At 37.2% G+C, this 72,089-nt stretch overlaps 1 protein-coding gene across 1 annotated transcript; it reads left to right on the top strand.

Annotated features, from left to right (window-relative positions):
• Positions 1–13,652: 13,652 nt before the first annotated feature.
• Positions 13,653–71,268, top strand: FRYL (FRY-like; the record flags this gene model as incomplete). The annotated part of the gene is made up of 36 exons (XM_008941197.1): positions 13,653–13,847; positions 19,800–19,853; positions 27,312–27,451; positions 27,898–27,994; positions 31,133–31,212; positions 31,692–31,772; positions 32,231–32,399; positions 33,426–33,518; positions 36,522–36,620; positions 38,121–38,222; positions 41,225–41,269; positions 44,373–44,476; positions 45,110–45,218; positions 47,016–47,102; positions 47,727–47,898; positions 48,606–48,738; positions 48,988–49,095; positions 50,438–50,675; positions 51,303–51,488; positions 51,584–51,670; positions 52,481–52,749; positions 53,165–53,360; positions 54,282–54,406; positions 57,310–57,367; positions 58,944–59,035; positions 61,263–61,435; positions 61,901–62,061; positions 62,556–62,666; positions 63,604–63,758; positions 64,003–64,102; positions 65,074–65,242; positions 65,994–66,247; positions 67,108–67,248; positions 68,757–68,925; positions 69,681–69,765; positions 71,163–71,268. Coding segments are annotated over exons 1-36 (4,668 nt in total), but the record flags the coding sequence as incomplete, so codon positions are not given.
• Positions 71,269–72,089: the final 821 nt, after the last annotated feature.

Genomic DNA, 72,089 nt, shown 5'->3' with positions numbered 1-72,089 from the left:
TCAGAATTAGATAAAAAGTTAGAGGAAGGTAGCAGAAAAAAGTTTTCTTTTTCCTTTGAATTCAAATGCATCCAACTCAAACCTTTTAAATTACCAATTTAGTCATGTATTTTGGAGTTCCATGGACAAGCAAATAGCACAGCGTGGCACTTAGTATTGTCTTCTTATACAAGTCCAGTTTGAGCACTGGCTGTGTCTGCATGCTACATGAGATATTTCACCAGGTTTGTGTTGTACCCTTGTGCCTTCTCCGAAGACTTAAGGCCCTGAAGGCAGTTGCCTGATTTTTGAGGAGCAGCACACAACTTCAGATTGCTTGCTAGTGTAGCTTACTTGTATTTGCTGTTTAGCATAGGTACATTTCTTCAGAAGGTCTGACTAGAAATACAGGTGTCCCATGCTTACTTAAAAAAAAAAAATAAAATTGTTAATTAGGAAACAATAGTTTCCTTTCAAAAAGTGCTCAAAATACAGGCCCCACATTAACAACAGAAACAAAACAAACTTGGGTAAGTGGCCTTTGAACAATCCTGAATCTTGCAGATATTTGTAAATTTTCATATTCATCAAACTGGTTTCACGAGGAAGATTGAAAATAGACATCCCAGACCATCACCAGCTTAGCAGCTGACATTGCTGTTTTTCTGTAGAGTTTGGTGAATGAGAGGGCTTGGCTCAGAAGAGTACATTTGGTAAGCAGAAAAACACAGACAACTACACTTAATTTAATATCAGAGACTTTACAACAGTGTTGTAAGATGTGTATGCTGTCACAAGGAAATTTATGATAACTCTAGTTGACAAATAACCTGTCCTATGTTGTAACTGTTTGGTTAGTTGTGCTGGGAACGGAAACTCATCAGAGTTGAATTTTCAGAAAAGCTGATTCTCTCAATGCAGAGCAAAAAAATTAATTTAGGGAGCATGTTCAGATACATTTTTTTTATTTTTTTGACAAATAATTAAGGTAGTTACCTGGATGTGCAAAAAATTGGCTTTTGTCTTGACCCCTCTGCAAACTTACTGTACAAATATATCTTTGAAAATGTTGATTTTTATTTTTTTTTTCCTCCTTGGCTTGTGTTAAATGTGACAGATTGAGTTAGTCGTTAGAGGTTTATTTCCCTTTTCAGCTGGTGTGTTCATATGGAGGATTTTCAGGCAAAACTGACAGAATCAGAGCACAGAACAGTTGTTCTTTCTGAAATCAATACTTAATATGTGAGACTTATTCTAACCCTGATTTGAGTATGCATTAGCATATTCCAGAGCTCAGATGTATTTGTTTATTCTCTTTTTTAATCCTTGTGTCTATATCAAACATTTTAATTTTCAAACCATACTTCAGTATCAGAAATACTATAATATTTCTGAGTACTTCACTAGGCAGGTACATAAAAAGATGTAAAAATGCTCTGTGAATGGACCCAGTAATGTCTTTGAGCTTTAAATTGTAGAAATATTTTTCATCTTAAATATTTGGAGAATAGTAAAAGAAATTAGTTTAGTTTCTTTATAGATTTTTTTTTTTTAAATAGGTTGGGTTTTTTTTTATGGTATAGGATTTGAAGTTATTGGTTACTTTGTGACTGACGCTTCAGAGTCCTTTTCCAAAATAGCTTTTTACAGCAAAGCTGCCAGTTTTCATTACTTTTTGCATTTGCTCAGGAAAGGTATCAGTTTGACATTAATGAGGATAATTGAGGATAATGAGCATAATGAGGATAATGAGGAAAAGTCTTTTCCTCTTTCTACTGGGAACTGGAATTGCCCTCTTCTCAAAAGGAGATAATAAGCAGGCAGTGTCAGGGTGGGGGGGGGCATTTAAACAAACTTCCTTGTGTTGTGCTTGGCCAGAGAACTCTCCAAAAGCTGCTGACTTCCAACACTATCTATTTGGAAATAATACCAAATATAGATTTCTTGATCATTTTGACATTGTTTTTTCTTTCAGTACAGTGCATCAGTAGGGTTCTTGATATCCTTAATTCTTCAAACTGAGGATATGGAGTTTGGGTTTTCCAGATAAATACAGACTAGGAAAGATGAGAGAAGGTTTTTAAGTTTCTTTTTCTGTTTGCTGGTTAACAAAGGTGTGGCTATGATCACTCTGACCTTGTTACTTGATGTGTTTTTTATGTGGTCTATATGCATCTGTTAATGTATTGAAAGGAAACAAACTGTCATCGTAGATGATACGTTTGCAATGACCAGTGTTAGAATTGTTTGTGCAGTCCATTTATCAGTGCCTTTGTATTCTTTGACTGCTATATCCTTGCCTTAGTTTTATTTTTTTTTGGTACTACTTCTTAAAGCTTTAGATTTAGAGTTTAGTTTATACTTTTCTTTCTCTTCACATATTTAGCATGCTATAAAAACAAAGTCTTTGTTCAGAGTAAGTTCACTGTCATCACTGCTGTTGAAATGTATGCTTCCTTAACTTGTACAACAGTGTATATGGAAATTTGGGATAAACACTACCAAATATAATTCTCTTCCCTTCTCTTCCTACTCTTCTAGACTCCAGGCCTGACTGTTGTATCCTCCCACTGCTACATATGCCTTTTTTATGCTTTTTAATTTAACATCACTTAGCCAAGCATTGATGTAGTTTTATCGCCTTTGTTAGCTCATGTTTAACATAGGATTCAGAGCATCAGTGTATTTCCAGCATGGTGCAGCCTTCAGTTTGATAGCCCAGGAAGGAAAAAATGGAGTTCGCTGTTAGCAGTCAATGTTCTGTTCTCTGCCCTGTTTCTCCGACCCTCATGGGCTGAGCAGGGCACACTTCCATACAAACCAGACGGGGTAGGGAGGAGAAAGTCTGTGTGCAACTTCACCTGCAGACTTACTTGTCGTTTGAGAAGCTGGCTGTTGTACTGTGTCTCTAAAATGACCTTTCATTGGCTAGGAAGGGGAATGAAGAGAAACCAAACTGCCCCTAGCAAGCTTAAATTTGGTCACAAGGAACCTGCACCCTCCTTGGAACTTAATCTTAAAAAAAAAAAAAAAAAAAGTCTGCTAATGGCAAAATAGTGGGAAACATCGATACAGCTGATATGATTATACGTACTTGCTAGGCTCAAATGGATACCTTATTTCTGGGTCCTGATTGCTGAAATTTGGGTCAGTGCAGCAGCCAGGCTGAGGTTCCAGAAGTGAACCATAGGATTGTGTCAACTTTTTTAACTTTTATATTATCAGAGAAAGTTGTAACTGCTAGTGTTTAGAGGAAGAATAAATGGCATGAATAATTGGAATGAATGCCAAATAACTAGACAACTGAGCTGAGCTCCTTCCACTTGTCCTCCTGACTCCAGGAGTCAGAGCTGAAGGAAAGATGTGTTGTGCTTTCTCAAGTTACGGCCTCAGCTCTTACGTGAGTGCACAGTACTATCCAAAAGCATGACTGGTCTGGTGATGAGCCTGAGCTTGCGGGGAAAGCTCAGGGAATACTGCTAGTTGAGATCAGTGGTGGTTTGGTTTACATTTTCCTAAGGGCAACTGAATCACAAGAACTGACAGAATAAACCAACTGACACAGTTCTGCCTTTGCTCTCCAAATTTGAAAGAAAGTTGTCATCTTGACTGCTATTGCAGTAATAATTTTACATAAAAAAAAAAGCATCAGATATTGCTCTTTAAATTTCATAATGTAAGCTCCCTCCCCACCATTTAATCCTACTGGAATAGAATTGTTTCTGTGTTTGTATCATAAAATGCTGTATTATCATTAAAATGCTGTAGAAGCCTAGAGGTATAGGAAGTAAAGAAACAAATGCAGGGGTTTTTAAGCTTACATGGTTACTCTTTTAAGGGAATACAAAACTTGTGACTGAGTGAAACTTGGCAGTTCTGTATGCTCAGTTATTCAGTGTTTTGAAGGAAACAGATCTCAGGATACATACCTCTGTTACTTGACAACACAGTGCTAGCACTTTGCTGGTGCTGTGCAAACTATTTTGATGGTAGAGTCATGTGAAGTCCTCACAGTAAGTCTTCTGGAAAAAAAAAAAGACAAACAGTTATGAGTTTGGGATGATATCTTCCCTCTGAGAAGTCTGCAGCTTGTTTACAGAACTGTTTTCAAGCATAAATTCATATTTGAGGTCTGACCTGTTTTATTATATGTGCAGCTTTGAATGGAATTGAAAGTTACAGGTGTATAAAACCTCAGGATGATATGAAAATTACCATTGGGAGTTTAACTTATAGCCCAGAACCTTTAAAATCCTGCCATTATTCTGCTTCCATATGTGATGGATTGTGGCCTAGATTATGGACAGGTGAAAAAGATTTATCCTTTCCATTCTTTTAAGCTAATTTTGCATGAAAACAGCTTTCTGACAGTGGGAAAAAAAACCCCATGTTAAATATGTTAGCAGTTTGGAAGTATGCTATTATATAAATTCTGTGTCCAAGTGAAGGTTTCTATAAAATTCCAAATATGAGTTTTAATTAAAACGGTTTAGCTAAAGAGGTTTTCTATGCTGGCAGTTGTTCTAGAAAAGGAATTACATAAACTACATTTTTAATAGTCCGACACATTAATGGACAGGATTTCCTGATGGCATTCCATAATCAAGAATGACTGGACAGGACTTGAGACAATTGAGTTCAAACTGATTTCCTCTTCCCCCTCCAGTTTTTGTGCTTTATCACATTGTTTTCCAATGCATACAGTTTTGTATTTTGGCATATTGCACTACCAAAATTATTTTTTATTTTCTTCGTCCTTTTTTCCTGTCTGATAATAATCTACATGCAAAGTCTGCCATAGAAGGCTCTGTAAAGTGATTCACAGAATGAGTCGTGCTTCTTGCACATGCTTTTAGCAATTCAGCCAGTATTTCCCAACTATGTCCTAGCTGTTCTTGTTAAGGATTTTTTTTTAATGCAAGTATGTAAAATTGGTCTTACATAAATGTTAGTGATTTTAAATAACTATTCTTTTTAAATTTCTTGTTTGCAAAGGTAGTTACTTGCAACATAAATGGGACATTCTGCCCTCTCATCCTTTATGAAGTTAGAGTTACATAGCATGAGAGATGAGGTGAGCTTTAGCAAATACCTTTGAGACTGTAGCTTGTAGCAGCTTTTGCTGGTGTCAAGTCCAACATTCTCACTGGACACAGCTGAGTCCAGCAACAACTAATGGTCTGTTTCTGACTGGCTGCCCTGGGTGTCTTGACGCTGTCCTGAATGTCAGATCTGACCTCTTTTTCAACCATTACATTCCTTAATGAAAGTATTTGTGTTTTCTACCTTCTGTAGATATAAAATACCCACCTATCTGATGTAGGTGCATTTGTTATGCACGTGGCTGTTTTTCAGCCTGTTCAGTCACAATTCTATAGAGGAGCAAGTTCTCTATATACAGGATGAGGATGTGTTACTCTGCTAACGATTTGCAAGGATTTCTGTGATTTTATTTCTTTTTTTAACCTGCAGGAAAGCTTTGCAAGGGCACTTAAACTGGTATTTTGAAATGCAGTAGTGGTTCTGTTTTCTATGGATGACAGATTTAGAGAGAAGGTTTTAGGGGGTTGCTACTTCCCATTTACATATAAAGCTAAGAGGAATGATTAGCATATTCCTTATTTAAGAATTGGTAAAGCCAGCAGCATTTAAATTGGGGAAATCCATAGCCCAGCTTCTTTCTTCTCGTGTATCTGAATTTAGGGAAAAGTAGTATTTAAAAATAATTTTCCTGATTTTATCTTTGTCATCTGTTTTATCTTTCTGTCTATTCTAGAGTTGCAGGAGATAAATAATGCACCTGTTTTTATTTTGAGATTTCTCAAAATAAAGTATGGAAGACACTGCAAGATATGAAATCCTGTACAGTGCCTGGAATATATATGCTGGTTAGAATTTGCTCAGCCATTAAGGCAGCCAGGCAAGAAGAATTTCTTGCTCTCTTCACAGTGCTTCCTCAAGGAGCATCTGTATATTTTTATGAAAAAGGGGGAAGCTACTATGTGGCAGAGAATGCAGCAAAAAGTCTCAGGGTTTTGGTGATGGGGGATTTAGAAGGGAGAGACGGACCTTTCAGAAACTTGTCTGTGTTTGACATGCAGGGGACTGACTTCATGTATCTCAGACTATGATCATAGGTAGGGAAAAGGTAGAGGAGAAATTTTCTTTTAACCATAAACAGATTTTTATTTTTTAATAACGAGAAACATCACTTTTAAGTTTGAAGCAATATTGATGAGACATTTCTCTTTTGTTTTTTTCCTTGCAGGAGACAGGTTAGATTTCTAGACAGCATTATGCCAACTGAAAACCTAAAAATTACAGTTGTGAATGAAATTGTCAGACATATCAACAGCAGTGAGGGAGATGACTATTGAATATTTGGAAGGAGAAGACTACCAAGTTGTAAGGCAGATCCTCAAATTTCAGGATCATCATTATCAGCAAGGCTGTATCCATTAAGGGGTTGTCATCTGACCCAGATACCTAGAAAACTAGATATTGCTGAATTAAGATTTTATGCCTTAAAGTTTCTGCTGTGTCTCTTTGCTGACCTGAAGTAATGTTTCTATTATTGTTTACTAGCAGAGGAGTCTGCAGTTTGGGGAAAGCTAAGATTAAATTTCTTGTCTGTGTTTTTAGAGGCTTTGGAAGCTGAAAACAATCTTCATGTGAGTACTTGTAACTAGACAATTTGGCAGCTGCTCTTCTAGTTGACTCAACTTTTCATAAAGAAAGGTTGTTCATATTTGTTGAGGGTAGAAAAATGATATGTATGATAAAGCTTCAGAAGATTTCTGTGAGGTTTTTGTTCTGCGTTTTTTTTGAGTCCAAATGAAAGCTTAGCTCTCACAGTACCAGTTCCCACAACACACTCAAAAAACTTTTCTGTCTGTATTCCCACCCAGGGCCTTCTTCACTTTTTAGCTGTTTTGTTGAAATAAACTTATGCCTTCTTTATTGATGCAGTATTAATTTGTTTCTTGGTTCCAGAGCTTGGCTAAAATATACCTAAGGAGCTTCATATATGTTTATATTGAGCTACCAATAGGGAAATGTTTCTATTGCAGAAGTAAAATGTAAGTTTCAATTTAGACATGGAGGGGAAGTTATCAATATATATATAACTTCCTCTCACTGAAAGGTTTGAGTTGGCTTTACAAACATTCTGCTGGACCATACGGCTGAGATAAGCCAGTCCTAAGCCTGTGTCTACTTCACAGGTGGGTAATACATCCATCTTGTGACATTTCATGAATGCATGACAGAAGTACCAGCTACTACTGCTGGTTATTTAATTACTCTCATCAAATTCACATCAAATCAGTGAAAGAGAGGTGAATAAGAATTTGTAGTCTGGGCTTTTAGTCCATAGGGCTTGTTAAATGAGATATTTCTTCATTGCTGTTCATGTAGTGTAACTGGACATGTGGAACCATGACATTTGTTAAACATTTTCTAAAGATAATTCACTGTATACTGCCATTGCAGAGAAGTAAGAGTGACCATGGTGTCAGGAGTCTGCTGTGCCTCTACTTTCAATTTCAGGTTTTCATACCAGTATCAAGAACAATATTTTTATGAGGTACAGTTTTTTTAGACATGTCCTAAGAATGCCTCAAAATATGACACCTAGTAGAAACTCACTCATTATCTTAGTCCATCTAAGCACATTTTTGAGAGTAATATACATGACTCAGTAACATACAGTAATACATCATCAGTAACTGTTAACTGTACATTAGCGATGAACTTAAAAATGACAACCAAAAATATTATTTGCTTGTTGAGCAAATCCTTATCCTTATTTTACAGAGACCTTATCCTTATTTTACAGTTGGATGCCTTATTTAAAAGATGTAAAATAATTCTAGACCTCTTTTCAGGTATCTCAAAAGAGGGGAGATGTCAGAATGAAGCAAAACTTTCATCAGGTCATTCCAGCTTCCTGAGAAACAGCAACTACTTGAAGCAAATTTCAGTTAAAGACATGGAAAACTTAGTGCTATTTAAAGCACATGTGAAGTGTCAACACTTGCCTAAGTGTAAAGTAGAATAAAATAAAAAAAGTGTATGAAATCTAAAAATCATTTCATTTTAGCTATGAAGTAAAATGCAGTCATAGACTGTCACAGGCTGAGGTACATTTTTTACCTTTTTGGTACCAGCTTTGTATGTTCAAATCCTGAATAATCTTGTTAGTAAATAGGACACTATTTATAGCCTCAAATATTTGATGTGTTTGGGCTATACAGACAGAAACAGGATTATAAAAATAGCATTCTTTAATATCAACTTGGGTGTTAAGTAACCTTTCCTTGTTCTGTACGCTTGCGTTTAATATGAAACAACTTTGTTTCTCATTCAGCATACATCAGGGTGTGTTGCCTTTTGACCCAGGAGTATGTTGTCTGTCTAATTATCCTTTGTATTGTTTTACTGTTCCTTACAACTATCCAAACAATTTGGTGTGTCCCTAGCAACCAAACAATATTGGTTAACAGAGATTTCCTATGGCACTTGCTTCCAGATTTCCCACGTAGCATTAGCTTGCATCAGAGCAAACAAACAGGATATTGTTTCAAGTGAATTAACATTGTGTTTTCAATCAATTTATGAAAGTAGTTTTTTTGTTCTTAAACTGTCGTGAGTGGTGTGATTTTTGGTTCCAGATTTAATCTGAAGTACTGTAGTCCATGTTTTGAAGGTTCAAAGCAATATTTGAAACTTAAATTTTCTATGGCAGCTAAAGGCAGAGAATGTTTTAGGCTTTGATGGCAAAGAATAGCAGAAGGGAATTAGTTACTCCTGTCCTGTAATGAGATTTTTTTTTTTTCCATTATCAGTGCTATCTAAAATCCATGTAGACCATTCCTACAGTGTTATCGATTGCAAGTTCATGAGTAAATGAATCCCACTGAACATAATTAGTAATAGACAATAATGTTGTTTGACCTAGTTAAGAAATATGCTAATAGATTTTGGTTTTTCCTTAAGGATCTATGGTGTATCTTCTTATTAAACACAGTCAAGCTCTTTCCTCTTTTACCAGTCCTATTTCTTTTTCTGTGTCTTTGTAACTAACTTACATAGCAGGTAAAACCATAAACATTGTCAGATGCTGAAATGCTGGGGTTTGAACCCCAAGCCCCCGAATTAAGGCTGACATATGGGTGATTCCCACAGCCCTTCATAAAGAGGAGGTGAGTTTGCCTTATAGCTTCCCCCCAGGGTGCAGCCAGCCCTGCAGGGAGAGCCATAAGGGAAATGAGCCCCAGGGGTCCTGCATTGAGTTGACAAAGGTCAGGTGTCTGCTTGGGGATAAAAGCTGGGACCACTTGCAGGGACTCAGGAGTGTCCGTCTGTGGAGTGCACTCCACAGAGCTTCCTGGTTCAGGGAAGACCTCCTGACTCTCCCTGGAGCTGGGCCCTGGTCTGTTTAGGCCTTTGCGAATGTGGGCTGATCAGGTGAGAGTCGCCATGTGGGCACCATTCTCTTATGTATTTAACTTACTGGTCTGGCTGTTTCCCATGCCAACTATGGGCAACCTCGGGTCACTGTTTGTACCACCTGTTGTGGGCCGGGTCATGTCATTTGTGGGATCATTGGGGGTGGCGTCGATCACGTATGAGCTGGTTGACCTGTTTGTACCCCCGGCGGTCATTCATATGGTAACATTTCTGTCTACAATACAGTCTGCATATTGGTTCATCTCCCTGCTGGTGCTATCATTTTTGTTGGGCCTGGTCATTGGCAAAACAGATGCAAGGCAAGAGTTGTTCATTTGAAGCTCTAGTGCTGTCATGAATCAGAGTCCTCGGCAAGTTCACAGATGAAAGTAAATCCTAGTCATTTATTCTGCCTTTTGAACACACTGACATTTCAGCAAAATGTAAGATACTTGTAATCCTCTCATGGCAGTGTTTAGAAGTGCTTCAGTTTGACATTTTTCCTGTGGTTTTTTTTTTTTTTTTTAGAGATTTAATACCAGCTGAAGAGTTGGTACGCGTGGACACAGAGATTAGTAACGTGTACAACTGTAGGATAGCCTTAACTCTGCTTTGCTGCTGGAAGAGTAAAAAGACAAATGCTGCCCTTGCATTGACTCTCCTCTTAGTGCTGGTGTGAGCACATGTGCAGTCATGTGGCAACCAAATTGGACAACTAATTGTGTCAGAATTAACCTGGGGAAAAAAAATAATAGGTGTGTTGCTTTTCCAGTTCAGTTTCTTACACAGCTGCATGCTTGTTTGCTTGCACAGGAGGAGACTGGTAGAGGGAAGGAGATAGCTGGCCTGGAGGGATGGCATCCTTTGACACTTCTGCAGCTTATGCCACCTGAAGGGGCCTATGTGAAACTATAGCCAAGGAGTGGGGTCCTTGGCATTGCAGGATGATGTAAAGCTGACCTGGTACCACATTTCTCTGGCTTCATGGTTGTGCCCTCTGCCTTGCACTGAAATTTCAGCAACACTTCTGGGAGCTGATTGCAGTCCAGTCACATTTTTTTTTTCTTGCCAGGGTTCAGTTTTTCTCTAGTTTACTCGTTTTGAGTTGATTTCTGATGTTGTCACGTGAGCCTAGGGGGAGGCTTCTCCTGCGGTATGCCTGGGTTTCGATCAGGCTGAACAGCCTTGGGGTTTCATCCTTACTGAGAGAAGCTGTTTTGTGGTTTTGAAATTGAATATGTTAAGATGGTCTCCTACTGAGGATTAGTGTACTAAAGCCAAGTAAAGATAGTACTTTGAAGGTGATCAGCTCTCAATGTTTTTCCAATTCTTAAATGACAAGAGCTTTTTAAGGTGGTCTTCTGAAAACGAGAGGCAGAAATGTGTTATGTAAACACACTAATAAAGGCCTATCTGCATAGAGCAAATGTGGATGTAGTTCTGGGTTAAGGAGCACTTTAGTCCTTCCCGGTGTCTCGAGAGAGACAAGAGCTGGTTCGATACCAGCTTTTCATAGTTCAGAGGACTGGACCAGAGCTATGTGGCATCTTCTCTGAAGTCCCTAGTCCTTATAATGTGGGGATTGTGGCATACAACAGTATCTAAGCCTAGAATGATCCAAACTGCTGCTTTGCTAAATTTCTTCTGACCAGACACAGGTAATGAATTTCAAAAGGAGATTTAAACTTCTCTCCTTTCTTTCCAGTCTGTTGGCTTCAATATGTGATTGAAAATAAAAGAGTCCAGTTTGGCTCTTGAGTAGAAAAAAGCTTTAGCTTTCTTAGAAACTCTCATGTTTAGGATAGAAGCAGGCATTTACTTAGAAATTTGTGGTATGTTAGGAGTCCTTAGGTACTTGATAGTTTTTGTGTTTGTTTGTCAGTAGATGGAGATGAAAGGAGAGTTGTTCACACTGTGTATTGCAGTATTTGTTTTGTCAGTCTCATACTTGGGGTTTCTGTTACCTGCTGTGGCTAGGAAGGATATATTCTTTCCTTTCAATCCTTCTCTCATCAAACCTCTGTGATCTTGTTCTTGACACATAATGCATCTCTCTCATTTTCTGGGCTGGCTTTGGAAACATCAGGGCTTAAGAGTGACAAGAGCACAGATGCCAGAGAATGTGGACATTGTAAAGTAGCTAGAAGATTTTTAAATCCCCTGACACGTTTATGCTCCTGTACTGAGAGGCAAGCCAATAATCAGAGAATGGGTTAAGAAATACATTTTTTTTTAAATTCAGATGGTTTGGGTTGTCATCTTTCTTTGCAGTGCATGCTTTGTTCTGCTTCTCAATGCCTTTGTATACTTTCTTCTAGTGAACTTCCAGTGTAGGGATCTAGAACATGGCAGTGTCTTTGATCTCCCGTTGTCTGCTCTGTGTGGCACATACTGTGCTGTGTTTTTTAGGACCTGTGTTACTGAGATCAAAGTGCTAGATCAAAGCGTTAGAGGACGTTCAACAATGGTTTGTGGCATGCGGTCTGTGTGCATGTCGTTCTGGTATTGCCCCTGGTTACAGGGAACTCAGCTCTGTGACCTTGGCAAGTCCTTCCAGCCTCAAAGATGTCATGCTGCAATTTATGTACAGGAAAAGATACCCATTGCTCCAACTGAACAGCATGTTTGTACAAAAAAAAGCTCCGGGGGACAGTGGGGAGGTGGGGTGGAAAACCACAGGTTTTTGTACTCACAACCTCATGGCTCTTTTGGTTAGAGGCTAAGGCAGTTTTGTGACCTTCCTGTTTTCACTCCTGAATTGCTCACATCACTAATGAGTTTGATAAATTATTCCTTTCAATGGAAGCTCAGGAAACCTGTTATGTAAAACATAACTTTCTGAACTGATAGAAGAAATTGTGAATGGCTGCGACTCAAACTTGGGAAGGTGTGAAGAGACATACCGAGGTTTTGGTCTCCATGGCAACCAGTAATTTCATGAATGAGTTGAACACTAAAAAAAAAAAATATGGAGTAAAAGTTGTGAATACTATTTAGCTAATTAGAATTGCACATGTACAAGTTGTAAGCACACAAAAATTTTGCAAATCCATCAAAATTGGCCAAGTGATTCTTCTCACATTTAAACTGCAAAAAGCATTACAGAAGCTTACTTGAACAAACTATGATATGTAATATAATAAAGTAGACTGAGACTAGGCTTCCTATAGAACTACCTTAGGAAAATAAAATCTTAATATGAATAGGTAAGAATTCTTAATATCAATTCCTAGTATCAATTAAAAACAAAAATTCTATAGTCATGGAACTGGATAGATGTGGGGCATCACTAGAGATGTTAATACTGTTTTAAAAATGTTTTGATTTATAGTGTGCAAGACAAGAATTGTAATTATTTAATTACATGTGTACTAAACTCATGCGTGAACAAGTTCTGATACCTGATTTTTGGTACTGCAATTCATGTTGGGTGGCAGCTGTGATAGTAAAGAAATGTTTTTGCGCGCTTGGGGAAAAGAAATAAAATGAAACGTAGATAAATGTCATATACTAAGTTGACTTATAATTTCAGTAAAAAGGTGAAAGCATTAATCCTTAGAGTGGGAGACTAATATATCCAGTGTTAATTTATATTGATCAACTAATTGATATTTCTTATCAGAAACAAGTCTTCCAGATCAACTAGAGATGTTAGCATTGGCTAGAAAGGGTTTGCATTCTGGTTGGGAAAATCAGCTTAGTGACAAAAAGTGCCAAGAAGGGCCAAGGAATTATTTCTAATGAAGATATTTGGACACCAAATAGAAACTTGAACTTCATGTACAATTTATAAAAATTGAAGCAAAAGGATCCTTCTCACAATATAGTGAGATGGTCCTTTACATTGAACCTTTTGATTTTTAGTCATAATTGAACTGAAGTTACAAGATAATAAAGGCTGTGACCTTTATCATAATCATTACACAGTTGTATTCGGAGTGGAGCAGTTGACAAAGCAAAGACAGTTTTGCATTTTATCAATAAAAAAAGTGAGTTACATTGTAAACCCTTATACAACTCAGAGTAGAAGTTCTCACCCAGTTAAAAAGAAATTCATACTGGATGTTATAGCTAGTCATTTACACCTTCTGATTTAGTTAATTTATTGTATGAATACATCTGTGTGGTGGATAGGAATGTAAAGAAGTAACAGGCACTGTGTTCAGAAGCTCTGCTTTATAGCTCTTTCTTTTTCTTTCTTTTTTTTCCCCCCCATAGCCTCCACGCCACCCAGCAGAGTAAATAAACGCAGAGTTTCTCCAAGTGTTGTTTCCACCTGGGAAAAGAGAGGCATCATCATGTCTAACATTACTATCGATCCAGATGTCAAACCTGGCGAGTATGTCATCAAAAGCCTCTTTGCCGAATTTGCTGTTCAAGCTGAAAAGAAAATTGAAGTTGTAATGGCTGAACCTTTGGTGAGTCCTTTTCTTCATAGTATTACTTGAAATGGTTCTGCTTTTTTTCTAAAATAGGCTGGTTTATTGTAAGTATGGTTACTGAAAAAAAACCATCCTCGGATATTGTTGACTTTTCAAGGGGTTTACTCAGGAATAAATGGGCGTCTGCAAACAGGGTTGCTACCTGGATTATGTTTTATTGACTTCCGTTAAAACTGTTATGTCGTGGTTACTGGAAACAAGTCCTCTTAGTGCTCATGAGTTCTCTAAAGTTACAAAAGGAAATAGCCACAACAAGAAATGTTCCTTCATTTACACTGCCAAGTGTGTTTCTTGTTGATGTTTCTTTGAAATAATACTTTGACAGTACTCTTTCAAGAAAAGATGCGTTTGTTCTGTTTTCCAAAGGAGGGGAATCAACCTTGAAACTGGCAGAGCAGGTGAGACGCTGCAGCTCAGCTCGCCCAAGGCCTCTGTTTGCAACTGCTGCTTCCAGAAGTGTTCACGTGCAGAAGTGCTCGTGTGAGCACTTGAGCTCCAGCTTTGAACTTTAGGAAAAAATGTTAAGAATCGGTCCAACAGAACACAAAAGTGGTGCTAAACATGTTTTGTGGTGTCACTGATGGAGTCATCTTCAACTAAAACCATGAGCACATCAAAGAGTACAACTTATCGTGTCTGTTTCCTGTAGACATCCAAAAGAGTTAGCCATTTGGGAGCTATTTGATAAGAAAGCGCAGAAAATTTGTAGGAAAAGAGGCACACAAATGGTGAAGGGTACATGGTTAAGAAATGGGAGGAGAGCTGTAGGGGTGCTGATGCTGTTGGGTGGAAAGGCAGATAGCTGCACTCAGGGTGGTCTGCAAGCCTGGTGCTGCAAGTGCCCCTCCCTTGGCCCCTTCTGCTCAACCCTGCATCTCCTAGATGTACGGGGAGGGTGGTGCTTGGCCAGAACAACAAACTGGCTGCAATTCGTATGAGACGAAGAGAGCTTCTCCTGTAGGCTCTGTTAGTTCAGGGTTAAATCTCGTAACCAGAGTGCTGGTGGCAAGGTAAATATAATAGTCCCAGAGTTCACTTGTGCTGCAGGATTTGTCGCTAGATGAGATTAAATAAATGATCTGAGAACAATCCCAGGCTGTGCCTCCCTGTGTTTTAATGCAGTCCAATGTAAATTTACATGTATAGCCAGCATTCCTTATTTTACACTGGTGGGAAGGACAGACTAAATAGAAAACCAGCAATTTAAGAGAGGTGCCAAAAGCTGTGGAAAAGTGAAACAGGCTGAGCCGAGGTAGTACAAAGAGGAAGGAGGGAATCCGTAGGTGTCTCAATGAAAGGAAGTACTGCAGTAGTTTTATTTTTGTATGTGGTATTTGATATAAATACTGAATATTCTGTTCTAGTGAATGACATTTAAACAGAAAGATAAAAGGTTGAAAGAGCACAGGAAAGGCACTGACTGAAATGGGAGAAAATTCTTTAATGGAAGAGAGGAAAGCCTTCTATCATTTTAGGGTGATTTGATTTTGTAGGATGACTTGGCTACAAGTAATGACATGGGGAATATATGCAATATTACATAAATCTTTAATGTGTTAGATGAAGCTAGGCTGTTGGATGAAGCTGTTGGAGATAATTTGGAGCCAAACCAATTAAAGTCAGAAGCTAGGCCCTTTTTAAAACCTGAAGATGAACATGCCAGTAGGGGAGCAAAACTTAATTAGATAATAATAATTTTTAAAAATAGTGACTTCAGATCAAGACAGCACCTGGAGTAGGGGAGCGGTACCATTTTGGCTAGGTGTTTGTTTCATTTGCAAGTAACTGACGTGCGTTTTAAAAACGTAACTAAATGATTTCTCTGGCCCTGAGTTTACTTGTGGTAAACGAGTGAGTAGGTCATTGAGTAGCAAACTAGTTTTCTTTCAGGGATCTTAATTAGAAGTTATCTGCTTGCAAAATTTTCATACTGCACAGCTTCCGAAGTTACAGAATGAACATATCAGCAAATGCTTAAAATAAATTATTCAAATAACAAGTGTAACCACAGGAAGGAAAATAATCTTTCAGTTAGTAAATGAAAGGAAACCACTTAGAAAAATCAATTCTCTTGAATCTTTTGTAGTAGTATATAGTTTTAAAGCAAAAAGGGCGCAGAAACAATTTACTGTACCTTAAAATACTCTTCCTCAGCTGAGCAAGAATGACAGTGAGGCATGATGCCAGCCTTCCCCAAATGTGAAAGAAACTATACCAGTGGAAAAAGTTTAGTAATAAACTCAGTGCAGTTTGCATGTAGATATAGATAGTTAGAATTTAAGCAGTGTGTTTAACATGGTGCCACCAAGTTACCAAGCTGTTGCCCAGGTAAGCTGCTGCCTTTACTAAACTAGTTCAGGCTCATGTTTAAGTCAAAACTAGTTAGAGCGTTTAAGCCCCTTGCCAGCATCAGCAATTTTGCTCCATCATGCAAGTACTAAATGTAGCTCAGACTAGCACTGTACACTTTTGCAAGTCTTGCCTAGGGGCCTTCAAAAGCACGTCTGAAGTCTGTAAAATTCAGCACATCCCATTTCTTCAGGACAGTGTTTGTCACACACTGCTGGGGTGCCGGGGCACGGGTGCTGCCGGGGTGCAGGTGCGGGCGCTGCCCAGCGCTTGGGCTACGGCAGGAGAGGCAGCCTCCCTTGTTGGCTCTCTTGCCTGCAGCTTGGAGGACAGAAACAAGTACACTTGTTTTGCTGGGTTCACCTGAGGCACCCTGCTGAGGTGTGCCAGCCACCAGAGGATGGTGCTGGTGAATACTGGAGAGGAGCCAACAGGTGGTACCTTTTTTCATGGGTGCAGCTGTTTGCACAGCACACACACGTCTGTCTACATCCTGATCTCTGCTGCCTGCCATGTGTTGACATTTCTGCCTTACACAATAGATGCAATCTGCTCTTTGGTTAATTCACTAGTGGGGTTTGTTGGTTCTCCCCCATCCCCTCTTCTAAAAGATGAATGTAAGCCTATTATTTCTGTGTCTCAATGAACTTCAGGAAGCCAGGAAAATAAATCTTAAATTATTAATTCAAGGAAAGTTTCCAGACCTTTATGCTGTTGGGTAGTCATGGGAGACAACTGGGGCCGTGACAGAGCAGAGTTAGAAAAAGACATTGAAAGAAAATGAATTTTAAAACCGTACAAATAATTCAAAGGCATTGGTAAACCTGTGACTGGGTTAGAGTATTATTTGGTTATGTCACATTTGTTTGGTTAGTGTTAGGTTAACTACAGTGTTATTTACCTTTTACCAGTTAAGATCTTTAATACTGAGGAAAAAATAATAGGATTATGAAATTGTGTTCATAAGAACAGGATTATGAACAGAAAGTTTGCATTCTTTCTGATACTAAAAATTTTAAAAGTCATGTGAACATTTGAGGTACAGAAGTGTCTCAGTAGAATGTGGGGGTAAAAAACTACATTTTCAGAACTAGCTTAATAATAGTTTGCTATCTGTTGACAGGGATTTCAACTTCTTTGTCTAAAGATTTACAGATTGTTTCACTTCTCTGTGATTTGTTATCATTCTTTTCTTTAGCTAGTTCTTATTTTAGACACATGCAATGGGTATAATGAACTCGGTGTTTGTTCACCTGTATAATAGTTTTGTAGTACCATGGTGGAAATCTGGCGTTTTGGGGCATTGTGTCAGGAGGAGACTTAAGGAACCTGATTTTTACAATCTTCTCACAGGAAAGTCACTTCTCCATCTTCTTGGGAAATAGTTTTAGCAATGTATGATGTTTATATAGGGTGGAACGTTTCTCGTGTTTTTGTTTATAGATAAGATTACAATTATTTGTGCAGTTTATCTAAAAGCATGGTACATATGACATGAATTCACCTATGGCAGACCTTTTCTTGTAAAAAAAACGGTGAGGGGGGGAAATTGTATTCAAAAAGGAATTCTGATTTGCAGCTGCTTTCTGGAGCTTTTAGTATCTGCTGGAAAATGTCAGTTTTCATAACAGTACTTTGAACAAAGTTAACATGTAAAATTAAGTGAATTTGTAAGATTCAAGTAAGTGTTTATTTGCCAGTATCTGAAACCTGTTCTCCTTTGCTTTTGAATATACAGTGGAAGAACACTGGCTAATAATGAATAAATAGAACTATTTCAGAATATTAAATGAATTTTCCTGAAACCACCATCTTTTAAAAAATCTTTTTTATTTGGGCATACTGGAAGTGTACGTGAATGACAATGTTTTCTTAGGTAATTCAGTGGGTTTCTTTGGATTATGGAAAGTGGAAATGGTCTGATTTATGAATTGGTACCTGTATTATTTCAAGTTATACATTCAGAGCAGGTCAATCCTTTTTGCTTGGGCAATGTTGAATTCAAGCTTTCAGAGGCTATAGCAGTTGCCAGAGATTGTGTCCTTTTGAACACCAAATGCAACTGTAGTCAAAGCAGAAAGTGACAGAAATTGTCTTGTATTTTCAAGATTACAAATAGGACAAGTGAAAATAAGCTGCTAGTTTGAATCTTGCACTCAGTGCATGCAATCCCAATTTGCATGCATTTAACACATAGCCTGCCCATTGCAGCCTTGAAAGTGATAAATGCCAGGCAGTGCTGACCGGACACTTCTGTCGACTTCCTCACAGAATGGGTGTTGTCTCTTAGTAAACCACTAAGTAATTATTTTGTGTCAGCTGAGGCACAACCTGTTGAGAGCAGGACTGGCTATCAGTATTGCTGATACCTCCTTTTACATCCCAGATCAGGCAAGTTAACAGCTCTACTACTTGATTTGCTCTGTGAAAGCTCCTTGTTTGCTTGCTCCAAGCTAATGTGAGCTATTAACTCTTTACCTTGAATACTTCTTCTACTTTCCTTTTTCTTTTTTTCCTTTTTCTTTGACTTTTGACAAAGGTAATGTTTTTTATTCATTTATTTGAAAGTGCAGAGTAGTTCAAAATCTCTCTAAGTAGCAAGAAATGTTCATAGTATCTTTATATCTTACTGCTTTGTAGTATGCCCTTAAAGCTCTTACAAGTGGCACTTGGCTTACAGTAAATCATTGCCACTAAGAGCCAGTAAATGGGAATTAGTCTGTTTCTTTTCCTTTCTGGTTTTGGGTTCTGTTTTCTGCCCCAGGACACCCTAGCAAGAGACTATGAAAGCTGTATTCCTTCTAACTGTGTAATTTGGTACTCTCCACAGTGACTAGTAAGAGTTACTATTGCATCACTATTACATTTCATGTACATTTTGTTTTCTTAATGCTTTAATTATCACTAAATTATTTTTTCAGGAATATAATTTAGTTTTGATATTGACAAAGGAGTATGTCTTACAGTACTAGTAGCAATGAGATATTGTAATAATTATAGCAATATTGTATCTTTTATGTACCTTCCAAAGTTACTTGAAATGTAAAGCAATTTGTTACTGACTTTCTCCCTTTCCTGGACTATTTTCTAGCTATTTTTCATTACAGTTCAGGGAAAGCACAGATTGGAAATGCCTTAAGCAATTGTCTCTGCCTTTGTGAAGGCATTTTAAAATTAATTCTTGTAGTTTAGGAAAACTGCCTTATGTGAACGTGAATATGGTTAATTCGAATGGGAATGGTTTTCCTTCTGAGTTGCACTTGGTATCTACCACCAGCTGTCTCTGTTGAGCACACTACTGTAGGCCCTGCTGTTTGGGAGAGATGTTTGTCAGTCCTGTAACATTATTACTATTAAGCTACCAAGCTTCTGTTTGTTTTGAATGTATTCATCTGTTTTGTGAGTACACTTCACATCTTCAGGAATGGTTCTAGCTGAAAAATAACACAAATATTCATATTCAGGTTATTTCTTTGTTCTGTAATATAACTGAGAAAGAAGGAATCTATCTGTGAAAGGCATCTTTGCTAATGGTCAATTGCATTGTGAAATTCATGTTTCCTTTTATTTTTTTTACAGGAAAAGCTCTTGTCCAGATCTCTTCAAAGAGGTGAAGATCTTCAGTTTGATCAGGTAGGGGACATGTAATTGAAGGCAGTTTTTATTAGATTAAGGTGGCCTCTGTGTGTGCAGAATAGTCATTCAACTGTTGTAATAACTTGGAATATCGATGCCTGAATCAGCATCAGAAGATTTAGACCTAGAAAGTTAGTGAGACTTTATTTTCCATTTTAGAATATAACAGTAAGAAACTACTAGACCAGATTAATGATTTGAAGGTGGTAGTGAAAGCTGCTGGAGGAGAGATGCTGAAATATGGTAGGGGACAAGAAGAATTAGTTTATTTCTATTCCTGTTAGCAGGCTTTTTATCACCTCAGCCTGTATCACTTCCTGCTTCAGTGTCTGGGTTATTGGACATGGCAGTGACATCTATGGACCTACCCCTACTTTTCCATTAATGGCTATATCTGCACTTCTTTTCCCTCCTCCCAAAAGACAAACAAACAACAACATATAATATTTGATGTATAATTTTCCAAGAAAACCAAAACCACCACCAAAACCCTCACTTAACTTTTTAGTGTTTTCTAATCTAACCTGCTGTGAGCCAGTTATCTCCTAAATGAAAGTTTACTCATAAGCAAGGAAGAATGAAGGGGGATAGGGTATAAATTCTTCTGCAGCTGCAGTATTTTGTTTTGAATGTGATCAAAAGCTAAATAATATACATGATAGGGAAGATCTAAGGAAATCTGTAAATCAGTAATATTACTGATTTTTTTTTTTTACTAACTCTGCCACCCCCTCCTACCACCACATTTTTCCTCAGTGAAGGATGTTTTCTATAAATCACTAGTAGTCATATATTAAATTACATAGAGGTTCTAGAAATATACAGAGGGAAGAAAAGTAGTACAGCATATAATTTTTGCAATCTTGTAATACAGAAACAAACTAGTTTTCCTGAAAATACAGTACTTGAAAAATAATTCATTTTGATTGTGTCTGTGTGCGTCTGAGTTTTTAGTTTGTTCTTTTATTTTTAATCTACTTAGGGTTCATCGAAATCTGAGTTTTACAGAAACATAGAATGGTTTGGGTTGTAGGGGACCTTTAAAGGTCATCTAGTCCAACCCCCTTTCAGTGAGCAGGGACATCTTCAACTAGATGAGGTTGCTCAGAGCCCTGTCCAACCTGACACTGAGTGTTTCCTGGGATGGGGCTTCTACCACCTCTCTGGGCAACCTGTGCGAGTGTTTTGCCACCCTCAGTGTAAAAAAATTTCTTCCTTCTATCTAATCTGAATCTTTTTAGTTTAAACCCTCTTTTAGATTAAAACTGTCACTGCTTGTCCTGTTGCAACAGGCCCTGCTAAAAAGATTGTCACTGTCTTATAGGCCCCCTTTAAGTTCTGAAAGGCTGCAGTAAGGTCTCCCTGGAGCTTTTTCTCTCCAGGCTGAACAACCCAACATTCTCAGCCTTTTTTCAGAAAAGAGGTGTTCCAGCCCTCTGATAGTTTTTGTGGCTCTCCTCTGGACCCGTTCCCAACAGGTTCATGTCTTTCCTGTGCTGAGGACTCCAGAGCTGGTCCAGAGCTGGACCAGTGCTACAGGTGAGGTCTCACTAGGGCAGAGTAGAGTGGCAGAATCACTTGCCTTGACCTGATGGGACACATTTATTTTGATGCAGCCCAAGCTGGCCTTATGGACTATGAACACACATTTCCTGCTCATATCCAGCTTTTCATCTACCAGTACCCCCAAGTCCATCTCAGCAGGGCTGCTCTCAATCTCTTCATCCCCAAGCCTGTATTCATACCAAGGACTGCCCTGACCCAGGTGCAGGACCTTGCATTTTAGCCTTGTTGAACCACATGATTTTCATACAGGCCCACTTTTCAAGCTCGCCTGGGTCCCTCTGCATGGCATGCCATCTCTCAGGCACATGAACTGCTCTGCTTGGTTTGGTGTTATCTGAAAGCTTGCTGAGGGTGTGCTTGATCCCGTTATCTATGTAATTGATGAGGGTATTAAACAGCATTGGTCCCAGTGTGGACCTGAGTGACACCAGTTTTCACCAGTCTCCATGTGGACAACAAGCCATTCACCACTATGATCTGAATGCAACTGAACCAAGTCCTTATCCGTAGAACTGTCCAACCATCAAATCCCTCTCTCTCCACTTTAGAGAGAAGGATGTTGTGGGGGATTATGTCAAAGATCTTATGTAAGTGCAGATAGACAACATCCATAGCTCTTCCCTTGTCCCCTGATGTAGTCACTCCACCACAGAAGGCCACCAGGTTGGTCAGACAGGACATGCCGTTGTTGAAGCCATGCTGGCTGTCTCAAATCACCTCGCTGTCCTCCATGTACCTTAGCATAGCTTCTAGGATGATGTTTCTTGATATTCCTAGGCACAGAGGTGAGGCTGACATGTGGGTAGTTGCCAGAGTCCTCCTTTCTGCCCTTTTTAAAAATGGGTGCAGTGTTTCACTTTTTCCAGTCACTGGGGACTTCACCTGACTGATTTTTTTTTAGGGGTGGGCTTGGCAGCCACATCAGCCAGTTCCCTCAGGGCTCTGGGGTATTCACAGGGATTGTGAATTTTGATAGGGAATTCTGAACATTGTCAAAAAGTACTTCGCATCGCTTCTCTCTGTTCATTGCTGGGTTATGTAATCCATATTAAGATCAATCCTCCAGCAGTGCAGAAGATGGCAGAGTAAAAAGAGATTGGCAAAGTGTGGGGGAGAGGAGGATCCAGGGTGTACAGCCCCAGCATCCAGCAGAGGAGCTAGAGCTGTTGCTGGGCCAGCCGTGTTCACCCAGAGATGGTTACAGAGTTAGGAATTTTGATCTAAAAAGTCACTTTAGCTCTGCTGATAAGGTGTCTGAGCTAGTAAGTATTTTACTTCGTGAATAAAAAGATTATGACTGAAACACAGGGAGGGATTCTGGGGGTGAGAAGGTGTCTACTTAATGCTCATTCTCTCAGCTAAGGGATGAGAAGAGGGGTGGAGGAAGGTGGCCTGTTGTGTTGCCTGGCCTTATCATAAAAAGGTGAAATAGCTGTTTAATGGGGTTAGAAGCTGTTTCTGTTGGAAGCGTAGCCAGATCAAGAGGGTTGCTCTTAGATCCAAGTGTGCAAAATCAATAGTTTTTAATTTTTAGATAGTACAATTCTTTCACTTGTCATTGAGGCTCAATTTGAACCAAAATGTAAATCTAGCTGAAAGAGATGAAACTTTGGCAAACAGGAAGGAAATTTTTATGTTGATACAATTCTGCGCTGATAAAAACTGAGTATTTTATTATCAGTGCTTTCTCTTTATCATTCCCAGCACATCAAGAAGCTACTGGAAAGGAATTTTTTTTTATAGAGCATATATTGCATCTTTTAAAATATTTTTGCTTGTACAGCTTGGCACCAAAATAGCTTGTAGTTTTCTTCCTTTGTTTGTTGTAGGAGTCATACTTGGCAATTTCCTACTCTTGTCCTAAGACACCAAAACGTTAGGATTGCACAGAAGCTTATCGCGGCTGTCTCGGTGACTGAAGGCAGATGTGCCTCTGCTGTTCAGGCCTGCTCATGATGAGGCACAACTTGAGCAGCGTTTTCAGGATCAGGACTTGGGTCGTAGCTGGAATTTGGGCTCTAGCAACTTACTGTAATTTTGCCTGTCCCTCTCCATACCTCTCAGTGTACCATTTTAAGCACAACTATTGGCAGTGTGTTTTAGCCTTTAAGACAGGAGCACACTTCGCTGTTCCAGTCCAAGGACTGTAAGCATACCTGATGATGACTAGTGCAGCCCTGTCCTCTTGAGTATTGTAGGATCTCTTTGTTTGGATCGATGCTTTCATCAATCTTTTTTGATGTGCTGAGATCACAGCTTGAGTACTGTGTTCAGTTTTGGGTACCACAGTTTAAGAAGAACAGTGACATGTTGAAGCGAGTCCAGAGAAGAGCTGTGAAGCTGGTAATGGGTCGGGGGAACATGTCTTACAAGGAGCAGCTGAGGGAACTGGGATTGTTTAGCCTGGAGAAGAGGAGACTGAGGGAGAGATCTTATTGCTCTCTTACAGCTACCTGAAAGGAGGTTATAATGAGGTGGGGGTCAGTCTCTTCCTCCAGGTTAGTAGCAGTAAGACGAGAGGAAATGGGCTGAAGTTGCACCAGGAGAGGTTTAAGATCATCACTTGATGATCTTAGAGGTCTTTTCCAACCTTCATGATTCTGTGATTATTTGATTTCAACATAGGCATAGTTTTGTACTAAAATAAAGGGGGTTTCTTATAATTTTTATGTAAGAAGATCTTGAATTTAGCATCAAAGCAGAATGGTAAATACTTCAAGTAAAAAGAATAAGCATAAAGCTCACGTTCTTCTTAGCAGCTTGACTTGATGATCTTAGAGGTCTTTTCCAACCTTCATGATTCTGTGATTATTTGATTTCAACATAGGCATAGTTTTGTACTAAAATAAAGGGGGTTTCTTATAATTTTTATGTAAGAAGATCTTGAATTTAGCATCAAAGCAGAATGGTAAATACTTCAAGTAAAAAGAATAAGCATAAAGCTCACGTTCTTCTTAGCAGCTACGTAATATGGGCAAAAATTTAATCTTCCTTGTAATTCCAGTGCCTTTTCCTTAGAATGATAAGGATGCAAAACTTGGCAGGAAATGAATAATTATGATGTAAACCTGATATTTCATTTGCAGAGGAATACGCTTTGTAGTGCCAGTAGTTTCTGGATTTAGCACTTCACCGATGACAATCTATCTTTTTTAATGCGTATGGTACAGCTTGTTTCTGTAGAAGATGAAGTAAATTGTGTAACTGCTGGAATATGTATGGGTGGTAGTAGTATTAACATACTGTGTAAACTAGGAAAACCTAAGTTTAGTTATATTTGAAAATGTTTAGTTATGCTTACATGAAGCTTTTTTATTTTTCTTCTACTAATAAACCAATCAGTTCAGGAGAAGGGCAGAGGAGTAGAAGTGCCTTGTGGAGTCATTTACATTGACAACACAGGGTAACTTAAATGTTGCTGACTCTGTTCCTGTCCTGCTGTGTGTGTAGTTGCAGTATGAACGTAACTCTGTGCAGTGTATTGGATATATAATTATTTTTAGAGAAAGAGAAATTAATCTATTTCCCCAGCGTTTTAAGTTATTTGGGGCATGGGAATTGACAATAAATTCTGATGGCAAAACATGTTTTGGATTGCTGTGGTTGGTGATAAAACCCTTCTTCATCAAGTTTCACTATAGCTTTCATTCGAAGGATTACCAATTACATTGATTATTTGATGCTGAGTCTAATATCTTCAGTTTAGTAACTCATGAGGAGAGTTTGTTCTGCTTTATGAATTCCCCACCCCCTAGTCCCACCCCCCAAATTTATTAATGTTTTTAACTTGTGATTTCTGCTTATGGCTGAAGTGAGGTGAACAGAGGTGTCTGAGTAACCCAGACTGATGCAAGCAACAGGCATTTCTTGCACACGAAATCTAGGTGAAGATTTTTCAAAGCTCTGTCAACACAAATGAGTCTTTTGAGTTCTTTCTGATGCTTCCCCTTACTGGAGGATAATAGTTTTGATAGTAACCCGCAAGTGTCTCAAATTTGCTCATAGTTGTTTTTTCCTCCTCTCCCTCCTCACAAGTTTTCTCTATTGTTTTTTTTTTTTTTTTTTCCCAAGGAAGTTTGTCAGACTTATGCCACATAAGAAAATTCTTTTGAGCAGCATCTTAATTTGTATGTGTTCTTTTCCACCACACACTACTTCATTTCAGAACACAGTCGAACTTTAAAGTGGTAAGATTGGGCTGCTTTTTAACTGTCCACTTCTAGAAGTCTTAATGTATGTTGGTTGGTTGACTGGGAGTTTATTTTCTACAGTTATTGGTGCACAAGGAACAGGCTAGCAACATGCTTGGTTTCCAAACCAAATCACGAAGACTTCAATGTATATTAGTATAAGATTAAAATGTAGCCTTTGTTCTGAGATACAAGGCATTACAGCAAGTCAACAGAATATTTCCAGCTTCTGTTTCTTTTCTGTGTTAAAAGAGTTTTGTATGGTTTTGTGTTGCTTTGTGCAGTTAGCTCAATGTGCATGCCCCTCCTGTAGCAGACGTGCCATTTCTTTCCCTTTAATCCCTTTTTAGTGAGCGTCCTGTTAGCAGATGATAATAAGGAAAAAGCAATCTCATTATTCTAGTAAATATTTCCTAATGAAACCTAGTTCCGGTTCAGATTTGGAATATACGTAGACTGTATTGTATATTGGGATTTAAAATTTTATGAAGTTACAGAGTAAGAATATGTCTTTACTTATTTTGAGGAAGTTTTTCCACTTGTTTATATAACTAAAGGATTTTTTTCAGAGGGTCAGTAATACTCCCTAATTCTTGTGACTTGAATAGCTGACTGGTTAACAAGCTGAATAAAGTATTCAGATGGGTGAAAGAGGTGCCCCTGGGGCTTCCATATGGTTAAGCTGCCCCCATCCTTTACCTAAACCTGAAAAATCACAATGCTTCAAATGAGGGTAAAGAAATAATTGCATTGATGTTATCTTGATTTTCTGGAATAGTGACTAAGAGATAAGGTCTAACAAGAGGATAGCTTCTATTGAAACCTCTTGTTTGAAAGATGCAAGACGTAATTCATACATGGAGTCAGTGAGCAGTGTGGTAACTCTCCTTTTCCAGACAGTGTTTTGGGGTTGGGCTTGCTCCCTGCTGCCTCCTGGCAGGGAGTTTATAGCTGCATTATGTTGCCTTTCTCTAGTTGTTCTTCTCTCCAAGCTTGGGCACCAATGACTTCTGTTAAGTTAAAGGAAGCCTAGAGAATTTGAGTTTCAGGCCATGTTAAAGTCTTCCTTCTATAATGGTTTCTACTGCCACTGTTTCATAGATTTGTTCACAACTCACATGGGTGTTCTGAAAGAAAACAGTAGATAGGGGAGTTATGCTGAAAGTAAACAGCTTGAGATCTAGACTAGTCAAATGTATTAAAAGTAGAGTATCTGAAAGGCTCTTATTTTTGTTTGTATAATAACCAAAGCAGCATGTTTTTGAAGGTTATATACTCGCTCAGTTTAGGAGGGTTACCGCTTATCTCTCATATATAATTGAAAAATATTTATACTTCAGAGATACATATAGAACATTTGGGGACATCTTACAATCTCTGCTGTTTTATCAATGGTTCTACAGCAGTTATCTGTATACATTCAGGATTCTGTGATTTCCTGTGAGCTTCAGAACATTCTACTTAAATTTATCAAAATTAACTTAGTGTGTCATACAAAAATTATCATAAGGGTCTTTTCCACCTTAAAAATTCTATGGTATTTGCAGTAATTCTCCTAGCTGAAAATGATACATGAAGTTGCCACTTTGTAAAATTCTATAATGTTTTTTAACATTAAAAACAAATTGAAAGGATGATAACAATTCTAGAATGTTTAGCTGCTTCATTGTGCTAAACTATTTCTCTTACTTTTTTTCAGTTGATAAGCTCTATGAGCTCAGTAGCAGAGCACTGTCTCCCCTCCTTACTACGCACCTTGTTTGACTGGTACAGGCGTCAGAATGGAACAGATGATGAATCTTACGAATACAGACCTCGCTCTAGCACAAAGTCAAAGGGGTAAGAGTCTCCCAAAAGTCTGTTTGAGTTTTGTGTGCTTTCTTGTAAGAAATAGTGTGCTTTATACTTTTTTGACAAGTATTTTGTATTTGGATCTGTTGTTACTTAGATACTTGTAGAAGGAGTGTTGGGTTTCTTTAAGGTAATGAGGTAACTTGGGTAGATGATAGGTATGAAATGACTTAATGATTTCAGGCTTGATAAACAAAAGGGAGTTGGACTCTGATAATTCCCCAAGACAGTTTGTACTTTTTTGAATGGTTGTTGGCAGATCTTTTCAGGAGTGGGCAAGATGTCAGTGCTGCATCAAACCCCAGAGTCTTTCTAACTGTCCATTTTATATGTGTGTGCAACGACGATTGCATGAAAGACATGTATGCCCCTAATCTGCAATATTTGCATTCGGTCTTGTGTATGATACAAATGTTCTTGATTTCTTATTTTAGGGATGACCAACAACGTGAAAGAGATTATCTACTTGAAAGGAGGGACTTAGCTGTAGATTTCATTTTTTGTTTAGTTTTAATAGAGGTTCTTAAACAGGTAAGTCCTTTTGGTGCAAACTTCTTTTGATCTTTTGTTTTTAATATGAATTTCAATCATCTCTTTTGAAGTTTTATATTAAAAAACTGGAGCATATAAATGATAAGCCTATGCAAGGCTGTAATTATACTCTCAGTTACATAAAGCCCTTGGCCTGTTCTGTCTTTACATACTTGTGTTATTTCAGTTCCTGTGTCTTGGATTCACTAAGTCAAATCTGCATATGTACTGTAAAAAGCAAAACTATGGAAAACAACGTTCTATTTCTCCTCTACCTTGTGTTTGTGTAAATGTGTGTGAAATACAGTGTAAAATCATTGAATGACAAGATAAAAATGTCACTTATAAAAAAAAAAAAATCAGAAATTACGTATTTTGCTTTGCGTTATAGTGGAGTCCTAGATGATGTCATTCAGAATTTCTGTTAATAGAAAATTTGCGTTGCTGTATAGACAAGAGGATAGTTTGGCTTCAAGTACAGCATTTTTTTTCTCACATTTTTTGAGAGGAGAAAATTACTGTAAGAAACAGTCTGAAACATGAAGCAGACAAGCAAGTTTCATGCTTCAAATACTTAAGTAGTTTTTTCTTTTATGTATAGGTACATGAAAATTATGTGGCTTTCTGTACAAGGACTTGTTTAGCTGGCAAATAATTTGCAGGAGATTTATATTTGTATGGTTGTGTATGGTATGTTTGTGATACAGGGAAAAATGAAAACAGTAAAACAGAAGAGGTTCCTGTCCTCCTCTGAGACACCAGTGAACCATCCAAAGTCATACTCCTGTACTGCCTGCACACAGATGGAGAGAACAGTATTAAAACCATTGAATTCTCTTATGTGTTAGCATTTGTCTTGGGTTCAGCCGGGGTAGGGTTAATCTCCACATAAGAACGTCAGAAAAATCTGTAGTTCATGCTTTCTACCTACCTTAAATTTCTGTCAGTATGAAAGAAAAAGGGAAAGGGAACAGGTTGTTTAGAATTGCAGGGTTGTATGTGCAGCTCCTGTGTTTTGAACTGGTACTGTTTTTTTATTTGAGTACATGTTACATGATTCAGATGTCAGGAGAGGTGCCAAAGTTTTGGTCTTGAAGAAAGTCTATGATGACACTTGTAATTCTTGGTGAGCCTCTTAACACTTGTACTTCAGACAAGACAGGTATCCTTCTGATAAGGATATTTTCCTCTGCTGAAGATTTGCAAGGAGACACTAAACGCAGATACACCCCTTCAGGAAATCCTTCAGCCAATTTAGTTTACCTAAAGGAGGGTTTCTGTGTTCTGCCTGTAATGTGAATCTGCATTTAGTGCAGAAAGGATAGCTTAATCACAGAATGGTAGGGATTGGAAGGGACTTCTGGGGATCATCTAGTCCAACGTCTCTGCCAAAGTAGGTTCACCTAGAGCAGGTTGCACAGGAGCACATCCAGGTGGGTTTTGAAAGTCTTCAGAGAAGGAGACTCCACAGCCTCTCTGGGCAGCCTGTTCCAGTGCTTTGTCACCCTCACAGTAAAGAATTTTTTCCTCATGTTGAGGTGGAACTTCCTGGTTGCAGTTTGTGCCTGTTGCCCCTTATCCCATTGTTGGACACCACTGAAAAGAGATTGGCCCTATCCTCCTGCCAGTCACCTGTCAGATGTTTGTAAATGTTAAGATCCCCTCTCAGCCTTTTCTTCTCCAGGCTAAACAGTCCCAGGTCTCTCAGTGTTTCCTCGTAAGAGACATGTGCCAGTCACTTAACTGTCCCTATAGCCCTCCATTGGACTCTTTCCAGTAGCTCCCTGTCTCCTTTGAACTGAGGAGCCCAGAACTGGACACAGTACTCTAGATGAGTCCTCACCAGGGCAGACTGGGCAGGGAACTCCCTCAAACTTCTGGTCACACTCTTCTTCGTGCACCCCAGGATAACCTTGACCTTCTTGGCTACAAAAGCACATTGCTGGCTCATGGTGAACTTGTCCACCAAGACTCCTAGGTCCTTCTCTGTTGAGCTGCTTTCCAGTAGGTCAACTGCTAACCTGTACTGGTGCATGGGATTATTCCTCCCAAGATGCAGGGCTCTACGCTTGTCCATGTTGAATTTAATTAGGTTTCTCTTTGCTCAACTCTCCAGACATTTTGTCAATAAACATACTGACATTCACATTACATCCATTTTCTTGGGAGACCTATCGTGGTTTAGTTCTTAGAACTGGGTGCAAAGTGTATGAGGCAGCCCTTTCTGTAATACACACAGAGCAACCAGAGAGTGTGACAGACATGACCTATGTAGGAACAAAGTCTTTTGCTTAAATGACTACTCATTAGATTAATATGCATGTAAACAGCCGGTTCCAGTAACAGTAAGTTCTTAGACAAATAGCTTTGTTGATGCAGAAATAATATTAAATACTCTTAAGTGCTTTCTTTTCTGTAGAGAGGACAGTAATCTTTTCTTGTAATATTTTAGTGACGATATTAATCACTCTTAAGCAATGATGTTTACTAGGATTATCCTAGTCCCTACCTAATTCGCTTTAAAATTTTAAAGATATTATGACTTCATAATTATACATAGTGCTTTTCTTTAAACAATAGATTTGATTTTTAAGCAAACATTTTCTTTTAAACCTGTGAAGAGTGAGTTTAACACCCACTTTTAATACCTAGAACAATGCTGGGGTTTGTTTCCACCAAATTGTTAATTATTGCTAGGAAGATTTTTGGATGTATTGGCTGCTTTCCTCTGCAGAAATGAAAAAAGAATTGATAATCTCTTCTCCATTCTTGTTTTTTGGTTTTGTCTTCCTTTATATCAGGATGAATTGCCTTTTGAGGTTAAATGTAGCACAAGGTAGACAATGTAACAGGAGTCAACCTAGTCTAATAAACCTTGATGACAGAGTGTACTACTGCTGTTTATTTTGAGTTTAATCCCTAAAAGGCAGTATGCAAAATAATTTAAGCAAGTGTCAACACAGATTGTGTAAATGTTCATGTATTGCAGAATTAACTTGATATCATATGTCAACAAAGAATGTGTCCTTTGACACTCGTGACATTTCTACAGGGCATCTCACAGTACTGTTTATTTACTTCATATATACATATGTGTTATGCATAGTTACATACATATGAATGATATCTGCATTCCAGATACCTGTTCATCCAGTGCCAGATCCTTTAGTACATGAAGTTCTAAACTTGGCTTTTAAGCACTTTAAACATAAGGAAGGGTAAGTTTCACTTATGTGCTTTAAAATACTTTGTATTACCAGCGTGTGCTTAATTGTTGTGATTGTTGTTCTTTGCCTCAAGTGTGACATGTTGGTGATAATACGGTAAGTGAACACTGCTTGATATCTTAAAACTGGAAACCTGTCTTGAAAGAACACAGCTGGGTTCAGTATAATGCTGTTTGTTTTGCTCAGAATATACAGAAAGATTTGCGTAGCCAGCCAGAATAAGAAAAGTATGAATTTGGATAACTATAGTGAACTTCCTATGCAGAATACTTCTCTTATGTCTGCTCAGTGAAATCACATCAGTTTAAATGTCACCCCTACATTTCATACTTGACTTACTTTGTTTTTATGGTAATAATCCACCTTTCTGTGGAACAAATTTTTGTTTATAATTGGGAACACACTTGTTGTTTGGAAGAAAAAAGTTGTATTCAGCACTGTTTTTTTCTTTCAATTTTTTTTTTCTTTAGGTATTCAGGAACCAACACTGGGAATGTGCATATTATTGCAGACTTATATGCAGAAGTGACAGGGGTTCTTGCTCAATCAAAGTAAGTTCAGTCTCTGACACTTCTTGCATTTGGGGAAAAATGACTCTAGACTTAAGAAGTATTTAATAGAGCAGCATTTAGCAATGACCCCAGTAATTAAGTGTCAAGTGCAGTCCAGTGTACTCTGGCATGTTTGTCATGTTCCAGCACAATAAATTTGAATTAATCAAGAAATAATCTTTAATACAACACTGAATTGCGTTGCTGTCAACTTGTAGGTGCAGGGAAAGGAGGCCTGGTATCAGTCAGTTGTTGTCGTTCGGTTAACAAGTATGTTCTAATGTGCTGATCATCACAGGCACTCTTAAATGCTTAGAGTTTAAGTATCAGGGTTCAGTTTGCTTGTGTTTCATTCATCCGAGGTGCTGTTATCCTTAACAGACTAAAGAAAAAAATTATAGACATCATATAACAGCAACTAATAATGCAAATAATTATGATCTGTATCCCTTGTTCAGATTTCAAGCTGTTAGGAAGAAGTTTGTCACTGAATTAAAGGAACTGCGACAAAAAGAACAGAGTCCTCACGTAGTCCAAAGTATCATCAGTTTGATTATGGGAATGAAGTTTTTTCGAGTGAAAATGTATCCCGTGGAGGATTTTGAAGCATCATTTCAGTTCATGCAGGTAAATGAGTACTACAGAAAACTGAAGTGAACATTATTTGGATTAAGTCATGAAGCTACAGTGATGCTTGCTGTGATCAGTCAGTCATTCTACTTGTGTGTTGTCTGTAATCCTTTTCTGTTTATTTCATAAGTTCTTAGAGCTAGGAATCATTTCTCTGATGCTTGTGAGTACCTAGCATAGTGACAGCCTGTCCTCGATTGTCTCAGTAATGTAGCAAACCCATAATATATAAATTTATTCAAGACTAAATGAAAATGGGCAGCAATCAAATAATTTTCTTTCTTTATGAAAGCAGTGGGTTAAACAAAAATGTTACTTGATATATCTTTTAACAGCTGAGATGCCAAGAAACATTTTTATTTAAAAAACTCTTCAGTTAATTTTCAGAAAGACTTAAAATCTCTTCTTTTGCTTCTCTTGATTGTGAATTAAAAGTTGTCCCAATGAATAACTCACCCATTCCACAGTAACTGATGTTATGACAACGTAGTCATAAATTTTATTAGAGATATTTAACAGCCATTGACATTGATCTCAGTCCTGAAAAAACTAACATAAGCATAGGTGCTTTAAATTGTGTCCAGAGTGGTAGTTTGATATAGTAGAGTGTGCAAACCTGATTAGATTATTTATTTCTCTGTAAAATTTTCTTTGCATCAAAGTTATCTTGAAAATTAAAATTATTATATTAAAAAAACACTCTTTTCTGTTAATTTCAAGAGAGATAAGTGTTTATATTTTTAAACTTCAGAACAATCTGAGGAAAATTGTGCATATTCTTGTATTTTCTGTGTACTCTGTAAATTCTGAGTAGAAAGTAAAGCGCTATCTGGTATTACAAACATTCTCCTTTAAATTTGTCTTTAATTGCCACAGAAATGGATTTTTAAAGTTTCTAAGTTTTTGTAAAGTTAGTATTGCTGAGAAATATAAGACTAACTTAAACACACTGTATGTTTTACGTTAAAACTGGCAATTAATGCCTTCCTTTTTCTAAATATTTTCTAATGCTTCCTTACAAAGGAATGTGCTCAATACTTCCTGGAAGTAAAAGATAAAGATATAAAACATGCACTTGCTGGTTTGTTTGTGGAAATTCTCATCCCTGTGGCTGCTGTAAGTATTTTTTTTTTTTCTAATTTTTTTTTTTTCCCCTGTTATTCCTCTCACTTTAAATTATGCTCTCATTGCTAAAATTACTTCCGTTAATCCTCATAAGATTCAAAAAGACTATTCAATATATTACAAGCACCTACATAATCTTTTAAAGGGAAATTTGTCACTGTGCTTTGTGTATTAGCTAGCTTCCAGTCTATTTTCAGAACTTCTTAAAATTGTATGTTTTCTAGATACTTTTATCACTAGGGCACTGTGTAGTCTTATACTTGTTCTAAAAATTTAGAATTTCCTTGATTTAGTATTTGTTCACTCCAGGGTCCCATTTATTTTTATTAGCTGAAACATGTGAAGTTCTTCCTAGAATAAACTGAGATATGTAATGTTTCTACAGTCCAATATTTAGAGTGTGAACTCCTATACAAGAAGGAAGAATGTAGGTTTTGGCTAATTTATTAAAATTTGTTCACAGAGGTGAGTGTCTACTAGTTGTAATCCTTAAAGTGGAAGAGCAGTCAATTATCTCCCATATGTATTTTAAATCTAAAGCCAGAAATCTTACTTGGCAGCAATGAACAAGAAAAAAATCCCTCTGTATGATCACAGTGTTGGATGTACAGTGTCTGTAATGCTGCTTGTGAGAATGCTTTTTGTGTAGCTGGGTTCTCCACTTTCCTTCCAGGCTTCTTCGCTCAGTAGTGTAAAGCTTGGTCAACAGGTCAACAAGAAGTCAACCAGCAGTTTGATATATCTCAGGTTGACCAATTACCATAAACTCAGAAAGTTTCATCGTAGTAGATTGATGCTTGCTGTAATTCTTGTCTAAAATTGTAGTTGTACTAGCAAATGCTAGGCCGATGTGTTTGGCACGCTGTCCTGAAAAATGGCTCCAGGTAATGACTGATTGTAGGGGCATATCCTGGTATATATGGAGAACTGGGACATGAAGATCATGTTTTGTAGGGTGGGATGTACAAAGATTAGCATACTGGTTGGGGAATCCTGTCTAAACAAGCTTGTGGGAAAAGAAAGATAAATCTCTGTGAACTGTGTCCTCCTTCAAATCAGCTGCCGTGCCCTGAGTTGTGGGGAAGTGTGTCTCGTCCTTCACTGGATTCAATCTTGGTTTCTTTTAAACTAAAACTTCAGAAAGGAGGCAATCATTCTTGTTAAGGAATGCCCACAAAGAGGTGGTGTCAGTGGTAGCTGTTGCTTGACTAAAGTCTTGATTTCAGCTGGACATACTTGCACTCTTCTGGAGAAGAATTCATTCTCCTGTTAAAAGGCTGAACACATTTGTCATGTTGAACTCCATAGTTCCTTGGCAGTTGGAGTGGGCGGTGCACAGTGGAAGTACTTAGCAATTAGGTAAACACAGATGTTTGCAAAATTGTAATTTACATATGGTGAAAACTGCACGTACAGGAATGAGGCAGAAGCGGCATTTGGGAATTGGGGCTGTGGTGTGGTGCCCACAGAGGTGCACACACGCTGGCTGTGCTGAGCACGTGTGCCGTTTTGTGGCCTGCTTCCTACAAGCACAGCCTGAATCAGCCCTTCAAACGCTTGGTGAGGGAGGCTTGATCCTTTCTTCTGACTCATCCAGCCTCTAATCATTTCATACAAATGGAACTTTTAAATAGCAGCGGAGAGCCCCATCCCAGAGTGAGATGCAGTTGAGAGAGTTAGTCATTCGCTTGGAAGATGAGAGAAGCAAGTTCGAATCTTTTTTGAAGCAGATGAAGGAACTGAATCTAGATTTTTCTGTATCTTGAATACAGAAAATTGCTTAAGTGAGGAAGCTATTTGGTTTTGGCATTGTGACTTCTTTACTGTCATTCTCTTGCTTAGTCATTCAGGCATTTTTGAAAATATAACCTTATTTGGACCCCACAGGTAAGACAGATGATAGAATATTTTACAGGGAAGTTAAAGCTGATTGGTCTACCTGCAGTTGCATTGCAAAGCAACAGTGTAGAGCTGGCAACAACTGGCTAATTTCTCATGCGGAGTTAGTGGGGTACTGATCAATTTATAGCTGAAGAATAGCAAAAGATAAATAATTTTGGGGTAGGCAGGAAGTGATTCCAAAGGTAACTACTTTCTCAGTTCATTCTTCTTGGATTTGTACATGTTACAGAGATATTATGCACGACTTTTCATGATTCTCCATCATGAATGTTTTCGAAGTGTTCTTAGCAAGGTGGATTAAAAACTATGATAATTACCTTATATGATAGGGAAATTATGAATTAGAGGGTTATTTCAAAAAGAGTCAATCCCTTCTGCAGCACCCCATTCCCATCCCCCAATCTGATAAATAAAGCAGAAGTGGAGTATAAAACAGTAGGTTGAGAATAATGTTTAAATGGATCATCACAGGTATCAAGAGAGAAGCGTACGAGACTTGCAGAGGTTTTGCTAAGGCAAGTAAATGCCTGGTTTCTTGAAGGAAGGCTGTTCTGTATGCAAGGACAGGGTGGGTAAAAAAGGTGTAGGGCTTCATGGAACTGTTTAATTAATTCAGAAAGCTGAACAAAGTCAATTTACATGGTTGAATGGCTGGTGATCTTGTGTATAATTTTCTAAGTTTTCAGTTTTTGGAACTGGAGGGCATAAAAGAAAAGCAGAGAACTGAAGAGGGGAGCAGTGAAAAAGTTATGGGTATTACTTTTTATGAGTATGTTAAATTATGGTTATGAAGACTTTCAGTGTAGTTTTTATTTGTTAGTTGGAGGCAAATACTTTATGGAATGCAGAACACATTCTTAAGGTAGTGAGTTTTTAATGAGGGTTTGTTTGGGTTTTTTTAACTGTATGATTATGGTGTATGACATGATTTCTTACTGGTCTGTTTATATTCCATATCAATACACTTAAATGCTTACCTAATGTGAGATTTAACTTTTGAATGTTCTTAAGTTCATAGATATCTTAATGTATATTTAAATTGCCTTCTGTATAAACTTTTAAACCAATTTATGTGTGTATTTTTTTTAATAGGCTGTTAAAAATGAAGTGAATGTGCCATGTTTGAAAAATTTTGTGGAGATGCTTTATCAGACTACCTTTGAACTGAGTTCAAGAAAGAAGCATTCGCTGGTATTTTAAAGAAATATTTCAATTTATCCATTTTGCTCATCTTAGACTTTTAAGCTAGTACATTATATGAGGAAAAGCTCACAGCTATATTAATTTAAATCTTAACTCCTCAGTTCAAGTATAATTCAGTTCACACTGTGTATGTGCATTTGCTCTAATTTTGATTTGTTTCTTTGTGCAAGATACGTGCTCTGTTATCTGATTTGTGGTTTTGATTATTTTAATGGGTTTGAGTACAGAGTTATTTAACCTAATGTCTGTTCTACGAAGAACTTGCATTCAGGGAATCTGTGTATTTAAATTACATTTAATTAAAAGATGGAAGTGTCAGACAAGCCTTATCCAGAAAAATAGCCTTTTAGTAGCCCTGCTCTGTTTTCTTCTCTCCTTATATACTTTGTTTTTCCAATTTTTTTAATGTCTTTCAGTTATAAATATCTGTGGTTGTTTGGTTGTTTTTTTTTCAGTTTTGTGTTTTGTTGGTTTTTTTTTTTTTCCCTAAGACTGCATCTTAGCAAGGATTTGAATCCCTTAGTAAATCAGTATTTGGTAAATTTTGATGGCCAGGGCAGTCATGTTTCAAGTTGATTAACTTTACTTTGCTGGAAATACAGAGCTAAATTTTGCATCACAATTGGCATATTCAGTAAATGCAAGTGAATTTAAAATTATTAACTCTCTCTTTCATATTAGGGACAAGGTTCACTTTATTGTGTTCTGAGCATATAAAGCATATGTCATTGTACATGCCTAAACACCTTATGTAAGAATAACATCGATGTTGGTGTTAGTATTCACAATGTCATTTTATTTATCAAGTCAGAAACGTTGTTACATCAAGATTATATTTTACCTGTTCATTCTCATTCTTCCATTTTGTTCCATAGCAAGATAATCTGCAGTCAGATTTGGTGTTAATCACCATTATGCATTCTGTTAAATTATGTGGTGTTTAAACAAATCTTATGTTACTAAGGCAAAGCAAAATCATGCTAGTGTGCATATTCAGACTTTAATAAGTTGTGCTTCGTTACTTACTAAAAGCAGACCTTGAGTGGAAGTAACATTTCTGACAACCTAAAGTCTCCCTTGGTTTTTACTGAGCTGATGAAGTTTTTCCTGAATAGTCTTCTTAGAAGCAGTTCCCTCTCCCATCATGTAGGACCTCATTAATTAAATCTTTTTTTAAAGAGTGAATATTGTACAGCAGGTGAGATCTGCTCTAAGTCATTATTTGAGATCAGGCCTTGCTAGGGGCTGAGCTTCACCATGGCCCACTGCCCTAGTCTGATGCCATGAGCTCTTAGGGCACATGGGTTATACCCAGGACACCACCATACCTGGTGTGTTGTGTCCTGGTGCAGGGGAAAGGCTGTCGTGCAATGCTGAAACTGTGGGAGTGAGAGACAAGAACTGCCTGTGTGTCTCATTCTCAGTGTACAAGACTAGGGAGGTCTGCAAAGAGCAACTTGATCAATTCTTTTTCCCCCCTACCCATAGGCTTTGTATCCATTGATCACCTGCCTGTTGTGTGTCAGTCAGAAACAGTTTTTTTTAAATAACTGGCACGTTTTCCTGCAGAACTGTTTGTCACATCTAAAGGTAAGAATCCTTTTCAGTTCAGGAACAAATCGGTAACATTTATTCCAGTATGTTCTCAGTATTCCTGTACCAAATAACCAATGATTAGTTGGCTGTTTAAAAGGACACTGTGAATTTTTTTTATTTTTTTTTTTTTTCCTAAATTCAATGTCTTAAGTCACCATTAGTACTAAACTTAGTAATAAGTTTCTGTGATACTGTGTAATGCTGGAAATAGATGTGACCTCCTTGGGGATTATCAGTTTTATTGAGTAAAATCTGCAGGAGAGGTATTTGCTAATAAACCCTATTCATGCCAGAGAAAGTACAAACTGTAATTTTTATGTGCAGAAAATAATTGGCTTGTCTACTTCTCCGAGTAGAATGTATAGTGAGTGCAAAATTTCTTTCATTCATTTATTGAAAGAATAAAAAATGAAGTTAGAATCCAGAAAAGACATCTTATCTACAGGACATGATATGTATTTTCCAAATAAATATTACAGTGTCCCTTTAACTCATAGCTTCTCTTGATTACATTATAAACACGAGTTGATTGTTAAAGTGATCAATGTACTTAGAAATGAGGGATTTGTTTCAGTGACATTCTTATAGCATTGATTGTTGTACTTGTTCTTTCCTAAATTTTGATTAACATAGTTCATGATTTTGCCTAATGTATTGATTTTGATAATTTTAATAAATTCTTTGATCCACCTTCACCATATTCATTCTGGTTAGGTATGAGTGACAGTTCTGAAGCTTATTAATAAAATATGTAAACCAACAAGGTTTAGCTGCTTGGATTGTTTTTTAAGGGTCATTTTGTTTTCATGACATCTTTCATACTTTCTGTTGCTTGTTGGGTTTTTGTATATTTTTCATCTAACATTGCAGTTCTTTTGCAATATTTGCCTTGATTTTTATTTTGTTGTTTGTTTTGCTTGTGAAGGCTGCTGCTGCTTTTGTTTTTAAAGCTTTTTTTTAAAAAAATGTACAATCTAGGAGTTGCGTTTTTCTGGCATATTGTCCATTGCTGATAATGGATGTATTAAAACTATAAATGCCAGCGAGTTTAACTGGTAGTTGCTGAGCATGCATTTTATATTTTACTTAGTTTTGTTAACCACTAACAGCTTAACACATTTAGCGTAAGGCTCTATTCAGCAGAAATTCTACAAATTAATTTCTGCAATTCTAATTTGCAGTGTTATGATGCTGTACCATCAATTAGTTATTTAATTATCTTTTATGGTTTAGGTTTATTTTGGCCCACCAAATACTATTGATTTTTTGGGTGTCTGCTTTGTTCAGAAACTTCATTGAGTTTAATCTTGAAAAACACCCCACTCCCACACCCCCTGTCCTCACGTGTCTTATGAATTAATGTGTTCTTGTGTTTCTGAAGCTAATTAAATGCATGCACTCTGTAATAAGTAATCTCATTAATTTATAAATCTGAATTTCACAGCAGTTTAGTCTTTCAGATTTCCCCATTTTGTTTCCTGATTTCCTAATGACTAGTTACTTACAGTTCCCTAAATATGTAATACACAATAAGGATTCCAAATCCTTTGTCTTAACGTCTTTGTTATTAAATAAAGTAATTTTGAGAGTTACTGGGAGATACTTTAGAGTGATGAAAAGGTTAATCCACCCCTACTGTATTGGTTAAATTTAACAAATTAACGATTGAAATAACACCACTTAGAGTCTGTCACAGGGATGTTATCTGAAGAATACAGGCCCTGTAGCAAGTTGCCAAGAGGTGACATGGGTCACAGATTCATGGTGTTCACATTATTCCCTGGTGACTGCCCAGTGCAAACTTACCTAGCAGAGAGCTCCATGTGGTCACAGCTTGGTGACAGAAAAAGGCAACTTCCCATTTGCCACGGTGTGAAGTCTCACGACTTTACAGTTGCTCCACACTACCTGATGCACAGTGTATTCATACCATGCCTTACCATGCAATATTTCGGTGCTACACTGGACTTTTAATTCCCCCGAGAGCACTCTGAATCCTGGTCCAGTACTAGCAGTATTTACTGCATTTGTAAACTTTTTGTCATAGTATCATACAATGTTAGGGGTTGGAAGGGACCTCTGGAGACCATCGAGCCCAACCCCCCTGCCAGAGCAGGTCTAGGGCAGGTCACACAGGAACACATCCCAGACGGGTCTTAAAAGTCTCCAAGGAAGGAGACTCCACAACCTCCCTGGGGAGCCTGTTCCAGTGCTCTGTAACCCTTACAGTAAAGAATGCTCCCTCATGTTGAGGTGGAACTACTGAGTTTCAGTGCACACTACATTTAGTTGTCCTCAAAACAGGCTTATTGCTTGGGGAAGATACCCTAGCCTTGCTGAAAGGAAGAAGCCTAGGGGTCTGGGGTGATGCAGTTGTCGGATAGATGAATTTTAAGAGTCAGTTCAGCCCAGGAGTGCACCACAGGTGGTTTCTCAGCGTATGTATAGCTGGCCTTGTCCCACAGAGGTTGGGATGTTGTTCAGCAATGAGCCCAGCTGAGCATTTCTTTACATGCTGGAGTGTAGGCAAAATATGAACTTGCTTAGCAAACCATAACGCTGGGTCAGTATTGTAAAACATTTTGCTTACTTTTTTGACTAGTGTTTAGACAAAGTCTAGTAGGGTTGTCAGAAAGCTGGAAGATTCTCTAATGAAGACGAGTTGTTGTGATATCCTTACCAGCTCTTCTGGGGAGAGGAAGGTTCATTTAAGAACACTGCTAAAATGGGAGAGAAAAGTGTCTTATCATTCTGCACTACTGTTGGGTAGAAAAGAATAATTTTTTCGCACAGTTTAACCATGGTGTCTGTTACTGCAAAACGTTGAACACTGGGAGAATGTTTTCTGCCACTATAGACAAACCTTTATTTCTACTGAATAGAGTCCTTACTAGACAGCTATCTGTTGGTTTTGTGCTTTTTTTTTTCACCTAACATGCATGTGCCTTCCATTCTCATGTTTGTTATGTTTTGCTGTCTCACATTGCTTTATTTAGATGCCATCTAACAACAGTATCAGAAAACAAATAGAAACACTGCAGGTGAGTTAATACGTTGTTGTAACTCAGTGAAATGTTGCTTTGTCTCATGTAAATACTTCGGTTTGGGTTTTTTTTATGTTAATTGTTGTATTTTGTGCTTTCCTTTCTTTGTAAAATTCCTGTTAGTACTGTTAAAAAGCAAGAGGGCTAAGAATAGCTAATGTTTCAAAGATCTTTTTTTCTTGCTAGGGAGTAAAGGAGAAAGATCAGAAAACTATGTAATATCAGTATTTCCTTTTGGGTGATAATGTGGCTTTCTGAGATTGAGTATTAATATCACTGAATATCAGTGCATGTTTCCACTGGAAAGTAAACTACCTCTTCAGGTGTATGGTTTTTTTCTGTTAATTCATTTCAAAAAGTGTCTTGCATGCAAGCAAACTTGAAAAGATTTTCACAGTAAAAAATGTGAAACTGATTTACTGTAACAATTTGCAGTGCACTAACTTGAAAGACTTTTACACTGTTGGTTTTGCAGGTTTTAAAAAGTAGAAATTGTTTTAGTTCAGAACAGAAGAAAAGTTTAACATCAGTGTTAAAAAGTACTTTCTTCAGTAAGTGACTACATTTGACTAACATGGAAAAAATGCTCGTTTGTTTCTTGCCTTCATTAAGATATGTTTCATTGACTCATCTTAATGTGTCATGTAAGACCACTGTAGAATTGCTCTTAATTTTTTGTTCTTGTAACAGAGGTGCAGTTCTTGACATCTTATTCCATAGTCTGACAATACAAATTACGTTAACAGTTGTAGGATTTTAAACAAAACTCACGTAGAGTACTTTAAAATCAGTCAGATAACAGCTAAAAAGATTGAAATTGAGCCAGACTGGTGAATTATACAGCCATATATACTGTATTCTAGTTGCAGCAATCTCAAAGAAAAAAGGAAGTACTGATGCATTAACACCAAGTATACAAGAACCGTGCCATAAATGAGACTCAAAAAGCCATTTTATTCTAGTGCATTTGTTTAGTTCTAGTTATAGGAAGAGATAATAGATACATTTATTTTGTATCTCTTGAAGTGATGAATGCCTTTTTATACGTTCTTTTTTTTTAACAAAGGAGCAAACTTTGGCATAACTAATCAGAAGTAGCTATGCTGGATGTTAAATCTCCTAAAAGATGGAATGTTGTTAATACATTGTAAAGTATCTGCTACCTATACCAGTTTTTTCGTTATATGATTGAAAGCCAATAATAAATTTTTGGGTTTTTTTCTGGACCTATAAATTAAGCTCCAAATATCAGAAATAAGAAAATTAAAGCATTACTCCGTTCTGGACTGACTTCTCCAGCCTACCTTGAACATCAAGAACTGTTGGCCTGTAGTTTAAATATGATGAGTAGTAACATCATGGCTTTTTGCTGTTTAAGTTGATTAAAATCAAAGCTATCACAGTTTCACCCTTTTGTACAATTTTAAGCATTTGCCTCTCCCTCACAGTAGCACTGCTGGTGAATTAGCTGGACAGTGGGACAGTTATCTGTCTGAATGCTAACCAGGGGCAGGTGTAACTTTTTACTGGTTAGATTTTGTCTAGATCAGCCTCCTAAATTTACCCACTGCCTAGTTGCAGGTTTGCTAATTCAGAGGTGATGGCAGGAACTCATTGCTGAGTGTGAAGGGAGGATAGAGCAGCACCATCTCTCATGTAGACTGATTTAAGTTATTACCTCAAATATTCTGATAAACAGTCATGTATGTTATTTGTCTGTGAAGAACCACTTGCACCTCTGTGATTTTGTGACAAAGTTTTAGCCTTTCATAAAGTAAGCTGCTGCCAAAAACCAATAGTCCCAACCCACTCATGTTAAAGCCATCCAAATTACTTTCCATTGTATAGTTTAGATCAACTTACTGGTGTAAGTTGGACAATGCAAAGGGAACAGGGAGATTGTGGAGGAGGGAACCAAGGTTGAGACCATCTTTTTTGGAACAGTGTGGTCTTAGATTGACTTACACCCTTTGCAAAATTGCTCACCACTTGTTCTGGGAAGACAAAATAGTCTGCTCTTCTGACTTGCTGGCTTGTGGTAGAGGCCACAAAATGTGAAATTGGTTAGATTCAAGCCATCATATTGATATCCCTCGAAACTGAAGGACTTCCCTGGAGATGAGGAAGATGTTCTTTGGGGTTCTTCTGCTGTTTCTTTTCAGTTGTTGTTTTTGTCTGATTTTTTTTTGTGTTTAACTGAATGAATGCCTAAAAACATGACTTCTGGGAATTATTTATTCTGTTCATAAGCTTGTACTTATGGCCAATTCAAAGAATCTCACTGGACATTTTAAGATTATGAGTGCAGCCAGAATCCCTAGTTGGAAAAGGGATTGCTGGAGTTGGTACGAAGAATGTTAGTTAGTTACTGTTTTACACAGTTTAAGAGTTAGGAGGAGCAAAGCTAAACTCCCAGTAGCAGCTTTAAGATAAAAAAAATCTGGGTTTTATACAATGCTTAATTTAAACTGAATTATGCCACAAGATTTTATATTAATTCAGGAAAAATCTATCTTAATGGATACAAGTCCATTGTAAGTGAGTCAACACTAACACAGCCTACAGGAAACGGCTAAGCTGGGTGAAGCCTGGAGTGCACACCTGGGAAGCATCCTTCTGTGCCTGGCCTGTTTTGCATTCTTTTCTTCTTCTGCTGCTTTCTGCTGTCATAAACTGAATGGTCAACTTAGACTTTGTGCCTGATCCAAAGCAGCTACTCCAGTGTTTTAGACAAACTATATTAGTTTGCTATAAAGTAGGTATTTGTAACTAGTGGCTTCCTGAGAAAAGTTCTTAGAAGTAATGTACTCTTGGTGTTCATCTCAAGAAGAATATCTGCTTTTTAGTTACTCCTCTGGTCTCAGAGTGACAGACGTGTGAAATAATCTGGAATTACTAGTTAAATATTCAGGTAGTATCGGAAATGTACAACATAGGATTGTCTTCATGGAAATGTGTTAAAACTTGCAGCCAATATTAAAGACATCAGTTTTCATTGTTAAAAACATTTGAAAATGTTCTCAGAAATCAAAAGAGTAACAATAGAATCTTCTGAGAGTCTCTAAGGCAACAGTAACTGTATTTTTCATTTATTTTACAGAATAAAGATCCCAAAATGTCTCGAGTTGCACTGGAATCTTTGTATAGGTTATTGTGGGTTTATGTTATTAGAATAAAATGTGAAAGCAACACTGTAACTCAAAGGTAAGTTCATTATGCAAAGGATTTGAAACTATTGATTGGTGGTTTTTTTCCCCTACCTAGTTATATCAGAAGAGATCTTGAAGCCAGCTCAGGGATGGTCTAGTCAGGTAAAAAGAGGAACAGAGACTTCATCTTAATGGACAAAATAGAGAAAAAGAACTTAATTAATTTGAGGAGAAAGAATAGAACCTACATTTGTTTTTGCAGGGATGGAAGAGAGTGGAGGGGTAAGAAGCAGGAAATTTATTAAAGTTAAAAGGCACTCACGATACCAGAACATACAGAGTATCAAGTGGCCATCACCAAATATGGGCTGGAAGTAAATGGGTTTTCTTTATAAATTAGCATCATGAGAATTTGGAATAGCAATTCAGATTTTGCCCCTCTTCCTGACTATTGCTAACTACTTCAAAACAGGGTTTTGGGCATGTTATAAATGGAACCCAAGTTACTGTTAGCTGTGACAGAGGCCTGTACTTTCTGTAGGTTATTCTACCTTTCATATGTTTCTGTATTTAGTAGTAACCCTCCTACACTCTTCCAGATTTGAACTGAAACATCTATGCTATTACAAAACATTCTTCTTAAAAGTTTTTTTATTTTCATTTGTTTTTATTTTTTAAATTCTTGTAGCCGTCTCATGAGCATTGTATCAGCACTTTTTCCAAAAGGATCACGTAGTGTGGTCCCACGAGACACACCTCTGAATATATTTGTGAAGATTATTCAGTTCATTGCTCAGGTAAGAATACGTCTAGGTAGAGCTATAAGAATAGGATGAATGTTATTTTGAATAAATTTAAATTTAAGGTTAGTTTATGAAATTGTTGCACTGAATTAATGGTCTTACATATTGAGTAGAATTTCCCTGAATATGTATAACGAATGAAGTAATTGATTCAGGGGACATCAGGGGTCACAAGAAACTTTTACAGGCATGTCAGTGATAAAAGGAAGGCTAGGGAAGATGTGGGCCCTCTCCAGAAGGAAGCAGGAGACAAGGGATATGGAGAAGGCTGAGGTACTCAATGGTTTCTTTGCCTCAGTCTTCACTGACAAGGGCTCTACCCATACCACCCAAGTTGCAGAAAACAAAGGCAGGGAATGGGAGAAGGAAGATCTACCCATCTTACAAGTGAAGATCAGTTTTGAGACCTGAAGGTGTACAAGTCTGTGGGACCCAATGAGATTAATTTGTGGGTCTTGAGGGAATCAGTGGATAAAGTTGCTAAGCCACTTTCCATCATGTTCGAAAAGTCACAGCAGTCTGGAGAAGTTCCCAATAACTGGAAAACGGGAAACATAACCCCCATTTTCAAAAAGGGAAGAAAGGAAGATCCAGGCAACTGCAGGGCAGTCAGTCCTACCTTTGTGCCTGGCAAGACCATGGAGCAGGTCCTCCTGAAGGCTCTGCTAAGGCACATGGAAGATGAGGTGATTGCTGGCAACCAACATGGCTTCACTAAAACCAAATTGTGCCTGACAAATATGGTAGCCTTTTGCAATGGAGTTATAGCATCCATGGATAAGGGAAGAACAACTGACATCATCTGCCTGGACTTGGGCAAGGAACTTGACACTGTTCTGCACGACACCCTGGTCTCTAAATCAAAGAGACATGGATTTGATGGATGGACCATTGAAATTAGCTGATTGGTCACACTCTTAACAGTTGTTGTCAACCACTCAGTGCCCAAATAGAGACCAGTGGCAAGTGGTGTTCCTCAGGGATCAGTACTGGGACCACTGGTGCTTAACATCTTTGTTGATAACATAGACAGTGGCATTGAGTGCACCCTCTGCAAGTTTCCAGCCAACACCAAGCTGTGTGGTGCAGTTGACACACTGAAGGGAAGGGAGGCCATCCAGAGGGACCTTGACAGGCTGGAGAGGTGTGCCCATGCCAGCCTCCTGAAGTTCAAAAGGGCCAAGTGCAAGGCCCGACAGCTGGGGTTGGGGCAGTCCTAAGCACAAATACAGGCTGGGTAGAGTATGGATTGAGAGCAGTCCTGAGGAGATTGGGGGTGCTGGTTGGTTAGAAGGTCAAGATGAGCCAACAATGTGTAATTACAGCCCGGAAAGCCAGCTGTATCCTGGGCTGCATCAAAAGAAGCATGGCCAACAGGTTGAGGGTGGCAGTTCTACTATTGACAAAGTTATTTTACTTGAACTTCAGTAAGTGGTGTGTATGAACATTATTAATATTTACATTTGTGTAATTATTTTTTTTTACTAATTTTTAGTTATCTAAAATAGTTCAGCTTGTTTGTAGAAATATGTTTGAACCGAGCAGAATTGTGTGGGAATTTTTTTAGGAGAAATGGTTCAGCCATACCAGGGGATGAGCTATATTGAATTGTAATATATTTTTAAAAGAACATTAAGTCATAAAAAAGTCATAAGGAAAAAGGAATATTTTTAAAACTTTATTTTAAAAAACTTTTAAGATGTAATACCCAGCACCTGTGTAAAGACAAGAAATTAAACTATGTATATTAACAGAAAAGAGTTTATCATATCTGTTTGTTTTCCTTTATAGGAACGTTTGGATTTTGCAATGAAAGAAATAATATTTGATCTTCTTAGTGTTGGAAAATCACCTAAAACCTTCACTATTAATCCAGAGGTAAAAAAGGCTCATTACCTGCATGCAGCAAGAGCAGGCCATTGGGAGATTTTTGAGGGGAAAGTGGTTAACTCTTTTGGAGCCAAAATGAAAGCAGATTAATGAATGTTTGAAGGAGTGGTCTGCTAAAACTAAAGTAGTTGTAGTCAGGCACAATTGCTGTTTCATTTCTGGTGAGTAAGCTAGCAGCTCATTTCCACAATAATTTCAGTAAGTGTGTGTGGATTTTTGTTACAGTATAACTGTAAGGCCTTTTTTCAGGGAAGTCATACCTAGCTCTTATGGTTCAAGGACAAATCTAACAGATGAGATACTTAGGCTGTGTCTGTCTTCAGTATGTCGTTCTTGAGATTCATCTTAAGTCTTTAGTGCTCTGTACTATAAAATATTCATTATTAGCCTGTGCCAGGTCAGTTAACTGCAATCAGAGTTTCAAGGAGGCACTGAAGGCTTGAACTTTATTCTTGCTACTTTCATTACCTTAATAATGTAACAAATAGTGCCTGTCCCACTGGAACCATCCTGATGCCTATTTAAAGAGAGGGAAAATGCAATCCATGTTTTGCCTCATCTGTGTTACTTTATTATTTCTGTGGTTTTCTCTTTCCTTTTTTGCTATTGAAGAGAATGAATATCGGCCTCAGAGTCTTCCTTGTTATAGCAGACAGCTTGCAGCAGAAAGATGGTGAACCACCAATGCCAACAACAGGGGTTGTCCTTCCCTCAGGAAATACTCTGCGTGTGAAGAAAATTTTTCTTAATAAAACGCTGACGGATGAGGAAGCAAAAGTTATAGGTATCTTGTATTCTTTTCTAAGTTGGCATTCCAGTATGTCTGTTTATATGTTCTCTATTATTCTCAAGCAGTACATTTGTGTACTTTTATTTCTGTATTTATTTTAATTGCTACTGAGAATCTGATGATGGTCTGTTTTATCAGAATTGATTTCTGCTAGACAATATTGACCTTCTGCTGTCCAAGACCAAATCCATGGCTTTTTTTTTTTAAAGTGTTTTGTGCTGCTGAATTAGCATAAAGAAGCTGAGCCTGAGTGCAATTGGTGTGGTAAATAACATGGCAGGTTTTGTTCCCTTGATGTCACTCTGAAATCTCCCCAATGTCTCACAGCTGAAGTAGAGTAAGACAATTTTGATCCCTGTGCTTTACTCATCTTCTCTGGATGAGGTGGTTGTCTCTAAAGCACTGTTTCAACGTGTAAAATTTAAACTAGAACTAAAATACTCAGAATTGGGGAAACAGAAGAGCAACTAGTGACTGCTTTGTTGTTTATGTTCTTTCTGAAAGAAACTTCTAATTTCATATTATACCTCCTACTGTTCATTTAACATGCATTTCTTTTGACATTTAAACTGCGTTTCATGTCATCTTTTGTCAAAGAAGAAATTTGTCCTAAGCTGAAGAAGTGGCAAATCTTTTAATAAAAATGTGAAAATTAAATTAGAATAAATGAGAGAGGTGATCAGAACTCTTTGGCTTTTCAGGAATGTCCATATACTACCCTCAAGTCAGAAAAGCACTAGATAGCATTCTTAGGCATTTGGACAAAGAAGTTGGAAGGCCCATGTGCATGACTAGTGTGCAGATGTCCAATAAAGAACCTGAAGACATGATTACGTACGTACTGAATTTTCACTGTATTTTCATTGACACACATTTGTTGTATTATTTTTATGCTGCAATATTGTGGATAACATCGTTAATGCATTACAGTGGTTGGCTTTTTACTTGACTATTAAATAAATGCTAATTTCATTAATTAATGATAAAACTTTTGTTACCTCCTTAGTTTTTGATATGAAATTGAAAATACTTGTGATGTGCTGAAATAGATTTTTCTCTTGTTTTGTTGGTTATAAATTGTAGGGGTGAAAGAAAACCTAAGATAGATCTATTCAGAACTTGTATTGCTGCTATCCCAAGACTGATTCCAGATGGCATGAGCAGGACTGACCTCATTGAATTGCTTGCAAGGTAAGGGAAATGGAGTGATGCTCTTGGTGGATGTCCCTTTTTAAATGCTGTGTGTGTAGGACTTTGTCAGTGCACTATGTAATATAAGTCCGCTGCATACAAAATCCATTCTTCCTGTCCCTGCTGATGTGCTGCAGTTGGTCAAGTGTTAGTGGCCAGAGTAGCAGGAGGTAAATTTATCCTGAGGATGTTGAATTTATTTTTAGAGAAAAGTTTTTGAAAGTAAGAAATTATTTCTATTGCTTTGTTTTTTGAACTGGTCTTATCTTTTAGTTACTACTATCATAGTTCCCCCCACACCCCATTTTGTTTGGGTTTTTTAAAAATTTTTTCTTCTTATTGCTAGTACTGTAAATTGTCATAAAGGCATTCTTGTTTGTCGTTACCAAAATGTGAGACAGGTGCTTACAGGAAACTTTTTTTTTTTCCTTATTCTCTACTAATCCTACTTCCTTTTTCCCCTTTTTTTATCCAAACCTATCCATATTCTTCCATCTGTTATCTCAGTTTAAATTGCATGTGCCTTATGAATACTGATAAGTTGTTGAGACAACAGGACAGCCAATGTTTGCAGATGGTTGAACTGAGCATTCAGTGAGAATTTGTAATTGTGGTACATGCAGACAGTCTGTACATATTCCTAGAGTGATAAACCACCTGCTTTTTAAGATTTTTAATGTAAGAATGGTCTTGGTCCAGGAATACACAGTAGCTTTTTGCTTTGAAATTATAAATTCACTTGCATAAAATGTGTTGTTATATATACTAAAACATTAGTAATAATGTGAGCGAATAATATTTTTCTAACACTTGAGTGTCAAAAATCACACAAAAGACTCACAGTATTAAGTAATAATAGAATACTGAAAAAGCTTCTTCTACCATAGCAGACTGAGACGTTTTTAAGTATATATGCAAAGGGCCTTTTTTGGTGAGTTTTCTCTTGCATCCAAAGTAAAATAGCTTTACCTGCAAAAAGAATGTTCTTTTCAATTTCAGTTTGAAGAAAATAATACATACATCACAAGGTGCCTGCCTACTGAGCTTTAAGTGGATTACTCAGATGCATGCAGAGATGTGTCTATGTGAAAGACTTCACCATCTCTCTTGAAAATTATTAGTTTATATTAAGTTTGGTGAAATCTTGCAGTCTTTTGCTATAGTAATATCACCTTCTACTAGCAGCCACTTTCAGATGGATTCAGTGCAGGAAATGCATCTCTGTGGATATATTCTCTATTGTACAGTTAAAAAGGAAGAGTTAACACCCAACTTTATTTTATAAAAGCTGGTTAAGAGTGTGCCAATCGAGGGTGATGATACTGGTATTTTCTCTAAACAGGCTGACAATTCATATGGATGAAGAACTTCGTGCCTTGGCTTTCAATACTCTCCAAGCATTAATGCTTGATTTTCCAGATTGGCGGGAAGATGTACTTTCAGGATTTGTATATTTTATTGTGCGTGAAGTGACTGATGTCCACCCAACCCTTCTTGACAATGCAGTAAAAATGCTAGTGCAGCTCATAAATCAGTGGAAACAAGCAGCCCAAATGCACAATAAAAACCAAGAGTCTCAGGTATTTCTGACTAAGGTCCTTTGATATTAAAATGTGGTTTGAATCTACATGCAATTTTGTTAGTAAGCTTTATTGGTTAAGTAGTAACAACTCAGCTTACTTTCTTAAAGTGCATGACAATCTTTAGGCTATTATTTTAAATCAGCTTTTTTTCCAAAAAATTACTTTAATATTATTAAGCATTACCTAAACACTAATTCATGGCCACATTTTTACTTACGTCAAAAGCCATCATGTGTAACTGGAACTATTAAGCAGGAGTGGTTGAACAGTAGAACAGCACCATTTTTCACTAGCAAACAGAAAGGGTTCAGATAATTCAATTTTATACAGTCCTATGTTTAAGAATATTATTTATTTATTATTTTACTTTCACTGCAGCATCGTGATGAGAAAGTGAAATGAGAAAGATTATTGTGATATTTGTGTGGACCGCATTCAGAAAGATAATTAAAAAAAACAAAAGTAGCTGATGCTATGTCATTCTCATAATGCAGAATTTGACCAGTAGTCAAACAAGACCTAAATACTTTATGATTAATTCTGCCATTGCCAGTAATGGAGCTATAGCTTGGTTGTTTTCACTTTTTTTCTTAATTTGCTTAACTTCTGTGATCTTTTTCTTAGCGTGGGGTATCCAATGGGGCTGCCCATACCCTTCCTCTGGAGAGGACTCTTTATTCAAGTGTATTTCACGTAGTGGAAGGCTTTGCTTTGGTCATCCTTTGCAGCACAAGGCCTGCCACTAGGAGGTTAGCTGTCAGCGTTCTCAGAGAAATAAGGGCCTTGTTCACACTTCTAGAAGTTTCTAAGGTAAGAGTTGATAACCCATTCTTGTGACTGCGTAATGAAATTGCTTTTATCTTGACTTTCCTTGAGCTTTTTATGCTTTGTTTTGTCTTTTGTAGACTGATGACGAGTTGGCTATAGATGTAATGGACAGACTAAGTGCTACTATCCTGGAGAGTTTCATACATCTCACTGGGGCTGACCAGGTAGGAGAGTTTTTATGTTAAGTTGGATGTAACATGAGGTAATCCTGCAAAACTGTCGACATAAACTGTATAAAATGATTGTGTCACTATGTTTGTGGTAACTTTATCAACAATTTATCACCTTAAAAAAAATTATCAAGCAATAAAACTCAAATAAACAGTAAAAAACCCAAGCTCAAAAAACTTTGAGGAATGTTGTGAGGATGACATGACCACTGTAAGCTTTCTGATCAATAGTGTGTCATTATGACTATTATATACACATAGAGAGCAATATCTATATCTACTTTTTCTCATCTTGCTCATAGATTACAATTTCTTTGAAGCAAAGACCACTGCTTTTTCTGCAGCGATACAGTGTTTTTAACAGCCTATGTGTCTTTATTTGAGATAAAAGCTATAATAACTATCAATAAATAACTACTGAACTCCATATTTATGTATTTATCATTAAGTATCAAAGAAAAACTTTTCTGATTTTATGTTTAAGAAACAAGTTGGAATCCAGTAGTAAGGTTTGTAGAGTCCCGAATCTTACGGAAGAATTAATTCATCGTGAGTAAAAGGGTATTCTCTAGAATCTGTTATTTTCTGATCTACAGTTCCTTCCAAACCAGCATGTTTATATAACTGTCTATGTTAGAAACTTCTGTTTAAAAAAAAAAAAAAAAAATTAAATAATGTGTTTTATTTATTCCAAATGTGGTTTTGATACCAGTACTTTATTAGGTATTTAACAATGAAGAAATTGTTGCCCAATATACGTGGGTATTAAATATTGCCTTGTTCTCTTTTTTTTTATGCAAACAGACTACTTTACTGTACTGTCCCAGTTCAATAGATTTACAGACTCTGGCTGACTGGAATTCCTCACCAATCAGCCACCAGTTTGATGTGGTCAGTCCATCACATATATGGATATTTGCACATGTAACTCAAGGCCAAGATCCGTGGATTATAAGCCTCTCAAGTTTTATGAAACAGGAAAATCTTCCAAAACACTGCCCAACAGCTGTAAGCTATGCTTGGACGTTTGCTTATACCAGACTCCAAATGCTGTCTCCACAAGTAGATATAAAGTAAGTTAATTTCTAAAGTAAATGCAGCGTTTCATATTGGGTATTCTTTCAAGATTTTCAGTGAGGTGATATACAGACTGTTAATATTTTCTCTGGGTTTAATTCAGCTTTCTATAACAAATTTAAGCTATTGTATCTGGAAAAAAAAGTTACGTGCTATAAAGATTAATTCATACCTTCAGCAATAATTCATACCTTCAGTTCAACAGATTCAACTATAAAAGCAAACATTATTGATGCGTAGGCCTATACTGAACAATTTTTTCTGAGTTTACCACTTCAACAATTTTGAAAGCAATGGCATATACCTAATTGAAAAATAAATTCTGTAGAAAAAGTGAAACCTGATAAGCTTGATTTGCTATACTGAGCTGTTTTTTTTTTCTTTCTTTTTTTTTTTTCTTTTTTTCAATAGCAGCCCTATTAATGCAAAAAAAGTGAATACTACTACAAGCAGTGACTCCTATATTGGGCTCTGGAGAAACTACCTGATTCTTTGCTGCAGTGCAGCATCTTCTTCAAACTCCTCCACCTCCACAGGTTCTGTGAGATGTTCCCCTCCTGAGACGCTGGCGTCCACTCCTGACAGTGGTTATAGCATTGATTCAAGAGTAGGTTTTTCTAATACTTACTGTGAATAAGTCTAGATGTTATTGGAAGTAGAAACACTTGAGGCTTATAATAACTATAATAATTCTTAGAAACTGATGCAATTTTTCTGAAAACATGTTTTAGTATATATTGGTTTCATTTTTTTTTTTTAGGATAAAGCTTCTGTTTGCTTCTTCCATTCAGTGCTGTAGAGGCTTTTCTGCTTGTGTTTTTTAAGGGAAAATATAAACATGTCATGAAAATATTAACCCAGTCTCAAAGTCTTATCTAGTGGTTATGAGGAAATGTTTTCTTAATTGTTAATGGGAGTGGGGATTGCTGTCAGTAGAATTCTGCAATTCTGAGCAGATAGCCTCTCACTTCAGTAACTGAAACAGTGACCTATTCAGGCATGATGTACCTTGTTCTATTTTTCCCAACCACAGTTAGTTTTCTGTATGCTTTAGTTTATATCACCTGCAGACTTCCCCTCTCCCCCAGAACCCTCCCTTTTCCTTTTTGGCTTCCTGTAGAAGGTACAGTAGAGAACATAACTCATGGGCTATACAGCAGATTTCTGGCAGAAGTAGTCTATTCCACATGTTAACTACCAAGATCCTTTCCCTAAATCTGAGAAACTGTAGACTTGAAAGCTTTATCTTTGAGAGCCACAATAGAGTCTAAGGAGTTGGACACCAGAAATCTGCTTCCTCTAAGTAGGGCAGATACAATAAACATGCATTTAGAGCAAAAGTAGTAAATACTACTTTACTATTTCAGAAAGTCTTTTCTACATCACAAATTAAAAAAAAAAAAAAATTGTATAATTTTAAGTCACTGATCAGTATATGAAAACTAAAATTACAGCATTTGATTTAATGTCACGCCAATTGATTGTTTGGTAATTTCTTCATTCTCTTTTACTTTGGTTTTCTTCTTAGATCATTGGCATTCCATCCCCTTCCTCCCTGTTTAAGCACATAGTTCCAATGATGCGCTCTGAGAGCATGGAAATTACAGAATCCCTTGTGCTGGGACTTGGCAGGACCAACCCAGGAGCTTTTAGGTAACTATTGCTTCATTTGGTTTTGTGCCAATTGATTACAAAGCTGGGAAATCAGCTCAGAAAAAGAGATTTGCTTATTTTTTCTATTAAGAATTTTAACAGCTGTGAAAACTGATTACCATTGTCTTTTCTAGGATTTAGTGGTGCTGATAAATATTGTTAGAGATTGAAATAATTTTATGCAGAGGTCAAGTCTGCATAAAGAAAAAGAAGGTAGTTGAAACAGTAAACAGGTGCCTTTTGTTGATACTAAAGGCTGCCCTTATATGAAATAACAGGCTGTGGATTATTAACATATGAAATATTATAATCTTGTTTGCAAAAATTACTGAACTCTGCTTATTGGTTTTGGCAACAAACATGTTTCTGAGCTCTTTGTGTGTAAGATTTTTGTAATTGTATTCTAAGAAGAGATTTTTTTTTTTTTTTTTATCAAGCTGAAAAAACTTTCCAGTTACAACTGTTTTCTGACTAGTGCTGAAGCCTCTGAAATTTCTGTCACACTTCCCTCCCCCTTTTTCTTTTCATTGAGTAAACTTCCTGCAACTTCATAACTAATAGACCTTTCTTACACATTGTACTGATGACAAATATCCCTGTGGGTTAGTTTGAGCACTGGTAGTTGTTATCTACTGTAGCAGAATTAAATCTGTGTCAAGTCACTTGTTCTGTCAGTTTAATTTCATATATCATGTTCAGAATATCTGGATTCAGTTCATAATCCAAAAATTTTGATTACCTTATTGTGACAAGTCTTTATATAAATGTGGAATTCAGAATGGCCTATCAAGCCATCATGGCATCCCTGCCTCTTCTGCTGACAGCTTGCAGAAATTGACTAGGAAATAACAGGCAGACCAGCAGCCAGACTCCTCCCTCTGCTACCACATCACACACCAGAGATTCAAAGTGCCACACAACCAGAGGGAGGAACAAGTTGATGCACTCACTCACTGTGAAGGACGTGAAGAAGGGAGCAAGCTGGCCAAGGAGCCAGGCCATGGGAGATGGAACTGGCCAGATGATGAGTCCAATCAAGCAGTAGTTTCCCAGATAGAGACTCATTCTTCTCCCCACCATCCTGGGAACTCCAATTAGTATGTACAGTCAGGGAACCTTTCCAACAACCAGAACCCTCACACAGCTCATGCACTGTGTAGGCAAACCTCCCAACTCCACTGCAATCGGAGCTCATATAGAGGTGGCTTTTTGCCCCACCTCCAAGTTACTGTGGAAAACAGGGGCACCTGGTGGTGATCTACTAATCAGTTGCCACCCACCGCTGGCCAGACCCTGGGTGAAAACCAGTCAGGAGGGTCTTTCTTGCCTGGTTGTGGACATCCATATCCCCACCCTCTTTCAGGGCTGGGGCTTTAAACCCCAGCACTTGAAATTTACTTTTCTTCAGATCCTAATGTACTGTACTGTTGATGTGTGTTACAAATCCACTGAGGTTTACCAGCTCTATGCTAGGAAGCCATGAGATTTCAAGTGCGTCTCTCTGCTGTCTTCAACTGACAGCTCTCTCCTGATTGAGGATGGATGGAGAGGGAGAATATCTGAGGGGAAAAAAACTTCCTGTGAAGGGTGGTCAGCATCAGATGTTCTCTGACAGGTGTCAGCCTCTTATAATAGAGAGTTATGAAGTTGTGCCCTGCTATAGCAAACAACTCGGCTTCTTCAGAAGAAACCAAGGATCCACTTAACACTCTTGATTTTGAATGAGATGCTTCTCTCCAATCACTCATGACCCATATTATGGCAGATGAGGAGCCAAAGTTGTATTTGAAACCATAATGCCAAGTACTCAGTTACACTATTGTATTTTGCTCCTTTGATAATCTTCTAATTTTATATCTTATCTGACTTTACACTCCTACTAGGAGTAAAGCTTTTTTTCTCTGTCCAGTGTGCATACTCACAGCAGGTGCTAGCTGTAGCCCAGCCTACACTATTGTAGCTCTGCGTGGATTTGTTATTTTGTTTTTTTCTTAAGCACTTTACCATGCTTAAGGCTCATGTAATTCAGTGCACTGCAGAAGTTTTTGCAGCTTCCTGATCACCTGGACCTATTCTCTGGGGAACCACTGAATGATGCAGCAGAGGGGACAGTCATTTACCATGAAAACTTGAAGAGGGTTATGCTTTTGACACGGCTGAATTGCAATAGCTCAGGAAGTAGAAAAAAATGTGTCACACACCAACAAACCTGAAGTGGAGGTGGCAGTTACTTATGTTAACAAATATTAAGGTAAAACCCATATGTTTTTACCTTGGTATTTTGTCTACACAGATCCATACTACTGCTCTCCTTCCCCTTTCCTTGCCTTCTTTTTGGAGTCGTTAAGAGAGTCTTAGATTGGCAGAAGGAACTGAGGAGTAATAAAGTCTGTGGAGCTTCAAAACAAATAGGGAATGTAACCAAAGCGTGCTGTTTTCAGTTCCCATAGAGACTACTCTGACTTCTGTCAGCATAATGTTATCTGCCTTAAAGAAACAATCCTTATTAACAGCTAAATGCATCAGGACAACTGAAAGAGCATTGTATGATAAGTGCCCAACATCTTTTTTTCTTTGCTAATAGTGTCTATTTGTATCATAAGGCTTTCTTAAAGCCTGAACATGAAAATAAATGAAAACCATCTGTGATGCCATAATACTTGGTGTATGCAAAATTTGTGGTAATTGAGACATCAGTGTGGTAGTCTGTCTTTACATTAGGAGAACATCTTTCTAGGAAACATCTCTTAAATGCTGATTTGTTTCAGAAGGCTACAGGTAAAGAAGGAAAACCTGAGAGTGCCTTTACTTATAATATAATACTTGCTGTGAAACACCTTTCAGTTGAGTTGTTGGTGTAATGGTTGTTTCTATCCCTTTGATTTTTTTCTCTCTCAATTCAGGGAACTAATAGAAGAATTACATCCTATAATTAAGGAAGCACTTGAAAGAAGGCCAGAGGTAATTTGGTATCTTCTAATATATTCAGTACACAGTTTTAACTGTTATCTCACAAATGGTAGTAAAGACATGTTAGTTACATTCTTTCCTTTCTGCACCTGAAAACTGTCAGTATACCAGATAAAAAGGTGAGGTGTTACTTTTTAAAATGATTGTGTGGTCTTCACATTAGAAGAGCTTTGTGTTTGTTTTGAACTCTGTATTATTCCTTTATCAAAGGTTTTCTTTCAAATGATGGAAAAATTGGTTCTTTTAATTCCTTTTACCTACCCACAGTTCTATGCAGTCGTTACTTCATTGTATCATCAGTAACATACCCATAATAGTGGGTAGTAGTACCTAAGTGCTACTAAGTACTCTTGTAGAACCTAAGACATAGAATTGAGTTCTACTGCCTTCCAGTTTTGCTTGTTTTGTTTTGGTATGTTTTTCATAAAAAAGACTAAGTTCACCTGATGACTGCTCTGAGTAATCATTTTCTGATGGAGAGCATATTTTACAGTAAGGTTTAGAAGCCTCTGTAGGCATTCACAGAAATCATAATCTCTGCAAACACAAACTCAGGGATGATTACTCAGATCTTTTTGTGGTAACTGTCATGTTCATAAATTTGTAATTAAATACTGATGATGAGAAGGAACATCACTTCTGTTTCAAAATGTTACCAGGCTATAGTGTGTTTTGTCAGTCTTGCATGCAAATCATAGAATCATAGAATAATTTGGGTTGGAAAGGACCTTTAAAAGGTCATCTAGTCCAGCCCCCCTGCAGTGAGCAGGAACATCTTCAAGTAGATGAGGTTGCTCAGAGCCCCTTCCAATCTGAACTTGAATGTTGCCAGAGATGGGGCATCTACGATCCCTCTGGCAACATGTTCCAGTGTTTTACCACCCTCATTGTGAAAAATTTCTTCCTTATATCCAGTCTAGATCTACCCTCTTTTAGTTCAAAAACATCAACCCTTGTCCTGTCACAACAGGCCCTGCTAATAAGATTGTGCCCATCTTTCTTAGAAGCTCCCTTCAAATGCTGCGAGACTGCAATAATGCCTCCCTGGAGCCTTCTTTTCTTCAGACTGAGCAACCCCAACTCTCTCAGCCTTTCCTCACAGAAGAGGTGGTCCAGCTCTCTGATCATCTTTGTGGCTCTGCTCTGGACCCACTCCAATAGGCCCACATCTTCCCTGTGCTGAGGACTCCAGAGCTGGACACAGTATTTCATGTGGGGTCTCACTAGGGCCGAGCAGAGAGGCAGAATCACCTCACTCAAAATATGCAGAAAAACTGGCATTTGTGTTGCATTGTTTTATACGTTGCATTTTGCAAAAGGCGACTGATAAGAAGCATTACTTTGATAACACAGGTAGTAGCAAACCTAGTTAATCTTGGACTTGGACCAGGGAAAAAATTTCTTCATTGTCTGGCTTATTAAAATTGTTCACGATTTTAGTAACTCATCTTAAAAGGTTGTCACCCCTGGTAATTGATGGCAGTTGTAGTACAGATGCAATAATGCTTTTGTATGCCATGGCTGCTCTTCCCTTGCTTCATTTCTTTTTGTTTCCTCTGTTGAACAGAACATGAAGCGGCGCAGGCGTCGAGATATTTTACGAGTACAACTAGTACGAATATTTGAACTGTTGGCAGATGCTGGTGTCATTAGTCACAGGTAGGGGCACATTGTTTATGCTTCTGAATTAAGTCACTAGTGTTCTTGTCACCCAGTATAACAAGCATGCAGAATTCTTCAGTGAGTTTTGGTATACAACTGGATAAATAGATGTGGTTTTATAAAACCTGTCTGGCTTTCTAATCCCTTGTCAAGGTTTAGGGTCAGAGCCATCCACTTACCTATAACAGACATTCTCTGTTAACCTCTCTTCCTTCCCAAAGGGGAAGAGAAAGGGAACAAGGAAGAGAGACTTATTGATTGGAAAAGAAAACTAAAACAGCTTTAATGAAAATAACAAAATGGATTATATACAAACGTATACAAACCAATTATGACACAACCACCCCTGACGGCAGTTATGCCACTGTCACCACTGATGCTGTGGAGCAGGCACTGAACAGTCCCAGGTTGAACTCGGCTGCAGATGGGAACCAGATTCAGGAGCTGGATTCTGGAACAGGATTCAGGAGCACACGGATTGGGATCAAAGGCAGAATGGACAAAGTTTTCCTCGGATGCCTGTCCTCTCTGATTCTCCCCCAAAGTGCAGCCACTTACTTTCTGCACCACCCCTCAGTGTGGGACACAAGATTGAGCAGTGACCTTGGTCTGCATACCAGTCCTTTAGTAACATCCAGTGCATCGCTGCTAGAAGCAGACACCCTCTGCAAAAATACACTGTGAATTTCAGAAAGTGCAGTTTGCTAGAAGAGACTTAGCTGAAAAGTAAAATCACTGAACAGAAATGTCCTGGTTTGAGTTAGAACACAACTATCCCTCCTTCCCCTATGCCCTTTGTCACTGGGATCTGTATTTTATTTAAAATGTTAGTATTCCCCAGGACATTGGTTTGAACAGTATGTCATGTTCCTTCTTTTTTGTGTGTGCTCAAACTTTGCACCAGTTACTCAAATCAGGAAACAGAAGTCACAACTATGCTATAATCAGTCTGGAATTCTTCCTCACCTGGAGTCCTGATGATAGTCAGCATGTCCTATGCAGAGAAGGCTGCTGCTCATTAATGTTGTACCTTTTTCTTTCTGAGGGAGATAGAACATTTAACTGAGTTGTTTTCTTTTGTTTTTTACGTAGTTTACCCACTTACGTAGGGATACTTTGAAAGAGAACTTAAAATTCTGGGATATATTTTACAAATATCTTAGAATATTTTTTCTATGAAGGTGGAATTGTGTAAGAGCAAGCAGGCTGAGAGATGGTTAGGTTGGTTCCTCCCATTCTCTTAGACAATGATGCTTAAACGTTTATTTGTCAACCTTAGTATAATCAGTGTGAAATTCTCAATCTTTAAGCAAGCTACTACAGTATATTTCAAAACGTTGCCTCAGAAGCGTTGCTACAATGCTTACTTCCTTTTGGCATGCAGATTTTTCAAAGTAGACATTAAAATCATACTCTCCCTTCCTACTGTGTTGAGATACTCACTGATACTTAATGAGCACACATAAAATACCTCCTCATCACAATATGGACCCTGGAACTTTGTCAGCTTTTCTCTCTGAGGCCAGTCTGACTCTGGTGGAAGTTGACAAGCAGTTAAGGGCTACCATAAACCTTATCTTGTCCCTTTGGTGTGCAAGGTCTGTTTTTTAGTTGTGCTCAGTAAAATGTGGAAAGATGGTGGAGGGAGCTGGGAGAGAAGGATTCGCCCTTCTAATAATTGTTTTTCAAAGGAGAGCAGGTTTGAATAACATGCAGTTTTTAATCTCCTTATTTACTTTAGTGCAGACATCTAGCCAGATGCTAAAGCCATGAACACAGAAAATGAATATATAAAATTAATAAATTGCTGCCATCTGCTAATAGTCAATATTATGTCATGAAGTACCAAACATCCCAGAAACCTATATGGAATATAGATGTCTGTAGTCAAGAAGTAATAATTATTTTTCCTGGTTTACAAATTGTGTGGGTTGGAGGAGTGCAAGGGGATGGGTGGGGGGGTTTATTGTTGCTGGGGACAAATGTTAAAATTATGAGAATTAATTCTGTGGAAGGATGAATGACAGTGAGGCTTGATGATTAGTTTGCTTTCATTGGAGCTTTTTATGTATTGCTGAAATAGAAGCTGGGTGAAGAAATTACTTTGAATTAAATATTTGCAGTGATGAGGTTGTAAATTTTTTAAAGAGGGAAATAAAGGATTGTTTTCAAAAATCGTTGTATGTATTTGTTGTAATATTGGATTTTTTTTTTAAATTTTAAGTGCAAGTGGTGGCCTTGATAATGAAACACATTCCCTCAACAACACTTTGCTTGAGTATGTTGATCTAACAAGACAACTCCTAGAAGCAGAAAATGAAAAGGATTCTGATACATTGAAAGATATCCGATGCCATTTTAGTGCCTTAGTGGCAAATATAATTCAAAACGTTCCAGGTATGTAGAAATGCTTTCATAACTTCTGATAAGTGCATTTAATGTGCAGAACATTTGAGAAACCAAACAAACAAAAACTATAAAATGCCCACTTTTTCTCTGAAGTTTGAGTACTTTACTAAAAATTATTTATGCCATCACTTTTGAATGGAAGTTTAGCAGCATGAGTTTTTCAGAAGGGTTTTTGTTACTGTCTGGAAGCGTACAAGTAATTTTCTTATTTAGTAAAAGCCTTGTTGGTTGGCAGTACATTTAAATTCTCTATACCAATAAATAGCTTATTCTTGTGCAGTAGTGGTATTAAATGGGACAGTAGTAAACTTGCATCCAGCCATTATGAGGTTGAAATAAAGTGTCTTTACATCGATTTTTCCTTTTATATGAGTTGTTTGAGTATGTTTCTGTCTATCATACTTCACTTTAAAGAATGAGAGGAGTATGTCTAACTGTGTGCTTTTCTTACAGTACACCAGAGAAGAAGTGTCTTTCCACAGCAGAGTCTACGCCACAGTCTATTTATGTTGTTCAGTCATTGGGCAGGTCCTTTTAGTATCATGTTTACTCCCCTGGACAGATACAGTGATAGGAACATGCGAATAAACAGACACCAATACTGTGCATTAAAGGTATTTTAGCACTTCTTGAACTTTGGAAATAGATTACGTTGAATTTTCTAGTGCAAATTTAACATCTGGGCTTTTTGGATGTGATTTTCACATTCTTATTATCATTCATTGCTTAGGTCTTTTTCTCTTCTGCTTACATGTGTATTTATGACATTTTGGCTTTTTTCATACTCTTAACTTTTGCACTTTCTATAGGAATTTCTTAAAATTACTACTGAATGTTCAGTTCCTGTGACTTTAGTCCTCAGTTGCCTAAGGAGAAAGACTTTCATGTAAAAGTATATTAACAGTAAAATGGACATATTAAATCTTACAGTTGAGAAAAATATGGTTTGGTGATTTCTTGAATAAGATGTCAAACAGGTTTTTATTAGCTTTGGTCTTCCTCACTTGATTGAATAGAAGTTGATTTTATGATATATTGATGGACTTAATAAAAGCACTTCCTGTATCTGAGTTATTAAAATGTAGTGTTTTTCAATTGCTTTCTAAAGGCTATGTCTGCTGTACTGTGTTGTGGCCCTGTTGCAGATAACGTTGGGCTCTCATCCGATGGCTATTTGTACAAATGGCTGGATAATATTTTGGATTCACAAGATAAAAAGGTAATCCAGGCAATGTCAACATTGGTTTGCAACTAGCAACCTACGCTTTAATGAGTTTGCAGTCAGATTGGCCTAAATGCTTTAGAGTGGCTTAAGCTCAAAGCTATTCTAGTAGTGCATATTTTTGCACTGTCCTTCATACGTGCATTTATCCTGTTGAGGAAGGCAGTCCCTAATCACAGTCTGAGAACAGCTAAAGCAGAATGGGAAAGGAAAGGGTTAGGAGTAAAACGTTGTGTAGGACTTAGGAACTAAACAGCTAGGTTAACTGTAATATTAAGCAAGTCTTTTGGAAATTTAAAGGAGGTGAGATTTTGAACATGAACTCTTGTGAGACTGTAGAGTCCAATGGGAGTCCTGCAGAATTAGGAAAACCAAGTTTTACATACAAACAGTAAGGCAAGCTTTAGATTTAAAAGACAGGGCCTCCAATGCACTGATACTATGACTGCATAAAAACAGAGCTCCAGTGGGCTACGGTGATTCAAGAGGAATGTGCAAGTCTCCACATAGATCTGTTCCTTGTATCCCATTGGAGTTCCTGCACATATTTAAGTGCTATTATGTATCTGATACTTTCAGATCAGTGTTCAGCTTGTAGTAACATAAGTGAAAATAGTAAATAGCTCAAGTTTGCCTTGGAACCAAGGAAAAAAAGAAGTTGATAGAGCAATCTAGTTATTTGCTTCAATAATTTATGACTGTGTTTGCAAGTTGAACATTAAACATTTGCATAGAATTACCTGTTGTTATGTTAAGCTATGGTCTCGCTGGTTTAGATGGAATAAATTTTGTGTATTTCAGCTGGGGTTTTCTGTGGTGGTGTTTTGCTTTTTTTAAAAAAATGAAACATCCATTTCGCTATTTCATGCAATCTCAGTAAGTCAGTCTTTTTTCTATATCTATCAATATATATTCATTCTTTTCTGGAATACAGGTTCACCAGCTGGGCTGTGAAGCAGTCATGCTGCTCTTGGAACTCAACCCTGACCAGAGTAACCTCATGTACTGGGCCGTAGACCGGTGTTACACAGGTTCCAAGCGGGTAGCAGCTGGCTGTTTTAAAGCCATAGCCAACGTGTTCCAAAACAGGTACTACAGCATTTTTCTAAACTTTAAACTTCCATTTTCAAAGTGGGTTTTCATGTAAACTTGTTTTTTTTTCTTCCCCAAAAGAGAAAATATCACCCTTGTTTGTGTGCGTGTGTTACTACAGAAACTTTTCAAAATGTAGTGTTGTCTCATACCATATCCCTGTAAATTAAACTTCATTAAGTTCAAATTTTAAAAAGCCAAATGTAATTTTACATATTTCACACTTGCATTTCTTCCTTAGGGATTACCAGTGTGATACAGTGACCCTCCTGAATCTGATACTATTTAAAGCAGCTGATTCTACTAGGGCTATCTATGAAGTTGCTATGCAACTATTACAGGTTTGTAAGCTAATTTTTATTAAATTTCTTTTATGTGTATGTGGAAGTTTATCTGTTTTCATGAACTAAGCATTCAAGGCTTTTATTTTCATAATACCTTCTTTTTCAAGGATTCTTTTGGTGAATGGTATCTAGCTCCATTTGTCCAAAAGCACCTCACAGAGAAGCATATTGCTTCCTGTCCCTTTACTCTGTCTGCTGGGGTAGCAGTCAGTTTTCTGGTTTTTGCATTAATACCAAACATTTTTTCATCTATCTTTGTGGAAAGATGATAGGGAAAATCTTGTTAGCCATTTAATTTACTTTTGTATATTCCTTTCCAAGATCATTTGGGAGTAAGCTTAATCTTACAGAGAGCATTAGTATTTTAAAATAAATAATCCTGTGTGTCTCAGGCCACAGGTCTTGGAGTTTTTTTCAAAGGTTTTTGGTGTTGGCTAAATTTAACAGTAAGGTCCCCACTGAAGTTACACTCCTGTTGATATGTTAGCACTCAAGCCACCCTCCCTTTCATCCCTGTTTTCTCAGGTGAACACCACTGCTTAAGATCAGCCAAAGCTGACTTTTAAAGTGTCAAACTGCTTTAGCCTCTTAATGCTTTTCTGCCACATCAAATATTACGTTGTTCCTATCAGTGTCTCATAGATGAGCAGAAATTCATATTATTATTCGTATTGAACAAGCGTTCAATAGTATTTTACATTTTGTTGTGGAAAAATGTATTTTTATTATGGTGTTTTGTGAAAGCAGATTTCCAAAATTTGTTGCTGGAAGCTCATCAAGTGCAGTGAGTCGTAGCCAGTCTTCTAGGAAATTACCACAACGTTGGTGAATATTGTAGATGTATGGAAATATGCCTAGATAGGAAACATTAAATGAGAGAAGATACATGAATTTAAGAGGTTGTTTTATATAAAGATTTCCATTGCAGCTCTATACTTAGCTTCAAATTCTGAACATTACTGTTGTAGATCTTGGAACCAAAGATGTTCCGTTATGCTCACAAACTGGAAGTTCAGCGGACGGATGGGGTTTTGGGTCAGCCTTCTTCTTTACCACATCTGTATTCCATGTCCTATTATCAACTGTCAGAAGAATTAGCAAGGACTTACCCTGAACTAACACTTGCTATCTTCTCAGGTATGGTTTTAAAATTAAGGTAAAGTTTAAAAACTTCTTCAGGTCAAAAGCATTGTACAAAATGCGTACTTCTTATTTTTCGGTAATTAATTTATAAGTAATTCACTAAAACCAGGACAACAAGATAACACCATTGTAGTGAATAAGGAAAAGTGGACTTAGTGAGTGACAAATTTTGTTAACTTGTATTTGAAATGTATTCAAGAGGAAATGACATGAATCAAAGATACTTTTACTGACTTTCTGGTAGTCATGAAAAATCATGTTAGAGAAATAATTTGCAACTGTTTAAAAAATATATTGTTATATTGTGCTTTCTAGTGTTTTCTTATTTACTCTAGATTGCTTAAAATATAGCTGTTTTAAACAACTGCAGATTAAGAATCTCTCACACCAATTTAAAACTCTACTAGGACTAATACAAAGAAGAAAAAGCATTGAGTGCTCTTTTGCAAATTGGTACATTTTTGTGCTCTAGGTTTTCAGTTCCAACCAGTTAGAGGAATATATATATGCTTATACTAATATGGGTGCATCAACATACTGTTTGTCAGCAGTGTCTTCGGTGAGGTGTACTGAAGAATGTGGACTTTATCACTATGAAATGGAGCTAGTCAGCTAAAGCAAAAAAAATAATCTGTATCAGCATTGCTTTATGTCAATATGGTTTATTGGGCTCTTGGTTGTTGTTTTTTTTACCAAAACAATTCTCATTATTGACTCATTTTTATACCTAATTTTGGAATGGCAGAAGTCAGTCAGAGAATTCAAACAGCTCACCCAGCTGGGCGACAGGTGATGCTGCATTATCTGCTACCATGGATGAACAATATTGAGCTGGTAGACTTGAAACCTTTGCCAACCATTCGTCGGCAAGATGAAGAAGATTCTTTGAAAGACAGAGAAATCATGGTGAACAGTAGACGATGGCTACGAGGAGAAGGGTGGGGATCACCACAGGCTACAGCTATGGTTCTGAACAATCTGATGTACATGACTGCAAAGGTAAAAATCACTATTTAAGTGCTCTGTCTTGTTCCAGTGGATTGATGTGTTTAGGATGTGAGAAAATACTGTTTGGATATACTGTGTTACCAAACTTTCAAGATTTTTTGTTCATATTTGTTGAGTTGCTGATGTATATCCAAACTATAACATACATTTTGAGGTATTATGAAAAATACATAATATGCAATATAAATATTACAGTAATTGTTACATATAGTGTCAGTATATAGCTGCTGTTTTGTAATATAGATGTCTAGCTGAATAGATAATACCAAGTTACCTGTATACCTGTGGTCTCAAAGCATAGTTTAGGAGCCGATCTTGTTGCCAGAGGCTGATAGACCTTCCTCCTTCCTGTGGTAGCTACTTCAACATAGAAAAAGTAACGGTCACGTGCAGTGCTCCTGCCAGTTCGTGGTATCTTTGAATCCTGCTGATGAGAGAGCATGTTTTAAGCTACAAGTTAAAAACTTGTGGCAGCCTGTGGTCCATGGAATTTTATTAAGGATTGTCAGCAACTGGGAGAATGGATTGCTGCCAAATTTACATTATTTTTTTCTGTTAAAAAGTTGAAATAAATTAATATATCAATAAATATTTGTGTGCTTATCTAATGTCTAAAAGTACATATTATATATAAATAAAATACAGAATATGTGTTGGGTTTTTTTACAAAATATTTATAGCTAGAAAAGAAAATAGTTATTTCCAGAATGTGGAATGTTAACAAGGCAACAGCTTCTTGCAGGATTTATGTCTCCTTTTCCTAGAGCCTGTCCCACTTGGTCAATAAAAATCACTTTCAAATGCAATGTTTACTACTGGATTTTTCAGGAGATACTTATTTTGTTTTCTAGTATGGTGATGAAGTGGCATGGTCAGAGATAGAAAATGTCTGGACTACTTTGGCAGACAGCTGGCCAAAGAATTTGAAAATAATTTTGCACTTCTTGATCGGTATCTGTGGAGTGAACAGTGAACCCAGCCTTTTGCCTTACGTGAGTATGCTATGTCTATCTTTAGTGCTGTTGATATTTTTAAAAATTAGTTGTGTGTCTAGCAGCAAAGATGACCAAATGCAAAGTGTGAGGTAGGATTTCTAGTATCAAAATCTTCTCAGTTACGAGTCGTCAAAATTCAGAGTATACTAAGTGGACCATAGACCTTATTTAATGAATAAATAATAAAAAAAGGACAAGGCTACTAAAATGTCAACATGTGTCTTAGCATTTTTTGTTCCTTTGTCATAAAAAGGACACTTAAGAGTCTGAATGCTGAATTTAGTTTAATTTTATTAGGAGAATAAGATGAACAGTTCTTTTCTATGATAAAGCACACAGCAGTTTGTTCATTAGGAAGAATTACGATAGTTCTATAAGTAATATTTTCATAAGAAAACTATTAGGGGTTTTACTGATAGTTCAAAAAAACCAGATGTGAAGTAAACAATGAGGACCTATTTATTAAGTTCTTACTAAGGACAGCTTAAGTTCTTCGTTGATTTGCAATAGTTTTTGTTGCACATGAGGAAACCTAGCTTAATGTTACAGCCCAAAATCTTTGTATGTATAGTTTGAACGATGTAACAAAGTAATTCCACGAGTCGAGTGCCCTGGCTCACTTGTGTACCGTTTGTCTTTGAGTTCTGTCATAAGGATGGAAATAAATAATTGAGCAGTATTGACTCAAGAAAATGTCGGAAGAAAAAACATGAACCTATTGATGTCTAGAGTGATCACTGACTAGCAGCCATCTGCTCCTGCTTAGCCAGGACCAGTGACCAGGATTATTTTGCTGAAATACAAGATGTAGTTGAGAATCCTTAATAACTATATGGATAATAAAATATTGCTATAATTGTTAATTCTTATTGCAGTACAGGAAGGCCTTGAGCATTTTGGGAGTTAAGTGTTTCTTCTCATGCTGTAATTTATGAGTAGTCCTAAAATGGAGACAGGTAATACAGTAAAATAAAGTACCTATCATGCAATTTAGGGACAGTGTGATTATTCTCACACAACATCCTAGGCCTCCTCAGAAACAATTCTATATTTTATCAAAGCATATTTAAGGACACTGCAGGATAGTATGAGGAAAATATGATACCTGCTGGAAAAGAAATAGTGTAGAAGACAATTTCAAAGTATCAAAAAGAAGTTATATTAGAATACACTCACTCCATTGTTGATATCAGATGTTGCTAAAGCCTTTGTAAGAAAATCTTTTGCTTCTTAAAAACTGTCATTGAACTCAAAAGACTTATTTTCTTGCTCTTGTGATATGTTTATAATGCTTGCTGCCATTGGCAGCTGTGAAAGCAATTTTGTTTGCTTTTGAAACCTACAGTAAGTTTCAGGTATCCTCATTTGCAGTGCAGGTAGATAGTAATTCTAACACATTGAAGTATTCAGATCTCCTATTTTCCTTTTTTTAATCACGTCACTGCAATAAGAATTTTATTTATGTACACACTATTTTATATACATATACTCTTTTTTGCTGGCAGGTAAAGAAAGTTATTGTTTATCTGGGTAGAGATAAAACAATGCAACTACTAGAAGAGCTGGTGAGTGAACTTCAGCTTACAGATCCTGTAAGTTCAGGAGTCACACACATGGATAATCCACCATATTACCGCATTACTTCCAGTTACAAAATCCCCTCTGTCACTTCAGGTGAGAATCTACTAACTTAAACTTTTATTACTGTCAATGATAAACATGCTATTACAAATCAGTTATTATACTGTTGCTCACCTGTAAATATTCAACCAGGAGTACAGTTTCTAAAAATAAATTAAGGTACAGAGTTTCCTTTACAAGAACTACAGTTTTTGGTGTAGCCAGCGTTCTTATTGAAGAACATGTGGTAGATTCACAAAGAACAGTTTTATATTAATATACATGTTTGAGTTTGGGTTCAGATCTTGCACTGTTCATCCTCGTTATGTCACTTTAATATAAATTTAAAGAACTGGGAGAGTTGCTACAATTTTAAATTATGTGAGTTGTTATATTTTAAGTTCTGTAATAGACACAAGCTGCATCTGTAGGAATTTATTTTAAAGTATTTAAATTCACTTAGGAATTATTAGAATTAGATTTTATTTAGAAATAATTAATATAGATGAAGCATGAAATTAGGAATTATTATAAATTAGAATTCATTTAGAAATAATTAACATAGATGAAGCATAAAAAAAAAAAGAAACAGATAACTGAAAATGTAAAAAGTGTCTACCTCATGCTTCAATCTGAGAACGTGATGAAAAATGTGGGAAGAAAAGCTGTCTGGCTTTGGTGAAGCATCTTTCCAAGTGAAGCACGAAAGGCGTGCATATATTTTCCCTTTTTTCTTTTTCCGTTTTCCAATAAATTTTATTAGCTTTTATTTTTATTTGCCAATCTTGTTCGTTCTCCATAATTCACAGGTACCACTTCTAGTAGCAATACGATGGTAGCTCCCACAGATGGCAACCCTGACAGTAAACAAATAAAAGACAATATTGAAGAAAAGTAAGTATCTCCTCAAAGACCAGTTATTGGTTGAATTACAGGAGTTCCTGGTAGGTACTATAAATATTTGCATCTCAGTGGCTCCAGGTATGTCTACGTTGCAGGGACTACATGACTGTAAGTTTGATATGTTTTAAGCAACAAAACTGGAATACTGTTTAGGATTAACAGTAGCAGCATAAATGGTAATTTGAACTCAAAAGCTGTTAGAGAATCCGTAGAAATTAAGGGACCAGTCTGGGTCAGGATTTGCATTACTATAGCTATATTGTTCTTGCTGCCTAAAATAGCTACCCTTACACTGGACTGTATATGTCAACATAAGAGAAATTATACTGCAGGTGTGTATGGGTATATCGGGAGCAAAACTGGCAGATTGTTTTCCTAGCTCACCAGAAATCAACAGTGCCTATGGGTGGAAAGCAAGTTTATTCTCCCAGTGAGGATATTTGGATGTCTGGTATCTCTGGCAAAATCCCTTCCAGGTAGCTGTAAAACAAATGCTTCCCTCTTTAGTTTTTGAGCTTCTTAAGAAGACAGTAGTACCTGTGTGAAGGTGGTGGACAGCAAACAGCTGATGTAGACTTAGAGCATGGCCTCAGAGCTCAACAGTAACTGAATGTGGGCGTGCTCTCATTTTGTGTTACATGAGAGCAATATGAGATAGCTAACCTTAAAGCAAAAAGGGAGTGGGGATACTATAATCACCATGAGAAAAAGTGTGCACACATGCTGTTACTGTAGAATGGCTGTTAGAAGGTAAATTCACAAACCAGCTTATTTTGTGACAGCCTGTTTGAGAGCCTTATTAATGATATTTCCAATATAATTTCCTAATTTTTGCATATGCTGTAAGATTGTCTAACAACTGCTCAGGGTATATGCTTTTTGAAAACAGACTGTGTACAACTTGCATTTGCCAGGAGGAGAGAATTTTAGGAACTTATGTAGAAAGGGCTTGGAAATTTTGCTTTTAGCGCTCTCATTTCTCCAATTTCTTTATAGTTTATCAGATTAGTGAGGTAGGATCTTGGACTTTCTGTGTGTAGATGTATGTATGTCTGTGCCAGATAAAGTAGGGTTTCATCATTTTGCTCAAGAGTAAGAAGAACATATGTATAATGATAACAAATATTTTAATCTGCTCAAATGTTAATGAAAATGATCTAGCAGAAATGTAATTTATAGTGGATTATCTCATTGAATTTCCCTTATCTAGCATTGCTACAGGAGGTGTGTTATACAGCTGAGATGCTTTGGTGTCATACTGATTGTCCTTGTAAGATGAAATATGTTCACATAACACTTAGTTTTTCTGAAATAGTTTTACCAAGACCTTGATTATTTTTTTTGTCGCAGAGTGTCAGTTTCTAGTATTGTTTTATTTTTTCATACAGTTATGTACATCTAGACATCTACAGTGGGTTGAACAGTAACTTAAACCGCCAGCACCACCGACTAGAATCTCGCTACAGCAGCAGCTCTGGAGGATCATATGAAGAGGAAAAAAGTAATATTTTTATTTACAAATGTGTCTATGCATAGAAAACAAAATTTTCACAAGTTAGTACTTCGGATGAAGGTTGTGGAATGTGAGGAAATAGGCATTATCAGTGGCGTTTGTGTGAACCTATTAAAAAAAATTGGTTTTTTACATTCCTAGCTCTTAGTACTGATATTGAGTGGATATTGAAGCATAGATTTGATTACAATAGAACATATGAGGAAGATAATACACTTATTTTCTTTCCCTTGTCATCTGGAATGAGTTGTGAACATTTTCTCAGATGAAGCAGTTTTGCTCTATTTTCTTTGCTAGTACCAACACTGAAGATGGATAGGTGGTTAAGCGGGAGAAACAGGAGACGGATTAGCAGGAGGAAGATGAGATGAATGAGGACAAGATGATGAAACAAAGTTGCAAACCCAGAAAACTAGTAGTAATTGCACTTTTAAATGATTGCAGTCTGTGGGCTGTTTAAAAAAAAAAAAAAGGTTATAAAACTTTCTGAGAAGCCATAGCAAGGAGAGCTAGAGTGGGGGAAAAGGATCTTTTTGTGTATGTATAATTTTCAAGTTTGTTTTGAAAATATGTTTTGGGCTATTTCTTGTGATCTGGCGTGTTTTTTCAGAGGTGCAGAGGTAAGGAAAGAGAAATTTGTTATGAAACTCTGTATACTTTTGGAGACTTCTGAGTAACAGACGCTTATTAACTGTGACTACTTTTGTAGCAATGCCTAAGATACAAAATCATGACAATGGCAGGGAAAGTTGAACAGGTCATGTAATGAGGCAAAAATGAGGACGATGATCAGATGGTAAAT

The sequence above is a fragment of the Merops nubicus genome, unplaced genomic scaffold (genome assembly GCF_000691845.1).
Source record: "Merops nubicus isolate BGI_N331 unplaced genomic scaffold, ASM69184v1 scaffold1875, whole genome shotgun sequence".
NCBI lineage: Eukaryota > Metazoa > Chordata > Aves > Coraciiformes > Meropidae > Merops > Merops nubicus.
The sequence above is the reverse complement of the archived record's forward strand: the minus strand, read 5'-3'. Positions and strand labels throughout refer to the sequence as shown.